This window comes from Mesoplodon densirostris, chromosome 11 (genome assembly GCF_025265405.1).
Source record: "Mesoplodon densirostris isolate mMesDen1 chromosome 11, mMesDen1 primary haplotype, whole genome shotgun sequence".
Classification (NCBI taxonomy): Eukaryota; Metazoa; Chordata; class Mammalia; order Artiodactyla; family Ziphiidae; genus Mesoplodon; species Mesoplodon densirostris.
Window position 1 is genome coordinate 43,774,327 of NC_082671.1, and position 72,089 is coordinate 43,846,415.

At 41.3% G+C, this 72,089-nt stretch overlaps 1 protein-coding gene and 1 long non-coding RNA gene across 10 annotated transcripts; one reads left to right on the forward strand and one right to left on the reverse strand.

Moving 5' to 3' along the window:
* Nucleotides 1-5,284: 5,284 nt before the first annotated feature.
* On the reverse strand, nt 5,285-29,633 carry ATP23 (ATP23 metallopeptidase and ATP synthase assembly factor homolog). Of its 9 annotated transcripts, XM_060113676.1 has the most exons (8): nt 29,598-29,617; nt 28,861-29,016; nt 26,028-26,157; nt 14,386-14,431; nt 13,599-13,680; nt 9,853-9,990; nt 8,043-8,126; nt 5,285-5,903 (listed from the first exon to the last, which is right to left on the reverse strand). In XM_060113676.1, the coding sequence occupies exons 3-8, from the start codon at nt 26,080-26,082 to the stop codon at nt 5,700-5,702; spliced, it is 609 nt and encodes a 202-aa protein (XP_059969659.1). In that variant the 5' UTR covers nt 26,083-26,157; nt 28,861-29,016; nt 29,598-29,617; the 3' UTR covers nt 5,285-5,699. The 9 variants fall into 9 exon arrangements, with proteins under 9 accessions (XP_059969659.1, XP_059969660.1, XP_059969661.1 ...); XM_060113677.1 differs by lacking the exon at nt 28,861-29,016 and having other exon boundaries at nt 29,598-29,632; XM_060113678.1 differs by lacking the exons at nt 26,028-26,157; nt 28,861-29,016 and having other exon boundaries at nt 29,598-29,633.
* Nucleotides 29,634-29,718: 85 nt separating this feature from the next.
* LOC132499398 (uncharacterized) lies at nt 29,719-38,362 on the forward strand. The gene is made up of 2 exons (XR_009533841.1): nt 29,719-29,981; nt 38,146-38,362. It is a non-coding gene; the product is annotated as an uncharacterized LOC132499398 (long non-coding RNA).
* The last annotated feature ends 33,727 nt before the right edge of the window (nt 38,363-72,089 follow it).

The window sequence follows — 72,089 nt, forward strand, 5'->3', positions numbered from 1 at the left end:
GTTCACGTTATTTCCTCATTTTTGTTTTTTTAATAGATGTAAATAGTCATCACTTTATTATGAATAACATCTTTCAGGATAACATGTTGAAAATATTTTATTTAAATGTTTTGAAGATTAAAAAATGCTGTTAAGTATATCAACATCAGGTTTTATGGTTTTGCAATTTTTATGCCACTTTAGGCATTCCCATTCTAAGATTATGTTAAAAATTCTCCCACGTTCTGGTATTTTTATGGCTTTCTTTTCTATTAACATCTTTGATATGTCTGGGACTTACTGTGGTATAAATGAGTGAGGCATTTAACTTAATTTTTTCCAGGTCTCCAGTTTTCTCCAAACCATTTACAGAATATTTCATTCTTTCCCACTGCTTACCTTTTTTATTTGACACTCAGGTCACACAACTTCTCCTCTCCCTGGGAATTGGGTACCAGTTTCCTTGGGAACCAGGTACTTTGTTCCACATTATCCCTTTCCACAACCCTTCTCTCACTGTCCCTGCCCCCTTCTAAGGCCTTCACACAAAGGGTCTCCTCTTGTCTGGAAGTCTCCTTCCCCACCCCCTTGACTTGCTAACTCCTTCTCATACTCAGATCTCAAGTTGTTTTTTGGTTTTTTTTTTTTTTTTGGCTGTGCTGGGTCTTCGTAGCTGCGCGGTCTTTCTCTAGCTGCGGCGAGCGGGGGCTACTCTTCGTTGCATTGCACGGTCTTCTCATTGCGGTGGCTTCTCTCGTTGCAGAGCATGTGCTCTCGGCATGCGGGCTTCAGTAGTTGTGGTACGCAGGCTCTAGAGCGCAGGCTCAACAGTCGTGGCGCATGGGCTTAGCTGCTCTGCAGCATGTGGGATCTTCCCAGACCAAGGTTTGGACCCATGTCCCCTGCATTGGCAGGCGGATTCTTAACCACTGTGCCACCAGGGAAGCCCCTCAGGTCTCGAGTTTAAGTATCACTTCTCTAGGTTGGGTACCAAATTTTATATCCCCAAACAACTCCACACTTCCTCTCTGGTGCAGCTGTTCCCCACATGACAAAGATCCAACCCATGTTGGACACTTCAGTATCCCTAGTGCCTACATCAGTATATAGTAGATAGTCAGAGCTTAATAAATATTTATTGAATTAATGCAATGTCTATTTTTTCCCTCTGATTGATTCTCCTCCTTATGCTGTGGTTCCATTAGTGAATGCTGAGTCCGGCCACTTGACGCTTACAAGGCTCCTCAGGACCTCCTACTAATAAGTGACCACTCTAGTGGCCAGCCTGGCCCCTCCAGACATGCTGGGCTTTGACCCAGCAGATCCAGATTTGAAAGGTACGTACATATAGCTTTGGCCTTTGCTGTGGGACTCTGGGACTTATTAATCTTCAGAAAAAGAAGCATTATGTTAGGAGAGTTTTCTTGACCTAGTTTTTTCCCCCTTATTTTACCACCTTGGATGTGAGGCGGTATGAACGCAGTTAGCACTCAGAGAAGCTGCCACTTGACACTTAGGATGTCACGTGATTAATTTTTCCCTTTTAACTTAGCCTTGGTACCTGTTGAAAAAATATTACCCTCATAAAATCCCAGATATTCTACTTGGTAATTTCTGTAGAACCAAATTCTGCTCTTGGGAACTCTAACACTTGCATTATATAAGCTAGAAGCAGAAATCAGCAGGGAAGAGAAAGAAGAAAATAATGTGAGAAAAAAATGCAGGTGATTAGCAGAATACTTAGCTCTTGCTTCTCAAATACTTTTAATTCAGAAAAAAAGTTTCAAAATTCAAGTGCAATATTATCAACATAAATTAACGTTTAATTAATTATGCACTCAGGGTACTGTTCTGAAGTGAGTTTAATTAACAAATAACTAGGTTTGGTAAAATCTTGCCTGGATCTCTATCCCCTTGAGAAGAGGAAGTTGAATAGTTGAAATAGCACGGTCTGATTGCTGCAGACTAAGATTATCCTGTTTCGTTCTTGTCTGCCTTCCTTCTCTTTCCCAAGGGCAGAAATGAACAAAACAATAATTTTCTAATTGTTTAGCACTCAGTTTTCTACCTAGCAAAGACAGTGTGGTTGTACCAGCTCTCATTTTTTAAAAAATTATAGCATTTGGAATTCAGTGTATATTCATCTTTGATTCATTTCCTCCCGTTTAAAAAAAAATATTGTGGAAAATTTCAAACATTTACAAAGTACACAGAACTGTATAATGAATATCCTTGTATCCATCAGTCAGTTTTGACGCTAATCAGCATTCTGCCATGTTGTTTAATCTATACCTCCACCCACTCTCCACAGGGTATTCAATTATTTTTTAAGATAAATTTTATGTATGTTGAGATGCCTAAATACTAACTGAACAACTGTGACAATGGATACATCTGTGTAACCCATATCACAATGAAGATATACAACACATCCATCAGCCCAGAAAGTTCCTTCTCTCTCAGTCAATTCTTTGTCCTCTCCCCCACCTCCAGGCAAGCACTGTGCTGATTTTTTTTTCAACAGATTAGTTTTGCCTGTTCTATAATTTCATGTACATGGAATCATTAGTATGTACTCTTTTGTATCTTATGCTTTTAATTAGCATAATATCTGAGCTTCATTTAGCTTACTGTGTATATCAGTAATTCATTCCTTTTTATTGCTGAGAAATGTTCCAGGGTTTAAATATATCACAATTTGTTTATTCATTCTCCTGTTGACAGACATTTGGTTGTTTCCAGGTTTTAGGTATTATAAGTTATGAACATAATTTATGATGTTCTGAACATTTTTGCACAAGTCTTTTTGTGTTTTTTTTCATTTCTCTTAAATAAAATACCTAGCTCGGAATAGCAGAGTCAAGGGATAGGTGTTTAACTTTATATGAAAACTGCCAAACCTTTTTTCAAAGTGATTGTATTATTTCACATTCCTACCAGCAATGTATGAGAGTTCTGTTTGCTTCATATCCTAACAAATATTGTCAGCAGTCTATTAATTTTTGCTTTCCTAGTGGGTCTGGAGTGGTTTCTCATTGCGATTTTAATTTTCCTTTTCTTTGATTAATATTAAACATTTTTCATGTGTTTATTGTAGCTTCCTTTGAAAAGTGTCAGTTAAGTGTTTTGCCTATTTTTTAATTGGGTTGTCTTTTTATTCTTGAGTTATAGAAAGTCTGTATTTTCACATAAGAGTTCTTTGTCAGATAAATGAATATTTTCTTCCAGTCCATGGTTTGCCTGTTCATTTTCATAATGTTTTTTTAATTTAATTTTTATTTTATATTATAGTTGATTTACAATGTTGTATTAGTTTCAGGTATACAGCAAAGTGATTCAGTTATAAATATACATTTATCCATTCTTTTTCAGATTCTTTTTCCATATAGGTTATTACAGAATACTGACTAGAGTTCCCTGTGCTGTACAGTATGTCCTTGTGGATTATCTATTTTATATATAGTAGTGTGTATATGTTAATCCCAAACTCCTAATTTATCCCTCCCCACCCCCAAATTTCCCCTTTGGTAACCATAAGTTTGTTTTCGAAGTCTGTAAGTCTGTTTCTGTTTTGTAAATAAGTTCATTTGTATCATTTGGTTAGATCCCACATATAAGTGATATCATATGATATTTGTCTTTCTCTGTCTTACTTCACTTAGTATGATAATCTCTAGGTCCATCCATGTTGCTGCAAATGGCAATATTTCATTCTTTTTTTATAGCTGAGTAATATTCCATTATATATATGTACCACATCTTCTTTATCCATTCCTCTGTTGATGGACATTTAGGTTGCTTCCATGTCTTGGCTACTGTGAACAGTGCTGCTATGAACATTGAGGTGCATGCTTCTTTTCAAATTATAGTTTTCCTTCACTCTTAATGTGGTATATTACACTGATCAATTTTCATATGCTGAACCATCCTTGCACCCCAGGAATAAATCCCACTTGGTCATGGTGTGTGGTCTTGTTAATATGCTGTTAAATCTGCTGTGTTTCTATACACTAACAATGAAACATCAGAAAGAGAAATTAGGAAAATAATCCCATTTACAACTGCATCAAAAGGAACTAAATACCTAGGAATATATCTGAAGAGGTAAAAGACTTGTACTTGGAAAACTACAAGACACTAATGAAAGAAACTGAAGACGACATGAACAGATGGAAAGATATACTATGCTCATCGATTAGAAGAATCAATATTGTTAAAATGACCATACTACCCAAAGCAATCTACAGATTCAATGCAATCCCTATCAAAATACCAATAGCATTTTTCACACAACCAGAACAGTAAATAATTCTAAAATTTGTATATAAACACAAAAAACGATAGCCAAAACAATCTTGAGAAAGAAGACCAGAGCTAGAGGTATCATGCTCCCTGATTTCAAACTATTCTACAGAGCGAAAGTAATCAGGGCTCCCCTGGTGGCACAGTGGTTAAGAAGCCGCCTGCCAATGCAGGGGACATGGGTTCGAGCCCTGGTCCAGGAAGATCCCACATGCCTCAGAGCAACTAAGCTCGTGCACCACAACTACTGAGCCTGCACTCTAGAGCCTGAGAGCCACAACTACTGAGGCCTGTGAGCCTAGAGCCCGTGCTCTGCAACAAGAGAAGCCACCGCAATGAGAAGCCCGCGCACCACAACAAAGAGTAGCCCCTGCTCACTGCAACTAAAGAAAGCCCCCACACAGCAATGAAGACCCAACGCAGCCAAAAATAATTAATTAATTTTTTTTTTTTTAGAAAAAGCTACAGTAATCAAAACAGTAATGGTACTGGCACAAAAATAGACACATAGATCAATGGAACAGAACAGAGAGCCCAGAAATGAACCCATACTTATATGGACAATTAATCTATGACAAAGGAAGCAAGAATATGCATTGAGGAAGACAGTCTCTGCAATAAATGGTGTTTGGAAAAACTGGACAGCTACATACAAAAAATCAAACTAGACTACTTTCTCAAACCATGCACAAAAAATAAATTCAAAATGAATTAAAGATTTAAAGGTAAGACCTGAAACCATAAAACTTCTAGAAGAAAACATAGGCAGTAAACTCTTTGACATCCGTCTTAGTAATTTTTGTTTGGATATGTTTTCTCAGGCAAGGGAAACAACAGCAAAAATAAACAAATGGGACTACATCAAACTAAAAAACTTTTGCACAGCAAAAGAAACCATCAACAAAATGAAAAGGCCACCTACCGGATGGGAGAAGATATTTGCAAACAATATCTGATAAGGGGTTACCACCCAAAATATACAAAGAACTCATACAACTCAACATCAAAATAAACAACCTGATTTTAAAATGGGCAGAGGATTTGAACAGACATTTTTCCAAAGAAGACATACACATCATAAAGGGCATACTTCACAGGTTTCACAATCAAGTTTTAAAATGTAATAAAAGCAAATCACAATCATAAAAAAAAACACAAGTAATAACAAGTACATTGTAGAAAATTTAAAAATGCAATTTATTTGCCTTATTTACCAAATGGTTAGCTACAAAGATACAATTTTTGCCTTGGAGTTTAAGGCAGTTTCATTTCTTACCACAGTTACTTTTTCTGATGCTAGAATCAGCATCTTCTGTGTCTTCTCTGTATTTAATTGATCATTTACGTTTTATGTTTGTCCACTTGGGAACCATACTTTGATGATCACTGAAGCTCTGCAATATAAAATGTCATCATCTTCATATATTTGAGTAGTACCGATCCCGGTTTTGAAAGTCTCTATGAGCATATCTTGCATAGGTCTTATTATGAGGGATCCTTCCAAAAGGTTCATGGTCATTGAAACAAGATTCAAAAACTTCATCAACAGCCTTCTGAGCTACTTCTTTGCTGATGTTCCTAACAGCCAGGATAGAACGAATGGCTCTGTCTCGCACACAAGTCTAAGGAGAAAAGTATGTGGCTTTAATTTTATTAATATATGAAAATTTTGTCATGAAATGGTAACATTTTATACAATGTGTAAACCACAGTCAAAATTAATTTCCTCTCATGTTATTTTATTAGTTTCTGTCAGTCCAAAGAAGAAAGATTAAATTATGGAACATGTTTAACCCAATCTAAAATTATTTAGGTATAAGTAAGATCTCCTTCCCCTCCTCCCTTCTTCTCATCTTTCCTAATGATGATAATTTCTAGGCAGTATCTGCTAAACAATAACTCCAGATTTGAAAAATCATAAAAAAGTCTCTAAGGTTCTGGTTGAGTTTTTTAATTTGAATAAATATGAAATATACTCCTGTGCCTCTCTCTCCCTTAGCTTTTCAGGTGACCAATGCTAGATAACTTTTCTTTCGAGAGGGGCATCTCCCCTGGAGGCAACAGGAAACCACACATACATACACACAAAATTTGAAGGCATCCTAATTTTTCAGGGGGAAAAGAAAAATCAAAAAACTTTTTTCTTGGGTACATACTGTACAAAAGCAGGGACTCTGTTCTCTAGGACTCTTCTCCCACTACCTCTACGTATTTTCCATCCTATTGCTAGTTCTATTCATTTTCTGCTGCTGCTACCCAAGTTAAAAAGAGGAGAGGGCTTCCCTGGTGGCGCAGTGGTTGCGAGTCTGCCTGCCGATGCAGGGGACGCGGGTTCGTGCCCCGGTCCGGGAGGATCCCATATGCCGCGGAGCGGCTGGGCCCGTGAGCCATGGCCGCTGAGCCTGCGCGTCCGGAGCCTGTGCTCCGCAACGGGAGAGGCCACAACAGTGAGAGGCCCGCGAACTGCAAAAAAAAAAAAAAAAAAAAAAGAGGAGAGATTTCTCTTTCAAAGACTCTGGACCCCAGATTACATGCCTTAACTGAATTAGCCTCTTCTCTCTGGGATGTTCTGATGTGCACCCTACTTCCACTGAGAGCCAGAACACACCGCCCATTCAAATGCTGCCTGAGCTGAATTCACCAGATGAGCAGGGATTGGAGGGCACAGAAGACATGCAGCACAAGTCGGTGGCGCATCACTAAGCGGACTTGGCACAGACTGAAAGCATAACAGCCCCATCAGAGGAGCCACCCTTCCCAGGCCCCAGGTTTGCCTTCTAACTAACTCCCATTCACTGAGTTCAAAATTTCTCTTCGTAGTTCTCTGTGACTTTCTACCTTCCACCCCAGAGTTGAGTTACTCTTTTCTCTGGAGAACCAAGGGCCTTCCTGCTGTTGTTCCAAGCCTGTCCTTTTTGCATCTGGTTAAAACTGCTATCCTGATGCCCATGTACCTGACAAATTGGCCCAGCAACCTCTTCCCATAGAAGAGCTCTGACCAGCCTTTCTCCTAAATGTGGACACAGAGCCCCTTGGTTGCTATGGGCAGAACTGCTCACATTCTTCACCAGTCCATCAGTTCTAAAATTCCTCTCCCCATGCCCATCTATCGTGGACCTAAAAAGCTTTCTAGTAGAGTAGAAACTAACACAACATTGTAAAACAACTATACTCCAATAAAAAAAAATAAAGTGTTTCTTGTAGACAACAACAACAAAAAAGCTTTCTAGCAGGATGATCTTGCCTATAGTTTTCATTTTGTTTTGTTTACAAAATCTCTCAGCTCAGCTCATCATAATCAAATCTGTGCTGATCCAAAGCTTTGCTGTCACATCATATAGCCTTTAAAGATGTGTTAATACACAATGCGCTGCAGTGCAGTCTCTGTGCTAACAGGTAGTACTTTTTTGTCTAGAGAATACTGCGATGGTTTCAAAACACAAGTCCAGTACTGTTAGGATAAAAGTAAGACAGGCTGTGATTTCACTTCCAGTCCTTATCTACCCTCATCCAAAAGTATCCCACGTGTGGGACTGTAGCGCTTTTCACTGTGAAAATCACTCACTTAGTCACATAGCTTGCCCATAATTATAAAATAGAACTGAATTCCATCTATTTGGCTTAAGTGATACACATTTTGTATTCTTTCATATAAGTAGCTCTTTCAAATTTCAAATACTAAATATACTTCTCATTTTTCTATTCATTATTTCCACTCATAGCACTCTTAACAGTAAATGATTTCATATGTTAGTTTTTACCTGATGGTGTTGTTTTAATCCAAAATGTAACCTGAATATTTCATTTAAAAGTGAGCAGTCTCCACTAAGGTTAGCAGCTCGAACCTATCACGAAGACAGAAGGCAAACAAAAAGAAAATAAGCACTTGTGCTCTATACCTTTATATCAACTGATTTTTTTAACTGTAAAAGAATATAAAATTGGTATATTTTTCTGAGAACAGAGTACCTGTGAGATTTTTTTTTTTTTACTCTATTGACTTAAGTAGTTCTTAAGAAAAAGAGCAGATATCCATGAGCTACACTAGGCAGTGCCAAATACACTGGGGGCAATCACCTATTCAAAGGGAATTTTCAAAACATTCCACCAGAGTCTTACAGACAGAACTAATTTCTTTTGGAACCAAAAGTCAAAGAGTTAGACCTCAAAGTTAAAGATTATGCTCTCTACAAAATACAAACACTTCTAGAAATTACCAAAAGGACTTCAAGAAAGCATTCTTCCAAAGATCTACAAACTGAGTTTCAATATGAGTTTAAAACTGAATACATCAGTACCTACGACACTTTAGGCACACGAACCTCCCAGCTCTCCTAGCCCAAATCACTGAAACTCTCTTGGACCTTCCCTTAAACCCGTGTAAGTTCATGCCCTTCCTCCAGGGTCTTGATTGGCCTATGAAAAATTAAGTGGTACAGAGAATCAAGAACATTCCAAACTGGTCATGCTATGAACATGACAGCCTGAAGTTAGTATGTATTTTCTAATTTTCTACATCTTTAAGGTAAAAAGCAGCTTTAATAGGTGAAAAAGTCATGGAACTACCCACATGGAGTCTACAGCCAACCTGGCCACGTTTTTGCTCATTCAATGCAATCAGAACGGCCCACTTCTTGTTACTTCTATAATAACATGGCTTCATTCCTCTGAGGAGCTCAAAGCACTTAACACACTTTAACTAGCTAACAGGCATTAATTCTCATAACACCCAAGTGAGAGAAATATTTAAAAGCTCAGATTTCAGTCTTCTTTCCAAATAATATGAGTTATAATCAGATGCAGTGAGGCTGCCTATTAATTTCAAGGGAAAGAGAAAATAATCTAAGTTATAAAGTATAAGCTTGAAATTTATATTAATTTTCTTTAGCTTCTCAGCACATTGCACTCTTCAATTAATGAAATGCAAGTATGAAATACAAATGTCTTTCTAGGAGCATATATATGTGTGTATTTCTGACAGCAATCCAAAATGCTTAATAATAAATATCTTTCTATGTTGTATTTTTGAAACGAACTGTTTTACTCTAGGGAAAGCTAGGAACTTTACCTATGGAAGGCAGCACAGCAAACCAGTCAAGAACCTTGGTTGTAACCCTGCCTCTGCCACTTGCTATGTAGAGTATCTGACCAACTGCCTCACTTTTCACAGAAATAAAACGGGGATAACAGTATCTACCTCAATGGGCTGTTGTGCATATTAAATAAGAGTCCACAAACAGCACAGGATTTGGCACACAGCCCCTCAGTAAATGTTAACTATAAATTTTTTGTATTATATAGTTTATTCCATAGGAAAAATAGCTTATTATTAAAAGTCATCACTATTATTAGGATTTAAGGGTAATATTTAAGACAATTCTAAAAAGATACTTAAAATGTCTACCTGCTGTATCTAAAAGAATTATATTCAATAGTTAAAAATGTAAACTGAAGACTAATGTGGAATTATGACAAGAAAAGGAACACGTTTAAATAAATCATACTTGAATAAAATGTTCAAACACACAACAGTGTCCTTGGGGAAGAAGTACCTTCTACAATAAAACTTACCTCAGAGCAGGCCAAGTGCCTGACGTTAGTGAACCAGTCGACATGAGCTCGACAATGATCGAATGCATGAATGAGCTCATGGGTGACCACTCTGTTCATATGGGCCTGATTACAGATATTATTCTGGCACAAAACAATCTAAGAAGCACCAAAATGAGGAAAGTTTGGTTATTTCTACGATCTACTCTCACTTCATAGATTCCATCTTCTCTCTCACCTGAGTGGGCTCAGCTGCTTGGAAAGCCTCACCCACTCTATCCACCCAACACCCACCCCTCCATCAAGGCTCAGTCTTCACCATACATGCTCCATGAAGCCTTCCCAATGGCTAACTTCTCCCTTCTCCTCTCTCTGGACTACACAGCACTTAGTTTAAGGACATTTATTCACACACCATCCTCACTGGGTTGACTGTACCAGCCATCTTAGACTCCACAGTCTTATATTAAGAGTGGACTCTGGAATGAAGCAGGGAGATTCAAATTCCAGCCCCACTCCTTACTAAGTCAGTGACCTTGGGCAAGTTTCTTAAGCTTTCTGTGCCTCAGTTTCCTCAACTATAAAAAAGGAGATGACTTAGAGTACCTACCTCTTAGAATTGTGAGAATTAAGTGAGAATATGTGTACAATATTTCTTATCAAGTTTCTCAATAAGCAATGAATCAATAATGAATGACCACACTGTCCCATTCTACTAGAATTGCCAGGAAAAGTCCTCAGAAAGAGCTTCAGAAAGAAGTGCAAAAAGCCAGCAGCACAGAGCAGGACCCTATAAGAATAATAAAGACGTGAGGGGTCCTAATAATAATAGTCCCCACTTACTGTGTACTTACTGTGTGCCAGACACTGGGACATGTCCCAGATATTTTATAAACATTCATTCAACATTCATTTATTCAACTAATATTTATCAAGACCTACTAGAGATTTATAATCTACTAATGGAGATAGAAATAATCAAATATTTACCAAAATGTTTAAACACATGCAGTGACAGCTGTCATGAAGAAAAACCCAGGTTGTCACGAGTACATACAATGAGAGGGCCTGACCTGGTCTGCAGGGTTGGGAAAGGCTTTTCTGCAGAAGGAATGTTTAAACTGGGATCTAATGGATGAACAGGAGTTAAATTCGAGGAGAGGGGAAGGGAGCGTTCCAGACAGAGAACAACATAGGCAAAGGGTAAGGGGAGGGTTGAAGAAAAAGAATGCTGGAGAAGCTGAAGGCAGGCCTGTAGTACGAAGCACAGAGTTGGAGGCGGCAGGCATGAGATAGGGCTGGTGAGGTCGGCAGGGGCCAAATCACTCTTTATCCTGACAACAGTGGGAAGTCACTGAAAGGGAGTAGTGAAATGGGGGGTGTTTTATTTTGTTTTTATCCTTCTGACCACAGTTGGAAAAATAAACAAAAGATGATCAAAACTGGATGCATAGAGACTAGTTGAAGGCGAATGAAGTATTCTAAGCAAGAGATAATAGTCCCAGAGCTAGGATGGTGGGAGCCTAAAAAGGTATTTAGGAGGTAGACTGGACAAAATTTGGTGTTGGATAGAATATGGGAAGGGAATCAGAGGTATCAAGGATGATCCCTAAATTTCTGGCATGGGTAACAGGACGGATGGTGGTACCGTTCCCCGAGATATGCAAAACTAAAAGACCAGGTTGGGTGGGGATGGAGGATGGTAAAAGTCAATTTGAATTTGGACATGTCAGGTCTGAGGTGCCTTTAGGACATCCAAGTGTAGGTGTTCAGTGAACATTTGGCTATATGGATGTGGAGTTCAAGAGAAAGCTCTGACCCAGCAAAGTAAATGAGATCCCCTTGGTAGAGTGCAGAGTAGAAAAGAAGGGGCTCTAACAACAAGGATTAGGGACTTCATTTAAGGGCTGGTAGAGGAAGCTAAGTCAGCAAAGGAGCAACCATAAGGGTGTTGCATACTGGAAACCATGGCAAGAAAGTGGCATTAGCTGTTAAAGTCAAGTGTGTGCATGTGATATGACCTCCACTCTAGCCAGATACCTTGGAATAACTCTTGCCCACGAGCACTGGGAGAGAAGGTGAAGAATATTCACAGCAGCATTGTTTATAATAATAATAAAGTTGAAAACAATCAATACTCGATAGGGTAAACTCTAGTACAGACATACAGTGGAATAATATACAACACAAACTAAATTAACCAGAGGTGCACACAACAACACAGAAGAATCTCACAATGTTGAACGAAAGAATTAAGTTACAAAGACTATATGATTTCATAAAATGACCAAGTATTACACAGGACCCCAAGTATAAAACTTAAAAGGAGGAAACTAAACACATTGTTGGACTGTACACAAAGATGGCAAAACCATTCAGACAAGCAGGGAATGGTTATCACAGAAGTCAGAATAAGGAAGGGAGGGGGTTGTGACCCAAGAGGGGCACACAGGCTTCTGAAGTCCTGGCAGTGTTTTATTTCTCAAATCTGGGTGGTAGTTACACAGATGTTCATTTTACTGTTATGACTGAAAGTGTACCTACAGGTATTTTACTCTTCTACATAAATGAGATACTTCACAACAAAAATTTTAATTAAAAAAAAAAAAGAGTGCCCAACTGTGTATAACACTGCTGAGAAATAAGATGAAGATTCAAAATGTGCACTCTATTTAACCCCCAAAGAGGATGAACTTACCAAGACCCATCTTGGGAGCTGTAGCTGTTGCGATTATCAATTTACAAATGAGGAAACTGAGAATAAAACGAACAACTTGCCCAAGCCCCACAGCTAATAAGCAGGGGAACTAGGATTTGAACTCAAAGTCTATGTGACTCCAAAACTCAGACATCTCACCCCTCTGCTATGTTGCTCTTTCCCATGATTACTGTGAAACAGCTATAAATAACTAAAATACATATAAAATTCCCTAGCAGGAAACAATTAAATGTACTTAAATGTGTCATATATTCATGATGGAAACAGTGACTTATAACACTTTTATCTACCCTCATATCACATGACATATCCATCTACCACCTCAAGACTGTCAAAACCCCCCATTGACTTAAAACTTATAACATTTATTGACTTAAGTGTTCTGCTTACTATGATTAGTTTACAAGAGAAATCTCATTTAATTCTCATAATGATTCTATAAGATAAATATAATCATTACCCATATTTTACAGTTGAGAAAACTCACTTTCTTCATCAAAAATTCTCGAAGATCTATCACTTCTCACCGGGTAAAGGTGAAACTCTATCTTGGCATTCAAAGCCTCCCACCATATAGCCTATCTTTCTTTCCAATCCTATTTCTCCTCATTCCCCATGCATTCCTGCCCTCCAGCTGAACTAGACAACATGCCATTCCCCAAATACACCTTGTGCTTTCTCAACACGTCACCTTTGCTCATGCTACCCCTGCTTTTGGCAACAGTCTTTGTCTTCTTTGCCCCTGAAGAGCCTTTACATCCTCTAGCTGAATCTGCTGGCATCTTTCAGTCAATCACATCACTGTCCCACTGTGGTAACCACACCCACCTCAAAGAGTTTAACCCGCCTCAAATTTTATCATTGTCTCTGTGTTCCTGTCTTGTCTCCCCTGTGAGATGTAAGGACCTTAAGAGTAAGGACCACAATTAACTCATTTTTTGAATTCTACACAAAGTCTACCAAATGGAATGCCCAGCACGTAGAAGGCAATCAACAAACATCAGGAGAGAGAACTGGAGGAAAGAAGACAACTTGGTAGACCGCCTACCTGAGACACTGAAGCATCAAAACCTCCACTGACATTTCCATTACAATCTTCACAAGAAAAGTGTCTTTCTTTGTTAACCGTGCTGGAAGGTAAGAATGGATTAAAAAGACAACGTCCAGAAGTAGTGTGCATGGGGCACAGGGGAAACAGCCCTGGGCCAGGAGACAGAGATGACACATCTCTCCATCACTACCACATAGGACACCTTGGGAAAGCAACTCAACACCATCAGGACTCAGTTCTCTCATCTGTAAAGAAGGAAACTGTCTCTGCAAAATCTATCCCAGTTCAAATTCTACGCTATGATTCCATAAAGAATTTGATCAGCTAATTAAGACCATGTTGGAAATATGCTGGAGTTTCTGCCCTTGGGCCAGAATGTTAAGAAGTGGACCTCAGAAATCACTTCTTCCGATCTCCTCAAAGTTAAACACCTGGAAGGCTTCTACATGCATAAAAAGCTGAGATTTCTTCTCCATTAAGGATAATGCTGAGACTGGCATAGTGGAAAAACCAGGTTTGGTGATTACTTACAAGTAAGGTTTTAAGTATCGTCTTTACTAAACACCTGAGGTGAATAGTAGAGCCAGAGATGTGGAGTTAGGGCTGAAGAGGTCCAGGGAGAACAAGGCCTGCCTGGAGAGAGTGCAGCCAACCACCACCACCTACCATATGGAAAGGGCTTTGTGGCCTGAAGTGAAATATCTGAAGTACTTCCAGTTTGGGTGGGGATTTTTTGTTTACAGCAGCCAGAATATAGAGCAGCACTTCAAAAAGATTCACTTACCAACCCGAATGCTTCATGGCATCAAGCAGCAGTTTAACATATGGATCTAGAAAGATATTGATTCAGTTACATATGGTAATTGGAAAAAAAGAGCACCAATTAAGTTATCCAAATAGCAGTATAAGATATTATCAAACAAAACCTCAGAAATCTTAGCAAAGTAATACTATCTTAAAAATGATAAAAAATGAATATGAAAAGATAAGCTTAAATTAACATAAAAGCAAGTCTTTAATGAAATGAAACACTGATAGAAATACCAAAATGGGTAGTACCAAACATCTTAGATAACATCAAATATGCTTTTCAGTTAAATGATCAAACACATTGTATTAAAATATATACCAAGGGGCTTCCCTGGTGGCGCAGTGGTTGAGAATCCATCTGCCAATGCAGGGGACACGGGTTCGAGCCCTGGTCCGGGAAGATCCCACATGATGCAGAGCAACTAAGCCTATGCGCCACAACTACTAAGCCTATGCTCTAGAGCCCGTGAGCCACAACTATTGAGCCGCATGCCACAACTACTGAAGCCCGCGTGCCTAGAGCCCGTACTCCGCGATGAGAAGTCACCACAATCAGAAGCCCATGTACCGCAATGAAGAGTAGCCCCTGCTTGCTGCAACTAGAGAAAGTCTGCATGCAGCAACGAAGACCAAACACAGCCAAAAATAAATAAATAAAATAAATAAATTTATTTTTTAAATAAATAAATAAAATAGATATATATATATACACACACACACACACACACACCAAAAGACTGAGAAAATTTGGGACCAATATCCATAGAAACAAATAGCAGCATAGTACCCACATTAGAGGAAGACAGTAGGTAGCCCCACTATTGTCTGTCCTGGTCTGTGAATAGTGTCCCATTCTGAGTACCATACTCTAAATAGGACCTGCCAACCGAAGCTGTTCCATAGGAGAAAGTGACTAGAACAGTTCAGGACTATTTTCCACAGGAAGCAAGAAAGGGATCTATAGATTTGGAAAAGAGAAAAAAGACTTAACTAGGGCCACAGTACCTTCAAGTATCTGAAGGGGTGCCATGTGGGAATAAATTCAGCCAACATTTCTTCAGAGGGCAGTACAAGGACCAAAGGGCAGAAGTTACACAGGGCACATTTCAACTCAGTATGAGAAAGTATTTTTCCAACAATTAAAGCTGTTGATACAAGAGCCCAATAGCCTCAAAGGGCCTCAAAGATAACCTGTTCCAGCAGAGATCTATAAACACTCTGGTCAGTTGATAACACAGAGGTTTCTGGTCAGTGATGGGGGTTGGAAAGGCCTAGATGACTCCTGAGGCCCCCCACTTCTAAGAATCTATGAGGGACTTCCCTGGTGGCACAGTGGTTGAGAATCCGCCTACCAATGCAGGGGACACAGGTTCAATCCCTGGTCTGGGAAGACACCACATGCCGCAGAGCAACTAAGCCCGTGTGCCACAACTACTGAGCTCTGTGCTGCAACTACTGAAGCCTGCATGCCTAGAGCCCATGCTCTGCAACAAGAGAAGCCACCACAACAAGCTCAAGCACTGCAACAAAGAGTAGCCCCTGCTCGCCACAACTAGAGAATGCCCGCACACAGCAACGAAGACCGAATGCAGCCAAAAATAAATAAAATTTAAAAAAACAACTTTATAAAAAAAGGTGGGGGGCGGCATCAAGACAGCATACTAGGAGGATGCAGAATGAGCGTCTCCTCACAACTAGGGCACCTACCAGGCACTGGTGGGGGACCACGGACACCTAAGGGGATGGGAGGAACCCCCAGCAACTGGGTAGGACATGGGGCAGTGGGGGAGCGAAGGGGGAGGAGAAGTGCAGGCCTGACGAGACTGGCGCCCCTGAGGGGCGGCTGGGGGAGGGCAAGGGATTCCCACGCCTGCAGGGGGCAATCGGGGAACCCCTGGGAGGGCAGAGTATCAAAAGGGAGAGTTGCCATGTTTCCCCTGCCCACTTGGGCCCCCAGGAACCTGCTGAAATCCTGATCCTGCCTGATCCTCTGCCCACCTAGGCCCCCTCCAGCCACACAGGTCCTGAGGGAGTGGGAGGGAGGGAAGGGGGAGCAAAAGTAAATGCCGGACCTCCGGGACCAGCACCCCAGAGGGGTGGCTGGGGGAAGGGAGGAGTTCCTACACCCAGCGGGACCCCCCACGGTTAGGTGTCCAGTGGCGATGGGGGAGACCCTGTGGGAGATGGTGAGGGAGGGGCACAAAGGAATGGGGCCAGTGCTTTCCCTGTCCACTTAGGCACCAGGAGGCCTGTTGGGCTCCTGGGCCTAATCCTCTGCCCTTGGAGCCTCCCTTGTGCCCCGCAGAGCCCAAGCCCCGCTCCTATACCCCCACCCAGGGCCCCACCTCTACACTCGGAGACACCCTCTGAGACCCCCTCCAATGCGCTGGACCTAAACCCCACCCACACACCCTCACTCAGCACCCTACCTCCAAACTCCGGAACTCCACACTCCAGAGGCCCTCCTTTTGACGTGCTGCCTCTCCTCTTCCGCAGGCAGGTCCTAAGCAGAGGACCCGCACCGTGCTCAAATGTCACCCCCAACCTGCCTAGGTCCTGCACCACCCTAAATCCCACCGCTGCCTGAGTTCCGCCCCTGTCTAAGTTCCACCCCTACAGCCAAGGCTTTTTTTTTTTTCTTTCTTTCCACTTTTACATTGCAGTTCTGTTTTACCTTGTTGATTCACTGTTGTTCATTCTTTGATATTTTTATTTTTCCTAATAAATCTTTTATTTTTCTAATTTTATTTTATTCTTTATACTTTGCTATTGTTCTCTCCTTTTGGCTTGTTCACCCCCTTTTTTTTTTTCTTTTTTCTGTTGTGGTTTTATTTTACCCTATTGCAGTTGTTTCAATTACAGTTTTATTTTTCCTAATATATTTTTTATCTTTCTAATTTTATTTTGTTTTTTATTCTTTGATATTGTACTGTTCCTTTTTTCTTTCTTCCTTCCTTTTTTTTTTTCTTTTTTTAACGCACCACAAAGCTTGCAGGATCTTGGATCCCAGGCCAGGGGTCGGGCCAAGCTCCTGTGGTGGGAGCACTGAGTCCAAACTGCTGGACAAACAGAGAACCTCAGACCCCAGGGAATATCAAACAGAGTGAGGCCTCCCAGTGGTCCTCATCTCAGCACCAAGACCCAGCTCTATCCGACTGCCTGCAAACTCCAGTGCTGGATGCCTCAGGCCAAACAACCAGTAAGACAAGAAGACAGCACCACCCATCAAAAAAAAAAAAAGAAATGACAAAAAAATGTTACAGAGGAAGGAGCAAGATAAAAACCTACAAGACCAAATAAAGGAAGATGAAATAGGCAACCTACCTGAAAAAGAATTCAGAGTAATGAGAGTAAAGATGGTCCAAAATCTCGGAAACAGAATGGAGAAAATACAAGAAACATTTAACAAGGATCTAGAAGAACTAAAGAGCAAACAAACAGTGATGAACAACACAATTACTGAAATTAAAAATACTCTAGAAGGAATCAATAACAGAATAACTGAGGCAGAAGAACGGATAAGTGAACTGTAAGATAAAATGGTGGAAATAACTGCCAGGGAGCAGAATAAAGAAAAAAGAATGAAAAGAATTGAGAACAGTCTCAGAGACCTCTGGGAAAACAACAACAAACACACCAACATTCGAATTATAGGGGTCCCAGAAGAAGAAGAGAACAAGAAAGGGTCTGAGAAAATATTTGAAGAGATTATAGTCGAAAACTTCCCTAACATGGGAAAGGAAATAGTCAATCAAGTCCAGGAAGTGCAGAGAGTCCCATATAGGATAAACCCAAAGAGAAACACACTGAGACACATATTAATCAAACTATCAAAAATTAAATACAAAGAAAAAAATATTAAAAGCAGCAAGGGAAAAGCAACAAATAACACACAAGGGAATCCACATAAGGTTAACAGCTGATTTTTTCAACAGAAACTCTGCAAGCCACAAGGGAGTGGCAGGACATATTTAAAGTGCTGAAAGGGAAGAACCTACAACCAAGATTACTCTACCCAACAAGCATCTCATTCAGATTCAATGGAGAAATTAAAACCTTTACAGATAAGCAAAAGTTAAGAGAATTCAGCACCACCAAACCAGCTACAAATGCTAAAGTAACTTCTCTAGGCAGGAAACACAAGAGAAGGAAAAGACCTACAAAAACAAACCCAAAACAATTAAGAAAATGTTAATAGGAACATACATATTGATAATTACATTAAATGTAAAAGGTTAAATGCCCCAACCAAAAGACACAGACTGGCTGAATGGATACAAAAAAAAGACCTGTACATATGCTGTCTACAAGAGACCCACTTCAGACCTAGGGACACATACAGACTGAAGGTGAGGGGATGGAAAAAGATATTCCATGCAAATGGAAATCAAAAGAAAGCTGGAGTAGCAATATTTATATGAGATAAAATAGACTTTAAAATAAAGACTATTACAAGAGACAAGGAAGGACACTACATAATGATCAAAGGGATCAATCCAAGAAAAAGATAAAAGAATTATAAATATATATGCACCCAACATAGGAGCACCTCAATACATAAGCCAACTGCTAAGAGCTATAAAAGAGGAAATCGACAGTAATACAATAATAGTGGGGGACTTTAACACCTCACTTACACCAATGGACAGATCATCCAAACAGAAAATTAATAAGGAAACACAAGCTATAAATGACACAATAGACCAGATAGATTTAATTGATATTTATAGGACATTCTATCCAAAAACAGCAGATTACACTTTCTTCTCAAGTGCACATGGAACATTCTCCAGGATAGATCATATCTTGGGTCACAAATCAAGACTTGGTAAATTTAAGAAAACTGAAATCATATCAAGCATCTTTTCCAGCCATGGTGCTATGAGATTAGAAATCAACAATTACAGGGAAAAGAACGTAAAAAACACAAACATGTGGAGGCTAGACACTATGTTACTAAATAACCAAGAGATCACTGAAGAAATCAAAGAGGAAATCAAAAAATACCTAGAGACAAATTACAACGAAAATGATCCAAAACCTATGGAATGCAGCAAAAGCAGTTCTAAGAGGGAAGTTTATAGCAATACAAACCTACCTCAAGAAACAAGAAAAATCTCAAATAAACAATCTAAACTTACACCTAAAGCAATTAGAGAAAGAAGAAGAAGAACAACAACAAAAACACCCGAAGTTAGCAGAAGGAAAGAAATCATAAAGATCAGATCAGAAATAAATGAAAAAGAGATGAAGGAAACAATGGCAAAGATCAATAAAACTAAAAGCTGGTTCTTTGAGAAGATAAACAAAATTGATAAACCATTAGCCAGACTCATCAAGAAAAAAAGGGAGAATACTCAAATCAACAGAATTAGAAATGAAAAAGGAGAAGTAATAACTGACACGGCAGAAATACAAAGGATCATGAGAGATTACTATAAGCAACTCTATGCCAATAAAATGGACAACCTGGAAGAAATGGACAAATTCTTAGAAGAGCACAATCTTCCGAGACTCAACCAGGAAGAAACAGAAAATACAAAAAGACCAATCCCAAGCACCGAAATTGAAACTGTGATTAAAAATCTTCCAACAAACAAAAGCCGAGGACCAGATGGCTTCACAGGAGAATTCTATCAAACATTTAGAGAAGAGCTAACACCTATCCTTCTCAAACTCTTCCAAAATATAGCAGAGGGAGGAACACTCCCAAACTCATTCTACAAGGCCACCACCACCCTGATAATAAAACCAGACAAAGATGTCACAAAAAAAGAAAACTACAGGCCAATATCTCTGAAGTACACAGATGCAAAACTCCTCAACAAAATACTAGCAAAGAGAATCCAACAGCACATTAAAAGGATCATACACCATGATCAAGTGGGGTTTATCCCAGGAATGCAAGGATTCTTCAATATATGCAAATCAATCAATGTGATACACCATACTAACAAACTGAAGGATAAAAACCATATGATCATCTCAATAGATGCAGAAAAAGCTTTTGACAAAATTCAACACCGATTTATGATAAAAACTCTCCAGAAAGTAGGCATAGAGGGAACCTATGTCAACATAATAAAGGCTATATGACAAACCCACAGCCAACATCGTTCTCAATGGTGAAAAACTGAAACCATTTCCTCTAAGATCAGGAACAAGACAAGGTTGCCCACTCTCACCACTATTATTCAACATAGTTTTAGAAGTTTTAGCCACAGCAGTCAGCGAAAAAAAAGAAATAAAACGAATCCAAATCAGAAAAGAAGTCATCTGTTTGCAGATGACATGATACTATACATAGAGAATCCTAAAGATGCTACCAGAAAACTACTAGACCTAATCAACGAATCTGGTAAAGTAACGGTACAAAATTAATGCACAGAAATCTCTTGCATTCCTATACACTAATGATGAGAAATCTAAATAAGAAATTAAGGAAACACTCCCATTTACCATTGCAACAAAAAGAATAAAATATTTAGGAATAAACCTACCTAAGGAGACAAAAGACCTGTATGCAGAAAAAGATAAGAAACTGATGAAAGAAATTAAAGATGATACAAACAGATGGAGAGATATACTATGTTCTTGGATTGGAAGAATCAACATTGTGAAAATGACTATACTACCCAAAGCAATCTACAGATTCAATGAAATCCCTATCAAACTACCAATGGCATTTTTCACAGAACTAGAACCAAAAAAATGCACAATTTGTATGGAAACACAAAAGTTCCCGAATAGCCAAAGCAATCTTGAGAAAGAAAAACAGCTGGAGGAATCAGGCTCCCTGACTTCAGACTATACTACAAAGCTACAGTAATCAAGACAGTATGGTACTGGCACAAAAACAGAAATATAGATCAATGGAACTGGATAGAAAGCTCAGAGATAAACCCACGCACATATGGTCACCTTATCTTTGATAAAGGAGGCAAGAATATACAATGGAGAAGACAGCCTCTTCAATAAGTGGTGCTGGGAAAACTAGACCGCTACACGTAAAAGAATGAAATTAGAACACTTCCTAGCACCATACACAAAAATAAACTCAAAATGGATTAAAGACCTAAATGTAAGGCCGGACACTATAAAACTCTTAGAGGAAAACATAGGCAGAACACTCCATGACATAAATCACATCAAGATCCTTTTTGACCCACCTCCTAGAGAAATGGAAATAAAAACAAAAATAAACAAATGGGACCTAATGAAACTTAAAAGCTTTTACACAGCAAAGGAAACCATAAACAAGACAAAAAGACAACCCTCAGAATGGGAGAAAATATTTGCAAACGAAGAAATGGACAAAGGATTAATCTCCAAAATACACAAGCAGCTCATGCAGCTCAATTATCAAAAAACAAACAACCCAATACATAAATGGGCAGAAGACCTAAATAGATACTTCTCCAAAGAAGATATACAGATTGCCAATAAACACATGAAAGGATGCTCAACATCACTAATCATTAGAGAAATGCAAATCAAAACTACAATGAGGTATCACCTTACACTGGTCAGAATGGCATCATCAAAAAAATCTACAAACAATAAATGGTGGAGAGGGTGTGGAGAAAAGGCAACCCTCTTGCACTGTTGGTGGGAATGTAAATTGATACAGCCACTATGGAGAACAGTACGGAGGTTCCTTAAAAAACTCAAAATAGAACTACCATATGACCCAGCAATCCCACTACTGGGCATATACCCTGAGAAAACCATAATTCAAAAAGAGTCATGTACCACAATGTTCACTGCAGCACTATTTACAATAGCCAGGACATGGAACTAACCTAAGTGTCCATCGACAGATGAATGGATAAAGAAGATGTGGCACATATATACAACGGAATATTACTCAGCCATAAAAAGAAATGAAACTGAGTTATTTGTAGTGAGCTGGGTGGACCTAGAGTCTGTCATACAGAGTGAAGTAAGTCAGAAGGAGAAAAACAAATACCGTATGCTAACACATATATATGGAATCTAAAAAAAAAAAAAAGTGGAACCTAGGAGCAGGACAGGAATAAAGACACAGATGTAGAGAATGGACTTGAGGACATGGGGAGGGGGAAGGGTAAGCTGGGATATAGTGAGAGAGTAGCATTGACATATATACGCTACCAAACGTAAAATAGATAGCTAGTGGGAAGCAGCTGCATAGCACAGGGAGATCAGCTCAGTGCTTTGAGACCACCTAGAGGGGTGGGATAAGGAGGGTGGAAGGGAGACACAAGATGGAGGGGATATGGGGATATACATATGCATATAGCTGATTCACTTTGTTATACAGCAGAAACTAACACAACATTGTAAAGCAATTAAAATCCAATAAAGATGTTTTTTTAAAAAGCAAGAAGAGAAAAATACAAATAAAAGTTGTTATTTATAAAAAAAAAAAAAAGAATCCATGAGCCTGCTAAAATTACAGCAAAGTATTATGAACCCAAGTGCCTCTAATATCAACTTTTCGTATAGATGTCCTGTCTGAGAGTATAAATGCACAGCAAATTACGTGACATAAGCAAAAAAAAAAAGAGAGGGAGAAAGAAATCAAGGTTTTTAAGTGCTGAAAGCAAAAACAGGTGAGTAAAAGTAGTGTAGGATGAGAAAGTTAGGTATAGGTTACTGCTTTACTAACCTGACCCCTCTTAAGAGTGTTAACAAGAAAACAATTATTATTAATAATAAGTATAATTTAGTGTATATCAGGTATCAGGCACCATACTAAGTGCATTATTATTCAAGCAACTAAGAGTTTTACAAAGTTGAAATGGATTCATAAGCCTACAGTCCTCTTTAAAAAAAAAAATTTCTGGGAGCACACTGGTTTGATACTTCAAAAAGGACCTGCAGTATTTAGAATGGATTTGCTTTGGAGAAAAAGTAAACAAAGGTCGCCCTTGAGGCCTGATTTCTCCCATCACACTCGCCCCAGGGATAGGATTTTAAAGCTTCAAGTTGATGCTTTAATACTACCAACAGGTTCTCCCAGCAGCCTTCCCCTTGGAAGGTTGAGGCGGGTTAATTCCTACTGGGTCGCAAAAGTTCAGCACCTCACCCTCCTCATATCCTACCTATATCAACTCTTCCTCCACCTTTTGGCTCTGCCACTGTAAGAACAGCTACCTTTTCTTTATTCAGCTCCTGATACGCTGGCACTTTACACTCATAAAATCTATTCCTCACAACAACCCTAAAAGGGGTATTTTTATCCCTCCCCCACTCCCTTTTTTTTTTCTCAGATAGAGAGGATCAGAGAGTTAAATCACTCTTCCATACGTAACAAGGGATCAAAATTTGAACCCATGTCTAATTCTGCAGCCTATGTTCTTTCCACTGCATTCCACTTTGAAACATCTTAAAGGCAGGGTCCCAACTCCTCTCTGTATTTGCCCAAACCAGAACCTAGGAGGCATTCAATACATATTTGCAAAGTAAATACAATGTCATCATTTTCTCTACTCCCCCTCCTCCTCCCTTGATTCCCTAGATGCAGGTAATCTCAAGGCTGGAAAATAATTGGGTGGTTGACTTTTGAACTGTGACTGGCCAGCTATGAAACAGTAACCTTACTTTGGAACAATAAGTTTAAGTCTTTGATTTTCTAAATGTATCTAAAGTAAACTTTAGATGGCAATGTAAAAAAGTTAAGAAATCTCTAGTGCAATGTCCCTGGGATTAGAGAAAAATTGGTCAGCAGATGGTGTCCTATTTAACCCACAACAGTGGTTCTTAACCTTTTTGGGATCGTGGGTCTCTCTGAGAATATCATGGAGCTATGAACTCTCTCCCCAGAAAAATGCACTTAGGGGCATACACATACGGTTTCGTAGTCCATGTCAGGAATTTCTACACTCTGAAGTCCACCCATGTATGCAGGTTAAGAACCCTTTCCACCAAAGGGTAGAACTGCAAAACTTGCTTTTAACAGGAGGGAAGAGGGCAGGGCACAACCCTTAAAGAATGACAGAGCTGTTGTGGACGCAACATAAACTGGTTAGAACCGATTAGGCCCAAGATGGCAGAAGATTCAACTTCCAGTAGATCTTAAGCCTCATTATACGCTCATTGTAATACATTAGTATATGCTACCTAACACACCCACGGGCACCATGACTGTTCCAAGGCTAACTATAAAAGGCCAAAAAGTGGGCAGTGGCCCAAATCCTGGAAATCCCCACCCCTTCTCCAAAATAGTTGGAATAATCCTCCCACTCATTAGCCTATGAAATTACCCAGCCCATAAAAACTAACCACCCATATTTCCTGGCCGCTCTCACCTTTTGAGACAGACTGCATTCTGTCTATGGAATGTGTATCTCCCAGGGCCTCTCCCCTTCCGAGATGGCCCACACTCTGTCTATGGAGTGTGTACCTCTCTCAATAAATCTACTTCTTACCTATCACTTTGCCTCTCGCCGAATTCCTTCTGCAGTGAGACATAAAGAACCTGAGCTTCATTAAGTCCTGAGACCAGGAGTGCAATTTCAATTAAAATACAGTGGGTTCGAGTCCCAGCCTGCGGGTTCAAGTCCCAAGCTGAGTTTTGGCGGGGTTCAAATCCCATCTGAGTTGTGCAGTTTCAGCAGGTATGCCTTAATTAACATGGCTCTTTAAAACTCTGCTTCACCTGGACTCTCAATTCCTCATATTACTGCATAATTTACCTAAAATATCAAAGGATCTGTCAGACCAGTGCGCGTGACGGAAAGGGCAAACTCCTCACCCAACTCCTCATTCATGCCGCAAGCAAAAGTAGTTGGAAGCAAAAGTAGCTGAAAGGGGCCTCAGCGCTTCCTCTGATGGAAACTGAGGCGCAGACCCCCACACCCGCCCTCACAAGAATCTGCCTTTAACTCTGCACTTGGTGCCCGAACCCCGCCCCAGACACACCTGGGCTGAACCCGGAGCCCCCTAGCGGAGCGGCACCAAGGCCCCTCCCTGCCCGCCGGCTCTCAGACACCCCCACTGCACCCTCCGCAGACGCCCAGCCCCCAGGCTCACGGCTCCTACTTGTCTCCAACGTCTGCAAGAGCATAAGCTGGCACTTCTGGTTGTTGGTGAAGAAGCTGGAGAGGAACCCTTGCTGTGGCTTCCCCTGAGCCGGCCGCTCCGGGAAGACCTGGCACCCGACGTGTTGCTGCTGCAGCTGCTCCCCCGCAGCGGGGCCCGGGCCCTGTTCATCCGGAGCTCCTGCCATGCCGCCCACGGACTTTGCCGCTGCTTCCTCCCGCCTCAGGCGGCCCGGGTGGAGACAGGGAAAGGCAACGTCCCTCCCGCCTACCCACAGCCCAGCCCTCCCTCCGCGGAGCCGACCTGGCGCCAGCCGGGCGACGGCCGCAGGGGTCCACAAGCCCGGAGACCGAAGGAGCGGAGCGCTGGGCCACAGGCGCCGGGAGGGAAGACGGTAACGGGGCGGGGTGACGGCTGCTAGGCGGGCAAGGGGCGGGACCAAGCGCCTGCTGGCTGAGCTGGGGTTGGCGAGTACCCTCGCAGGCTACAACCCGCCTGATGTGGGCTCGGCCTTCGCTGCTCAGCGTGCTTGTGCCGTCCCCATAAGCCTTGTTCCGCAGCCCTGCTTACTCGTGCACACTCCTTCCTTACCTCCTGACCAGTACTGGCCATTAAATACTCTTCTCCCTCTGAAGGTTTCTGCCATCTTCGCACTCCCTGCTTTGTCCACCAGCAGGCTAATTGCAGCCTCTGGTCCACCTCTCTCTTGACGCCCCAAGCACTGTTTTTCAGAAACGTTTGAAAGTTGCAATTATAATGACTGGTCGCGTCAAAACCCTCAAAATATAAGACCCAACTACTTTTTTTCTGCCTCTTCTAGGCCCACTCGCCCACCCCACTCTTTCGCCACCGCAAATAACTCTCTGATAATTGACGAAATAAAATTAAATTAATTTTTAATTTAAATAATTAATTAATTATTTAAATTAATTAATTTATTTAATTTATTATTAATTAATTATTAAATTAATTTTTAATTTAAATAATTTAATTAAAATTAAAATTTTATGGCAAGACAAGACAAATTTAAACAATTTTTCTCTGCCAGTTTGGGCCTCCTCCCTCCCCTTAGAGTGTATTGTGCATCTGCATTAACCAGACCTCCTTAGAAGATACTCCTTCTTAATCTTGTATAGGGTCAGGATGACCCACTACTCCATAACTCCTTGGGAGATAACCTTCCTTCTGTCAATAATTCATTTGACATATAACACTTTGTCTCAAAAACTTCTTTAACTGTGCTGTGACTTCTAGTGGGTGGAACAGTGCTCAGAGCTTTCTGAAAGACTGTCTCCCAGGTTATAATCCTCAGGTTCGCTCAAATAAAATTTTTCATTTCTTTCTTAGATCGACTATTGATTAATTTTTTCATCAACATAACAAAACACAACCTTTTTACTTATAACTCCAGGCCTTAACTCATATTTCCATCTTTAAGCCCCCATCCTCAGTCCTTATGATCCAGGTCCTGATCAAATCTACCTAATCCACAGGGCCTTCCCAGATACCTTAATCAAAATTAATCTCTCCTGATCTCCCAATGTACAAAGTACTTCATACCTATTATGGCTTCATCACTGCCTGACAGGTTTTAACTAATTTGTGTTTCTCTTTTCCCACTAAATTTACTCAGTTCAACTCACACATTTATTCAGTACCTGCTATGATGGGCCAGGCATGGCAGGAGAAACAGGATAATAAGAGAATTTCTAAGGTTGAGAGGAGCATATGATTTATGTAAGAAATGTATCTAATTCATAAAGGTTCAAGAGACATTGAGGATTATGAACAGTACCTTTGTGTCATAGGTGCTCAATAAATATCTAAATTGAGTGAGATGCCAGGATTACTCACTCATTTGAAATATAATATTATGAACACCTTCTATGTACATAGACTACTAAAGCTGTAACCAAAAAAAGCTACTTTTTATTGAGCTCACCTGCGATACATTATTTCTAATCCCTACCACAACCCTCAAAATAAATATTGTTATCATTATATTTTTCAGATAAAGAAAGTAGGCTCAGCAAAACTGAATAATACAGGACCACACAACTAGCTCTTAATCTAGTTAGGGGACTAAAATATACACATATGGAAAACTAGACCATTTCAAGTTAGTGTAATTAGTCTGGAATTCTCAGGGAAGGCTAGATAGAAAAGATGGGGCCTGAAATGGACCACAGACTGTAAACATTTGAAATACTATTCAGCTATATGAATAAACAAAAAAATGCAAATTAAAAGCTCTCATTTCCCCGCACCAAATTAGCAAACATTTTTTCAATGTTCATTGCTGAAGGCAACAGAGAGAAAACTAGAAAATTGTACACCAAGATATGATCAGTAGTTGTCTAGGTATCAGAATATTTTTATTATTTTTCCAAATTTTCCTAATGTTCTACAATAAGCATGTATTACCTTTATAATCAGAAAGGTATACTTTAAAAAAATTGAGTAGCCTTTGGATGGCATATGTGTTAACTTCATCCATTTATACTATAAAGACATAGGAGTGGAATGGGACAGCATTAGGGGAGAGAGAGGGAAGTGCAAATACAAATTACTAAGGTAAAAAGAGAAAAATAATCACCACAAAGAAATGAGAACATGGGCAAAGATTTAGCTATAAGGATTTTCATTTCTCCATTGCAGCACTAATTAAGAACAAAAAGGATAGAAACTGTTTTAACAAAAAGTGCAATGGAAAACACAACCATGTTGTTTTTTAAATGAAATATGTTCATAAAAGCTTTTTAGGTTACAAAATAGCATGTACAAGCTGGAAATTTATTATATGCACAGAGAGGGTCTGGAAGACTGCTGCAAAGTGTTTTTAGTGGTTGTTTCTGGGTGGATATGTAACCGAGCAGGACCCTATGGGGCCTTCCCAGGACGGAACCCCTCCCCATATCCTCGCTGTATCTCCTCCAAAATACCTAGATAATAGTATCTGATGAACACTTCCTGAGTTACAGATGCTAAAACCACCACCAAATGGAAGAAATTACTTGATGATCATGAGCCCCCAGACCCTATAGGCCCCTAAGGATGGATAATGTTAACCGCCCTATTATCTCAACATCAACCAGAGAATTGTGCAGGACTTGATCACATACTCTGCAACCAGTCTCCCTCACCTGGCATTTTTTTTTTTTTTTTTTTTTTGCGGTACGCGGACCTCTCACTGTTGTGGCCTCTCCTGTTGCAGAGCACAGTCTCCGGATGCGCAGGCTCAGCGGCCATGGCTCACGGGCCTAGCCGCTCCACGGCATGTGGGACCTTCCCGGACCGGGGCACAAACCCGTGTCCCCTGCATCGGCAGGCGGACTCTCAACTGCCACCAGGAAGCCCCCTCACCTGGCTTTTAAAAATGCTTTGCTGACGCTCAACCACTGCGCCACCAGGGTAGCCCCCTCACCTGGCTTTTAAAAATGCTTTGCTGAAGTGGTTGAGAGTCCGCCTGCTGATGAAGGGGACGCGGGTTCGTGCGCCGGTCCGGGAAGGTCCCACATGCAGCGGAGCGGCTAGGCCCGTAAGCTAGGGCCGCTGAGCCTGCGCATCCGGAGACTGTGCTCTGCAACGGGAGAGGCCACAGCAGTGAGAGGCCCGCGTACCGGAAAAAAAAAAAAAAAAAAAAAGCTTTGCTGAAACCCTTCCAGGAGTTCAGGGTATTTTGAGCAGGAGCTCTGTCCCTTCTCCTTGCGGGGTCCTGCAAGATACCTTTCTCTGCTCCAAACTCCCACGTTTTGGTTTGGGCTCACTGTGCATCAGGCAAACGAGCAACAGATGAAATTTGGGAGTTTTGTATTGTTTGCACCTGTGTGTGCTTGCCTTCATTCTCTAAAGAAAAAATAGTTGTTTTATAGTAAGTTGTTTGAAGCTGCTTAAATAAATCACAGCAACAAATGAAGTTGCATATAACTTTAAAGTGCTTTCTAGCTTTGTTTTTTCGCAACTAATAAATCCACTTCTCCAGGGCCGCCAAAACTTGGGGGGCATTATAGCCTTTCCTTAGTGATACAGTCATTTTGAATACAGGGAAAGAACAAAACAGTCTCCACCACTCTCCACGGGAACACGCCATACTCGGCCCAACGGGAACACGCCATACTCGGCCCAATCAGTAATCCCACACCGCTGGGAAACGCAACTCACCAACACACCTACTTCCAGCAGGAGTCAGCCCTCCGAACCCGGAAGTGAATTGGAGAAGGCACGCAGCATTCTGGGAAGATTTAAGGGAGCCGGGTTAGTGCGGCTGTCTGTTACCGGGGCAACCGGAGGCGCTTGGCGGTTATCCGTGGTTTGGCGCCGTTAGCTGGACAATCTGAGACGCTCAGAGGCCATGTGGGATGAGCGAAGAAGGAAGAAGGGCCCTTTCAGGAGACAGTTGTCCTGTCAGGTTATCTAGTCGCGCCCCAGGCGGGAGCGCCAGCTCTGGGAATCTGGGTCACGACCCCTTCTTTCAGCCTTTCGGCCAAATGAAGTAGCCCAGAGGCTCCTGTCATTTCTTTACTTTTCTGCCTCCTCTCAGAAAATGTAAGTTGAGAATTTCTAATTAACACTGTAATGTGTTCTAATATCAACGTAAATTCTTGTTTGAGGACATTTTATGGGGCCACAAATTGAGAACTTAAAATTCACACTCAAATTGTAGACCGCCCCTTGAGATATGGTAAGGGCATAAGGATTTTAGATGAAGAAAAATGTTACTTTCCCCAAAAGGAATTTTTGAATTCCGTTAGGGAAATAAACAATGTGAATATCTTTTTCCATGTAATGAACAGAAAATAGAGTGTGTGGGATTAATCACTTTTAACTGTGATCACAGTGTAATTCTGGCCACAAAGGGACGTTAATTACCACCCTCCTCCCTCTCCATGCTAAACTCCCCCATTTATGTTCTAGCTAACTTTTTTTTTTTTTTTTTTTTTTTCGGTATGCGGGCCTCTCACTGTTGTGGCCTTTCCCATTGCGGAGCACAGGCTCCGGACGCGCAGGCTCAGTGGCCATAGCTCATGGGCCCAGCTGCTTCGTGGCATGTGGGATCTTCCCGCACTGGGGCACGAACCCGTGTCCCCTGCATCGACAGGCGGACTCTCAACCGCTGCGCCACCAGGGAAGCCCCCAGCTAACTTTTAATTTCTGCAGAACTATGCTTTTTCAAGTCTTCTCCTTTTGCAAATGGTAAAAATGCTCTTCCTTGCCTTAATTTTCTTTGTTCAAATCCTCATTTAGGTATTATGTCCTTTACAGTCCTTCCCTGGGACTTTTGTCCACCTCCCATTCAAGATAGAATATGCTCTTCTTTATGAACTTTTGGATATTTATCATAGTAATTATGATTCATTTAGTGACATCTGTTCTTCCAACTTTGGAGACCTCCTTGTGAGCAGGGCATATTTTATATTTATCTCAATTGCATTGATGCTCGGCTCGTTTGGTTCTCAACAGATATTTGTTGGATAAATGTAAACTACCTTTGTTAACTAGTCTAAAGGAATGTGAACTAAAATGAAATAAACAAGGGTAACCACTGAAATAAATAAATAAATAAACTAATTAATTAATTAAATTGAGGACTTTTTGTTTTTGGCTGTGTGGGGTCTTAGTTGCAGCACATGGGATCTTCATTGCCCCATGCGGGATCTTTAGTTGTGGTATACGGGATCTAGTTCCCTGACCAGGGATCAAACCCGGCCCCCTGCATTGGGAGCGCAGTCTTAACTGCTGGACCACCAGGGAAGTCCTGAGGATACATACATATATATATATATATATATATATGTTTTTCTTTTTGGCTTTGTTGGGTCTTTGTTGCTGCACACAGGCTTTCTCTAGTTATGGCGAGTGGGGGCTACTCTTCATTGCGGTGTGCGGGCTTCTCATTGTGGTGGCTTCTCTTGTTGTGGAGCACGGGCTCTAGGCGTGTGGGCTTCAGTAGTTGTGGCTCACGGGCTCATTAGTTGTGGCTCATGGACTCTAGAGCACAGGCTCAGTAGCTGTGGCATACGAGCTTAGTTGCTCCGTGGCATGTGGGATCTTCCCGGACCAGGGCTCAAACCCGTGTCCCCTGCATTATCAGGCGGATTCTTAACCACTGTGCCACCAGGGAAGCCCCTGAGGATATTTTTTAAAAGAAGAAAATAAAACCAGTCATCCAGAAGTAACTTAAAATTTTCATGTATTACATATGAGTTATTTTCTCTGCATAAATATTTTTGCATAGTTGAGTATATTTGGGGAAAACCATTTTATGTCCTGCTTTTTCACATGTATATGATATAATTCTGTTACTAAAATCTTAGCAACAAAGACGGCATTGAAGACCTTAATGTAAACCGTCTGTAATGAGTTTAAGAAACTGGGATGTAGTGGATGCAGCATGTGAAGACAATTCTTTCAAGAAGTTTGGCTGTAAAGGAGAAGAGAAAGGTCAGTAGCCAGAGGAGAATGGCAAGTGAAAGAAAAATGTTAGCGTCTCTCTGTAAGGAGAACAGACTTAGTGGTGTTTGTTAGTATAAGAGAAAAAAACCTGGTAGTTAAAGATAATGCCAAGAAAGAGAATAACTGATTGAATGATTCCATAAAGAAAGAGGAGATGAGATCCATAGATCAGGTACATAAATTAGCTTAGATAGGAGGCAGAACTAGGAAAGAGGATGTCAAGGTAGGTATGGATGTTAGTAATTTTAAAACTATTGAAAATCGGCAAAAGAGTAACAAAAATATGTCAAAAGATATATATATAAATGGCCAATAAATAGGTATGTTCAGCCACATTAGCTAAAAATGTAAGTGGCATATTAAATGCCTATTAAATTGGCAAAGATTAAAAAGAAATTAGTATACGCATTGGGCAAGTGTTCAGTGAAACAAGCATTGCAGGTGGGGATAGAAATTGGTACATGTCCCCCTTCCCCAGGCATTTTAGAAATATGTATCAAAATCCTTAAAATTTATACTTTAACTAAGCAACTATACTTCCAGGATGTTCTCAAAAGGAAATAATCAAAACTGCATACATATGTTAAGCTGGGTGGAGTTCATTTCAGTTTGTCCACCAAAAAAGATAGGTTAAATATATTACACCCATACTTCTTAGACTTGGATAATGTGGTTGCAGATAAGAGAAGTTCAGTCATACTATTTTAAGTAAGAGCATCCACAGGTTATCTAGGAAGGGAATGTAGAGTTGCAGTCTGACTGACTACCCTGATACGCAGTAGTGGGATGCTTTGAACCATTTAAAATGATGCTGTAGGGCTTCCCTGGTGGCACAGTGGCTAAGAACCTGTCTGCCAATGCAGGGGACACGGGTTCGAGCCCTGGTCCAGGAAGATCCCACATGCCGTGGAGCAACTAAGCCCGTGCACCACAACTACTGAGCCTACGCTCTACAGCCTACGAGCCACAACTACTGAGCCCGTGTGCCACAACTACTGAAGCCCTCATGCCTAGAGCCCGTGATCTGCAACAAGAGAAGCCACCGCAATGAGAAGCCCACACACCGCAATGAAGAGCAGCCCCCACTCGCCACAACTAGAGAAAGCCCACACGCAGAAACAAAGACCCAACACAGCCCCCCAAAATTAATAAACAAAATTTTTTTAAAAGACAATATTTGGGGGCTTCCCTGGTGGCGCAGTGGTTGAGAGTCCGCCTGCCGATGCAGGGGTCATGGGTTCGTGCCCTGGTCCGGGAAGATCCCACATGCCGCAGAGCAGCTAGGCCCGTGAGCCATGGCCGCTGAGCCTGCACGTCCGGAGCCTGTGCTCCGCAACGGGAGAGGCCACAACAGTGAGAGGCCCGCGTACCGCAAAAAAAAAAAAAAAAAAAAAAAAAAGACAATATTTGAGGAAAAAAAGTGAGACAAGATTCCTACAGTACTTTCAACCAGTGGGATCATGGTCAACCCATTTGTAAAAGGAGGTGTTATTCCCCCTTAACAGATGAGGAAACTGAGGCTTACAGAAATTAATTGTCCTAGGTCACATGGCTGGTAAAGGACAGAGCCAGAATTTCAAACCAAGTCTGTCCCATGCAAACCACCTTCTTAACTACTGCACTTCAAGGAAGAGATAACATGCAAGTAGACTTTAAAGGATGGAAAAAGTTATATCAGGCAGAGATTGGGGAAGGATAATCTAGGTGGAAAAAAATAGTGCTAAACCGAATCAAAGAGACTGAAAAGAATAGGGTATGTTTTGGAACACACACACACACACCCAGGAATGTGAGATATATGCAGGTAAGCACTAAAGAATAAGGCTAGAATGACTGGGGATAGATTTTTAAGATTCATAACCTTCTAGAACCTCACAGGAAAGTGGCCTCACTTAGAGCATACCTGATAAAAGTCTCAGGCCTCAGGGCCTGATAAAGCAAGAGTTTAAAGCACAGACATCCTGAGCCTGAAAATTCTATGTGAGGGCCCTGGGTGGAGAATTTGAGGGACACTGGGTCCAAATTAGGGATTTACCCCACCAAAGTGCAGAAGGGGTCTAATGGCATATAATAGAACCCTGTTACACTGGGCTCTATACAGCTGTATAAAATTGTAAGTTCTTTGGATCTCAATTTCTCCATCTCTTACACGATAGAGAGAAGGAAGAAGAGACTATTACATAAGATGATCCTTAATATCTCTTCCTGTACTAACATTCTGTGACCTTATAGGCCAGAGATTGCAAACTCAAACGCCTAAATTAAGGATTAAGAATGTTTCATAAATGAGGAAATGGACTGGATATAAGAAAAATAAGAAGTGGTAGAGATTAGAGTGGTATTTCAGATGTCTCATCGAAAACTCCAGCCATTCTTGCATGAATGAGGACCCAGTGTTGCCAGATTTTCTTACTTTTCAAGAGAAATGAGAATATCATATTTTTAAGAATATTATGCAGACCAAACAAAACACCTCTGCTGGCTAGTTACTAATTTTCAATCTCTTGTAGATAACAAAGCCCTAAACAAGAATGATAAGTGTTGGGACTTCCCTGGTGGCACAGTGGTTAAGAATCCACCTGCCAATGCAGGGGACACGGGTTCAAGCCCTGGTCCGGGAAGATCCCACATGCCGCGGAGCAACTAAGCCTGCGTGCCACAACTACTGAGCCTGTGCTCTACAGCCCGTGTGCCACAACTACTGAAGCCCGCGTGCCTAGAGCCCATGCTCTACAACAAGAGAAGCCACCGCAATGAACAGCAACGAGGAGTAGCCCCTGCTCGCCACAACTAGAGAAAGCCCGCGCACAGCAACGAAGACCCAACACAGCCAAAAATAAATTAATTAATTTATTTATTTAAAAAAAAATACTCACAGGGGCATCCCTGGTGGCACAGTGGTTGAGAGTCCGCCTGCTGATGCAGGGGACGTGGGTTCGTGCCCTGGTCTGGGAAGATCCCACATGTTGCGGAGCAGCTGGGCCCATGAGCCATGGCCGCTGAGCCTGCGCGTCCAGAGCCTGTGCTCCGCAACAGGAGAGGCCACAACAGTGAGAGGCCCACGTACTGCAAAAAAAAAAAAAAAAAACTCACAAACACCTTCTGTCTCCAAACCTTCTCCTGATTTTAGTATTTATATTAATGTATACCACATCCTCCTCATTACCCAGGGGAAATGTTGGTATTCTCTTTGATTTCTTCCTTTTTCTTCATATTTAATTATTTTCTTTCAAACACTTATCATTCTTTTTTTTTAATATATTTATTTATTTTTGGCTGCGTTGGGTCTTCGTTGCTGCGCGCAGGCTTTCGCTAGTTGCTGCAAGCAGGGGCTGCTCTTTGTTATGGTGCACAGGCTTCTCATTGCAGTGGCTTCTCTTGTTGTGGAGCACAGGCCCTAGGCGCACAGGCTTCAGTAGTTGTGGCACACGGGCTCAGTAGTTGTTGCTCACAGGCTCTAGAGCGCAGGCTCAACAGTGGTAGCACACAGGCTTAGTTGCTCCGCGACGTGTGGGATCTTCCCGGACCAGGGCTCAAACCCGTGTCCCCTGCATTGGCAGACAGATTCTTAACCACTGTGCCACCAGGGAAGCCTATGTGAGTTTTTTAAACACTGGACAAACTTCTCAGTTATAGGTGTCCACAGCACATGAATCAAATTCAGCTTTTGAGTTTGAGAAATCTATGGGATTGTCAAGGAAAAGGTACAGGAAATATAGGACAGGAGTTTGGGGAGAGAAGATGAAAGAAGAATTACAGGTGTAAGATTCATTCTCTCAAAGTTTTATAAAATATATATCTCAATATGCATTTGTTATTTCATGAGATTAAAATCCTATGAGGGCAGGAACCACAATTTTTTTTTCACCACCTAGCACAGTGCATATATAGTAGGTGCTTAATGTATGTTGAATAAACAAATAAATAAATACAAGACACTGCGTCTCACACACAGTAAAAGAGATACAGGTTTGAATTCAAAGATGTTTTTTTTGTTTGTTTGTTTGTTTGTTTGTTTTTTGCGGTACGCGGGCCTCTCACTGTTGTGGCCTCTCCCATTGCGGAGCACAGGCTCCGGATGCGCAGGCCCAGCGGCCATGGCTCACGGGCCCAGCCGCTCCACGGCATGTGGGATCTTCCTGGACCAGGGCACGAACCCGTGTCCCCTGCATCGGCAGGCGGACTCTCAACCACTGTGCCACCAGGGAAGCCCTCAAAGATGTTTTTAAAGAAGCTTATAGGCCAGAAAGTAAGACAAGTCTTATACATAAGTAACTAATCCAAGTTTGAAAAATAGTGCCATTTTTTTTAAAAAAAGGGGTTTCCCTGGTGGCGCAGTGGTTAAGAATCCGCCTGCCAATGCAGGGGACACAGGTTTGAGCCCTGGTCTGGGAAGATCCCACATGCTGTGGAGCAACTAAGCCTGTGCACCACAGCTACTCAGCCTGCGCTCTAGAGCCCGCGAGCCACAACTACTTAAGCCTGTGTGCCACAACTACTGAAGCCCGCACGCCTAGAGCCCGTGCTCTGCAACAAGAGAAGCCACCTCAATGAGAAGCCCGCGCACCGCAACACAGAGTAGCCCCCACTCTCAGCAACTAGAGGAAATCCGCGTGCAGCAGCGAAGACCCTATGCAGCCAAAAAAATTAAATAAATGAATAAATAAATAAAATTTTTAAAGATTAAAAAAAAAAAAAGAAAAGAAAAGGTTGAGACTTCCCTGGCCTTCCAGTCGATAAGACTTCACCTTCCAATGCAGGGGGTGCGGGCTCCATCCCTGGTTGGGGAGCTAAGATCCCACCCACATGCCACAAGGCCAAAAAACCAAAACATAAAACAGAAGCAATGTTGTAACAAATTCAATAAAGACTTTAAAAATGGTCCACATCAAAAAAAAATCTTTAAAAAAATTAAATACATTTGAAAAAAAAAAGGCACCATGGGATTCAGAAAAGAAAATTTGTTGCAGAAGAAGAAGTTAAGATGGGCCTTGAGAATGGATAGTTAGGATTGGATCATGCAGATATTGGGAGGAACTGATCAGAAGCAGCTAAATAGAAAGGTGCCTGCCTTTCTTTAGAAAATGGGGAAGTGTTTGAGACTGCAAGTTAGTGAATAGAGAAACAGTTTGAAGCCAGAACCTAGAGATCATCCACATGTAAAGAAAGTAAGGAAGAAGAAAACAACCGATTAACCAGGGAAGAAGTCATCAGAAAGATAAGAGGAACATCAGAAGAATGAGTTTCATAGGAATTAAGAATTCATGTTTGAAGAAAGAAAGGTGGTCCAAATACTACAGAGACAGCAGGCCATCAGGGAGGAAGACCTAAAGCCACCTGATTTGGTGATTAAGGAAATCACTGATGACTGTCAACTAAACATTTTCTTTATAGTTGGCCAATGAATATAAGGAGAGGAGCTTAAAAGACCAGTAGAATTAAGAAGCTTTTGATTTGTTTAGGAGGTAGGGAATGGAGTTCCTTTGGAGCAGGGAAAAAACAAAAAAACTAGAAGAGAAGGAGAGGATTAAGTTGGAAAAAAGGATAAATGTATGAAGCAAAATGTTGGAGGATCTAAACAGTAATGAGATCAAGAAAGGAGAGTCATTTGTCAAAAATCAGCATTATAATTCTAACAAATATTATTCAACAACAAAGATAATTTTTTTTTTTTTTTTGCGGTACGCGGGCCTCTCACTGTTGTGGCCTCTCCCGTTGCGGAGCACAGGATCCGGACGCACAGGCTCAGCGGCCATGGCTCACGGGCCCAGCCGCTCCGCGGCACGTGGGATCTTCCCGGACCGGGGCACGAACCCGTGTCCCCTGCATCGGCAGGAGGACTCCCAACCACTGCGCCACCAGGGAAGCCCAACAAAGATAATTTTTTAATCCCTCAACATATCTTCCTACTCCGTTCCCTGGTTTCTTTTCACCTTTAAAGTCTCAAAGTAACGTTTCATATGCTGAAAAATAGTGTTAGAACTTCAACTTAGTAATATTTCTTCAAATCCTCTCTATATAAGTAAATACGTATTATAATACCAAAAACTCCTACATTTTTGATTACTCCACATCCCTTCTTTCAAGGAACCACCCCTCCCCAATGTGTAGCCTGTGTGATTTAAGTGAGGCTGATTACTAACTCCCCACCCTGCCCCAACTCCTACACTTAATCCAGTTCTGGCCAATAACAGCCATCAGCAGCACTTTCACCTACACAATAAGGAAAAAAGATTCTCTTCCTCTGCTGTTGCAGGTGCTGAAGACCATCTACGCATGGAGGAGACAAGCCACCTTTGCTACCACATGGAGGCTTGCCTAAAACTGAAACTAAAAAAGCCAACCAACCTGGGAGACAGAAAAGAAGTCCTGGTGACATTATTTGAGCCCAAGGATCCAGATATGCCTAAAGATTACCTTTATCACTGGACTTATTAGTTAAATGAGCCAATAAATTCTCTTTTATGCTTAAACTTGAGTTTTATCTGGATTTTTATCATTTACTACTCAAAACATCCTAACACAGTTATACATCATTAAATCAACATTATTTTTGTTTCTATGCCCTATGTTAAATGTGTTACTGTATAATGTACTCTATAAGATATTCTACAGTTTTTACTAAGTTAATCCACAAATTTAGTATAATCCCAATAGCAGTTTAAGAGGTTTTTTTTTCTGGTTTTAGAACTAAGCAAAATTACTTCAGAATTCACTCAGAGAAAAAAAAACATTAAACATACCAAGAAAATAGGGGGAGAATTCATAAAAGGAATTGTATAATCAGATATTAAAACATAAAGCAAGAATAATAAACATAGGATGGTAATGGAGTAGGAATAAAAAGTCATGGAACAGAATTCAAAGCCTGAGTAAATATAGGAGTATTTACCATACTTAATATATGGTAAATCAAGAAAATATTAGTTCAATAAAGTATTTAAGGACAATGAGTGAGAAAAATCCCTTATTCATCATCCCAGAATAAATTCCAAGTGGATTTATGACTTAAATATAAAAATTGAAGCCAGATTTTCAGTATATATTTGTTGGCAAATAATTGGAATAATCTTTAGCAGTATCTGCTAAATTTTTAAATGTTGATACCTTTTGACACAGCTTTTTAATTCTAGGAATTTATGCTATAGAAATAAAATATATGTATAAAGATAAATACGGATAATATAGCATTGGAATATCAAAAATTATATACACATGTGGACTAATAAATAAGGGATGGAATATCTATACCATGCATTCTCAAAGAGGTGATATCACAACCAAGGAAGTGAAAATTGGTTCTTGAGGAGACAAAATAAACCATTTTTAATGTATAAAGCATAAATATGCTTTATACAATAAAGGTACATAAGGTACATAAGCAGATACACACTATATATGCGGTATTGAAATTTCATGGCAGGGGGGTGGTGAATAAGGAAAAACTAATGTCTTAGGTGGATAATAATGGAAAAAAGACTGAGAAAAACTGATCTATACAATTTGTTACCATGCAACTGTTAAAAAGAATAAGGTAGATGTATGTATATTGACAAAAGAGGATGTCCAAGATGCATGAAGCTTTAAATATATATGTGTATAATATAATATACAAAGTATATTTCTATATACTTATATATTTATAATTTATATATACTTTATATGTTATATATAAAGTATTGATTGTGTTTATCTTTGGGGTAAAAATTACAAGAAATATTCAATTCTATGTTAAGTATTATAACGTTTACATTTTTACAACACTGTTTTAATAAAGAAAAGATAAGCTGTAAGAATAAATGAATATTAGAGTGAATAGTTTTATAGTCTTGTGGTGAGAAAGGACTTTATAAACATGACTCCAAAGCCCAAAACTATTAAAGCTTAGATTAAACTACATAAAATTAAAAATTACTACATGGGAAAACAACAACAACAAAAACAATGCTCACACACACACACATATACCATAATTGAAGTTGAAGCAACAACCCAAGAGAAAATGTTTGCAACATATATGACAAATGTGTATGTCATTAATACACAAAGAGCTCTTACATGTCAATAAAAAGGTTCAACACTCTAACAGGCAAACCTGGTAAAGAACATGAACAAGCAAATAACACACACACACTCTACAAATGGCTAATAAGCATAGGAGAATATGTTTATTCTTGCTAGTTATGAAATACAAAAAATCCCAACAATGAGATAACATGTTTTCATTGGATTAGCAAAGCTACAAAGGTTGGTGTTGGCAGAGAAGTGAAAGAGGGTCCTGTGGGAATATAAGTATGTTCAGCCTTTCTGAGTGCAATCTGGCAACATGTATCAAAATGTTAAATATGTATACTTTGAACCAGCAGTGATACTTCTAGGAATGAATTCAAAGGTGATAATCAGGCAAACCAGAAAATGATTTGTTATGATATTAGTTAAAAATTAGAAACAACTTAAAGTTATAAGTAAGAGACTAAATATACTTTTGAGTGAAAAGAGCTAGTTACAAAGCATCATGTTCATTGTGATCCTATTTATATAAATAGGTAAGTGCACATAGAAGTAATATTTAACAAAATGTTAGTAATGGAAATCTCTGGTGGAATTGCGAGTGACTTTCAAGGTTATGCAAAAGCGAGAAGAGCATGAACTCCTATGTATCTCCACTCAGCTTCAATTGACACCCTTGTTTATATTCCAACCCACTCCCTCTCCCACCCCTATTTTTGAAGTAAATCCAAAACATTTTATCTGTAAATATTTTAATACGGGGACTTCCCTGGTGGCCTAGCGGCTAGGATTCCAGGCTTTCACTGGTTGGGAACTGAGATCCTGCAAGCCGTGCGGCGTGGCCAAAAATAAATAAATAAATAAATACATATATACATATATATATATATATATATATATATATATTAATATGTACCTCTAAAAGACAAGGATGCTTTTAAAACATAATCTTTTCTTTTTTTTTTTTTTTTTTTTGGCCGCGCTGTGTATCTTGCAGGATCTCAGTTCCCTGACCAGGGATGGAACCCGGGCCCTTGACAGTGAAAGCACAGAGCCCTAACCCTAACCCTGACCCAGATCCCTAAATTCCCTGGACCTCCAGGGAATTCCTTAAAACATAATCTTGATACTATTATCATACTAAAAAGAAAAAATCCTAACAATTTCTTCATAAAATCAATTATATCCAATCAGTGTTCCAATTTTTTATTGTTTTATACATCATTTTACAGTTAGATTGAGATCCAGACATTCCAATCAGTTCACCTATTTCCTAATCTATAGATTCTCCCTCCCTCCTCTTTTTTTTTTTTTTTTTTCTTGAAATTTATTTGGGGAAGTAACTGGGCTGTTTGAGCTTAGGAGTTTTGAGAGTAGGCCTGACCCTCACATTTACAGACCTGGGACAGTAGTACAAATGGAGCCCGAAATACCATATATCTAAGGATTTCAATGCTATAACTCCAGCTAACAGTTAAATATGTTCTATGATCCTTCTCTGACAAATAAATCCTCTTAGACCTGGAAGGCCAAGTTAGAATTTTGGATTCTCAGATTCCTTAGAGTTCCTCACTGGATTGTGGCTGTACAGGAGAGCTGGTCCGTGGCCCACAGGCTGTCCCATTCTCTTCCCACCCCTGGCTCCATCTCCTTCTCAAGGACACCCTGCCCACCCCTCCAGCCCCCACCCCTCCTCCCACCCACATCTCTAAGCTCAATCTACATCTTCTGCAAACAGCTACCCCTGGCTGCACAGTCAAACCTTGGGAAGATGAACTAAAGGAGAGGCCCATGCAGGCCCTGAAAGCAGGCGTAGGTTGTATCAAGTGAGAAGTTCAGGTTCTAGGGAGCCAGAACATGGTCTGGAAGGGGCAGTGGCATATCCCCTTGGTCCCGTGGACTTCCTGCCCCATCTGAAAGGACGCAGCTAGAGGAGGGCGCAAGTAGGGCCCCTTGCGGGAGTCTAAAGACCATACTTCAATAAAGTTCCCCACAGTCTGAGTTTTGCTCTCACATCCCCAGAATGTTATTAAATAAGTTTCTTTGTTCCCTCTGTTTCCTATAAATTGATACTTAGATCTAGGAGCTTGATCAGATTTCAGATTCAATGTTTTTGTCAAGGATATTTTGTGAGTTTTGTGTACACCCATCAGGAGGCACAAAAAATCTGGTTGTCTTTTTAAATGGGTTAAAATAAAGTGCACAAATCTTAACTGTTCAGTTTGTTTTAGCAATTGTATACACCCATGTAGTTTACTCCCAAAACAAGATATAGAATATTTCCATCACCCCAGAAAGTTATCTCCTGAGTCTTTACAGTCAATTCCCCTCCACCCATAGAGCCAACCACTTTCTCGCTTCCATCCCCATAGACACTTTTGCCTGTTCTTGGACTTTATGCCAATGGAATTATACAGCATGTACTCTTTTGTGTCGTTTGTTAACATATTACCTTTTAACTTTATCCATGTTGTTGATATATCAGTTCACTAGTTCATCCTTTTTATTGCTGAGTAGTATTTCATTATATGAATGTACCATAATTTATCTATTCTCCTGTTTATAGATATTAGGGTTGTTTCCAGTTTGGGGCTATTATGAATAAGGCTGCTATGAACATTTTTATACATATTGTCTTATGGGCATTTCATTTTTTTCTGGCTAAATACTTAGGAGGAAAAATGAGTTTTTAACTTTAAAAAAGACTGCCAAACAGTTCTTAAAAGTGGCTGTACCATTTTACATTTCTGTCATCAATGTATGAGAGTTCCAGTTGCTTCACATCCTCTCCAACATTTGGTGTTGGCAATCTTTTTGGTTTATGGTTGTCTCTCTTTTTTTATATTGTTAGCAGCTATTGATAATCATTACCTTGACACATTAATGTATTCAGGTTTACAAAATGGTGTTATTCTATAATTCACTTATTTGTTGAAATGCTTCTATAAGGAGGAAATTTCAAAGGCATAGAAACTTCCCTTCAAATCTATTTGGTTCCCCTGAAATACAGTTCATGTAGGAAAGGCAGGATTAACACAATTCTTTCTATTTACCAATTTTCAAAATTATGAGCTGGTTCTCTCACATCTATCAAAGATTGACAGTGAGAGGTCTTTTTTTTTAAAGTATCATTTTAGTATCATATTTACTTATTTAAACTCATGTATTTAAATATTTGATGTGTAAAAAAGATAAGTAAAAAAGAATTAAATATTTGATGTGTTTAATCCTTCTTAATTATCATTCTTATTGTTGCTCAAATTGTCCTGTCTTTAGCCAGTGGGAATCTCTTCTGATTAGCTCCTGAGTTCTTTGACACAACTCTCTAAGTCTCTGATAGCTTCCTTGCCTTCTAAATGACAAGATGTTCCAGACTCATCTTTAGCATTTCCTGCCCCAAACATGGAACCAGCCATTTCTCCAAGGAACCCTGGTTCTTTTGAGTGGGAAATGGTTATTTTAGAGGCCACAATCTGCTAAAGATGTTTATTGCTACTGAGTGGTTCATTGTTTCTAGACCTTTCCAGTTAGTGGAGCTAGGAAATGTGTCCTTGTTGGTTAAAGATACAACACAACATGAGTTTATACTAATATGTCCAATTCAAAATCAGGACTACCCGCATCAATCTCAAATCTGTATCTGCTTTTACCCATGCCTAAACTACACCAGTTACTCATTTGCTTTATCCCACCATGTACAAACAACAGTCTCAGAGCAATAGTCTTGGCACTACCACCACAGTATGATTACTGAAAACTGTTATTTGTTGGGGGCAGGGGGGGTGCTTTTTGTAACTCCTTTTGTTATCAGGATATATTCTAATAGGGATGCGTAGTCAATTACAGTGTTTTAAAGTAACTTAGATTCCTCATGTGATTATGCCACCAACTCAATACATAGTTAGGTTAATTTGTTTATGCTTGATTTCAATTTTTAGGCATTATATTCTTTAATTTAACTTTGGTTTCTAACTATATAAAATATTTACATGGTTCTAAAGTCAAGTCTATAGGACAAAGACTATTAGAAAAAAATCTAGCTTTGGGCTTCCCTGGTGGCACAGTGGTTGAGAGTCCGCCTGATGATACAGGGGACACGGGTTCCTGCCCCGGTCCTGGAAGATCCCACGTGCCGCGGAGCGGCTGGGCCTGTGAGCCATGGCCGCTGAGCCTGCGCGTCTGGAGCCTGTGCTCCGCAATGGGAGAGGCCACAACAGTGAGAGGCCCGCGTACCACAAACAAACAAACAAACAAACAAAAATCTAGCTTCTACCCCGTCCTGTCTGTGCTTATCCCTCCCTTGCCATATAAACAACCATTCATTTTACTGTTTATCCTTCTATTTTTAGATATATAAGCAATTATATTCTTTCTTTTAAAATAAATGGTATGCTACTGTGCAGTCAATTCACTCATTTAAAATGTAAATGTCCATTGACAGATGAATGGATAAAAAAGAAGTGGTATAATTATACAATGGAATATTACTCAGCCATAAAAAAGAATGAAACAATGTCATCTGCCACATCATGGATGGACCTAGAGATTATCATACAAAGTGAAGTAAGCCTGTCAGAGAAAGACAATACCATATGACATCGCTTATATGTGGAATCTAAAAAAATGATACAAATGAACTTATATACAAAACAGAAATAGACCCACAGACATAGAAGACAAACTTATAGTTACCAAAGGAGAAGTGGGGAGGGATAAATTAGGAGTTTGTGATTAACATACACACACTACTATATATAAAGTAGATAACCAACAAGGACCTACTGTATAGTACAGGGAACTATACTCAATATTCTGTAATAACTTATAAGGGAAAAGAATCTGTGAAAAAATATATATATATATGTATAACTGAATCACTTTGCTGTACACCTGAAACTAACATAACATTGTAAATCAACTATACTTCAATAAAAAATAAAAATAACTGTACAATTTAATGGTTTTTAGTATATTCACAAAGTTATGCAACAATCACCACAATTTTAGAACAGTTTAATTATCCCCAAAAGACACCCTGCCTGCCTTGGTCATTCCCTCTCAATCCCCCCATCTTCCCTAGCCCTAAGTAACCACTCATCTATTGATACTTTCTGTCTCTATAGATTTGCTTATTCTGAATATTTCAGATAAATGGAATCATACAATATGCGTTCTTTTGTGTTTGGCTTTTTAAATTTACCATAATGTTTTCAAGGTTTATCCATATTGTATGTGTATCAGTACTTTGTTCCTTTTTTATTGCGGAATATGTTCCATCGTATGGATACACCACATGTTACTTATCTATTCATCAGTTGAGGGACATTTGGGTTGTTTCCACTTTTTGGCTATTGTGAATAATGCTGCTCTGAACATTTGTGTACAAGTTACTGTGTAGTGTAAGCTTATGTTTTCATTTCTCTTGAGTAGAATTGCTGGGTCATATGATAACCCCATGTTTAACATTTAGAGGAACTGCCAGACTGTTTTCCAAAGCAGCTGTACCATTTTACATTCCCACCAGCAATGTGAGTTCCTATTTCTCCACATTCCTGCCACATTTGTTCTTACCCATTGTTTTTATTATAGCCATCCTAGTGGGAGTGAGATGTTAACTCACTGTGGGGTTTTTTTGTTTGTTTGTTTTTGTTTATTTTTTGGCTGTGTTTGGTCTTCATTGCTGCGTGTGGGCTTTCTCTAGCTGCAGCCAGTGCGGGCTACTCTTCGTTGCAGCGCATGGGCTTCTCATTGTAGTGGCTTCTCTTGTTGTGGAGCACGGGCTCTAGGTACGCGGGCTTCAGTAGTTGTGGCACACGGGCTCAGTAGCTGTGGCGCACAGGCTTAGTTGCTCCACGGTATGTGGGATTTTCCCGGACCAGGGATCAAACCCCTGTCCCCTGCGTTGGCAGGTGGATTCTTAACCACTGCACCACCAGGGAAGTCCCACTCATTGTGGTTTTGATTTGCATATTCTAATACTAATGATGCAGAGCATCTTTTTATGTGCTTATTGGCCATTTGTATATCTTCTTTGGAGAAATGTCAGTTCAAATCCTTCACCCAATTATCAATTGGGTTATTTGTCTTTCTATTGCTGTTATAAGAGTTCTTTATATATTCTGGATACAAGTTCCTTATCAATGTGTGATCTACAAATATTCTCTCCCATTCTGTTGTCTTTCATTTTCTTGATGGTGTTCTTTGAAGCACAAAAGGGTTTTTTTATTTTTATTTTTTATTTATTTATTTTTTTTTTGCGGTATGCGGGCCTCTCACTGTTGTGGCCTCCCCCGTCGCGGAGCACAGGCTCTGGACGCGCAGGCTCCGGACGCGCAGGCTCAGCGGCCATGGCTCACGGGCCCAGCCGCTCCGCGGCATATGGGATCCTCCCAGACCGGGGCACGAACCCGTATCCCCTGCATCGGCAGGCGGACTCTCAACCACTTGCGCCACCAGGGAGGCCCAAGGGTTTTTTTTAATTGTTGCTATTTTGATGAAGTCTAATTTATCTACTTGTTCTTTTGTTGCTATACTTTGGGCATCATGTCTAAGAAGGCTTTGCATAACCCAAGGTCACAAAGATTTACTCTGGTGTTTTATTCTAAAAGTTTTATAGTTTTAGTTATTACATTTCAATCTCTGATTCATAGTTATGAATTAATTTTTGTGTATGGCATGAGGTAGGGGTCTAACTTCATTCCTTTGCATGTGAATATTCAATTGTCCTAGCACCACCTGTTGAAAAGACTTTTCTATTCTTTCCCTGATTTAATTGTGTTGGCACCATTGTTGAAAATCAGTTGACCATAAATGTAATGGTTTATCTCTGGACTCTCAATTTTATTCCATTGATCTATATATCTACCCTTATGCCAGTGCCACACTGTCTTGATTACTGTAACTTTGTAGTAAATTTGAACTCAGGAACTGAGTCCTCCAACCATGTTCTTCTTTTTTTTTTTTTTTTTTCTTTCTTTTTGCAGTATGCGGGCCTCTCACTGTTGTGGCCTCTCCCGTTGCGGAGCACAGGCTCCGGATGCGCAGGCCCAGCGGCCATGGCCCACGGGCCCAGCCGCTCCGCGGCATATGGGATCCTCCCAGACCGGGGCACGAACCCGTATCCCCTGCATCGGCAGGCGGACTCTCAACCACTGCGCCACCAGGGAGGCCCATGTTCTTCTTTTTGAAGATTGTTTAGTTATTCTTGATTCCTTGCATTTCCATATAAATTATAAATTTCTGGGGAAAAAAAAAGCCAACTGGGATTTTGATAGGGATTGTGTTGAATTTGTGGGTAAATTTGGAAAGTATTGCCATCCATCTTAGCATTATTAAGTCTTCCAATCCATGAATATTTGATGTCTTTCAATTTATTCATGTCTTCTTTAATTTCTTTTATATATTTTTGTAGTTTTTCAGAGTATAAGTTTTGCACTTTATGTTAAATTTATTCCTAAGTATTTTATTCTTTTTGATGCTATTGCAAAGGGAATTGTATTCTTTTTTTTTCAATTTGAGAAACTTGATCTATTTATTGTGGAATTTTGGATACATACTATCTCTTTTCAAGTCAATTCCAAAATTGAAATAAATAAAAACTATGATCCTATCCATAAAAATATTGAATCAGGGCTTCCCTGGTGGCGCAGTGGTTGGGAGTCCGCCTGCCGATGCAGGGGACACGGGTTCGTGCCCCGGTCCAGGAGGATCCCACATGCCGCGGAGTGGCTGGGCCCGTGAGCCATGGCCTCTGAGCCTGCGCGTCCGGAGCCTGTGCTCCGCAGCGGGAGTGGCCACAGCAGTGAGAGGCCCGTGTACCGCAAAAAAAAGAAAAAGAAAAAAAAATATTGAATCACTATGTTTACCACTGAAATTAATACAATGCTGTAAATCAACTATAGTTCAATTAAAAAGTCAAAAAGCAATTATGATCCTGAGAAGGGAAACAATATAGCATTAGTATGGCAGGAAAATAAATGTTAAGGAATATCTGCTGTACAAGATCAATTGAAGAGGTATTACAGGGCCTTCCCTGGTGGCACAGTGGTTAAGAATCCACCTGCCAATGCAGGGAACTCAGGTTCGAGCCCTGGTCTGGGAAGATCCCACATGCCACGGAGCAACCAAGCCCGTGTGCTACAACTACTGAGCCTGCGCTCTAGAGCCCGCGTGCCACAGCTACTGAGCCCGTGTGCCACAACTACTGAAGCCCACGTGCCTAGAGTCCGTGCTCCGCAACAAGAGAAGCCACGGCAATGAGAAGCCCGCGCACCGCAACAAAGAGTAGCCCCCGCTGGTCGCAACTAGAGAAAGCCCATGTGCAGCAACGAAGACCCAACACAGCCAAAAATAAATAAATAATAATTTTATTTTTTAAAAAAAGAGATATTACAGATGCACTTATAACTGTTTTCATACAATGTTGTAATTGTCTAATATCAGTGTTTCATCATTCCTTACTTAGGCCTCCAGCCTTCATTACTGTCCTTTACAAAGATTCATGTAATTTAACAGGAATTTTTTTTCTTAATTTCAAACCCCTCCTTGCTTTTTAACTTACCAGTAGACCTGAAGATCACTCCATTGTAGTAAATAAACATACTCCTCCTTCCTCTTTACAACTGCAATTATTTTCTTAGTTTATGGTTTAACTTTTTTACAAGGATTATATATTTATATAATTTAACAAAAAGTTATTTTGGAATAAATTTTAAAAATAATGTTCCCATCAGATAATCACATTCATCATTAGTTAACTGATGCAACAAATGTTAATATATGAGAAGGACTTCCCTGGTGGTCCAGCAGTTAAGACTCCGCACTTCCACTGCAGGGGGCGTGGGTTGGATCCCTGGTCGGGGAGCTAAGATCCCACATGCCGCGTGGTACGGCCAAAATAATAATAATAATAATAATAATAATGATAATAATAATATATGAGAGATGCTGATAATTGCCTGCCAGCTCACATCTTCTTCTAAGGGAACTTGCTTTGTGCCCAGATTTTTTTTCCCTAAAGGACCATTTACCACACCATACAGCTACCTACCATCACCATCACTCATTGGGCGAGGGGATGTGGCACTATATCCAATATCAGTCCCCCTTCTCCCTTCTTCCATTCTTGTGGAAAATTTTATTTGTTTTAGGTATTTGTTTTATTTGTTAGATATCAGTGTCCAAATGCATTACGACACTTCCTCCTCAGCCTAAGAGGATTAATCTTGATTATTCTAAGTCATTCATGATAACTGCCATTTCCCTTGCCAACTCTGCCAATGAGATGCCAAGGGGAAATCTGCTGGAGGCCTTCTAGGAAAGTTGCTCTTTAAAAGGAACACATGATAGGCACAGTTCATTTCCTGTTTCCTGGTGTTGTCAACCCCTGAAACTGTGGCAGACAACTTGGAATCATGAAAGAAGCCAACTTCAGAGGAAAAGGTAACATGCTGAGGATGACAAAAAAAAACCCAGAAAGATAGAAGGAACGTAGGTCCTTGATGAGGTCACTGAGGACATGCCCTTTCTCCAGATTGTTATATAAGATAGTAAATGTTTAAACAAATTTGAATTGGATTTTCTATTACTTTTGGCCAAGAGCATCACAACTGATAAAGCACATTTCTGACTCAAGAGTAGCCAATCCCTAGGCTGACAAGTTGGACACAGAAAAGTACAAGGTGTCACTCAATTACATTAATGTCAAGAATGGAGCTAAGGTCCACACATTTCTACTTAAATCTGGAAAAGTGAGTACCTTGGAAAATATCCCACTTCCTTAAAGAAAGATGTAGACCTTGACCTTTAGCCTAAACAGCATAATAGATACATTATACCACATTTTACCTGTCTGGCTACCCTTATAACAAACTAAAGGAGACCCAAAAAATCATGGTTCGAAAGTCAAAACTATACACAAATGCTTATCCAGAGAAGTGTCATTATCTCTTGTGTTCCTTCCACTCTGTTCCCACCCTCCCTCTATAGGTAAATTTCATTCGTTTCTGGTTTATTCTTTCAATATATCATTTTGTAAAAAATGAGCAGATACAGGTATATTATTTCCCCTTATTTCCTTCTTTTAAGTTTTTTTTTTTTTTTGGCTGCGTTGGGTCTTTGTTGCTGTGCACAGGCTTTCTCTAGTGGTGGGGAGCGGGGGCTTCTCTTGTTGCAGAGCAAGGGCTCTAGGTGCCTGGGCTTGAGGAGCTGTGGCACACAGGCTCAGTAGTTGTGGTGCACGGGCATAGCTGCTCCGCGGCATGTGGGATCTTCCCAGACCAGGGCTCGAACCCGTGTCCCCTGCACTGGCAGGGGGATTCTTAACCACTGCGCCACCAGGGAAGCCCTATTTCCCCTTATGTCTTACCCCAAATGTAGCATACTATTTATTCTTTTTTGTTCTTTTCTTTTTTCACTGAACAGTAAATCCTGAAAATCACTCCATAAAAGCTGCCTGGTAGTCTATTATGGGTATAGCACTCTAGTATGTATATTCAGTCTGTCTCCTATGTATACATACTGAGGTTAGCTCCAACATTTTGCAGTTACAAGTACACTGCGACATATAATCTTATGCACATGTAGTTTTGTATTGTTGGAGATGGTTCTTCAGGATAAATTCCTACAGAATTGGGTCAAAGGGTAAATTCATATGTAGTTTTCTTAGATATTGCCAAATTCCCTCTTCAAGACAAATACTGTATGAGTTCACTTATATGCGGAATCTAAAAAACAAAACAAATGAACACACATAACAACAGAAACAGAGTCATAGATGCAGAGAATGAACATGTGGTTACCAGAGGAGAAGGCGGTAGAGGGAAGAAAGAAATAGATGAGGGAGGTTAAGAGGTACAAATTTACAGTTGCAAAATAAATGAGTCATGAGTATGAAATGTACAGTGTGGGGAATATAGTCAATAACTAAGGATTATCTTTGTATGGTGACAAATCATAACTAGACTTATTGTGGTGATCATTTTGAAATGCAGAGAAAAAAATCACTATGTTGTGTAACAGGGAATAACATAGTGTTGTAGGTCAATTATACTGCAAAAGCAAATAAACATACAAACTTATAGAAAAAGAGATCAGATTTGTAGTTACCAGAGGTGGGTGAGAAGGGAGGGGGAACTGGATGAAAGCAGTCAAAAGGTACAAACTCCCAGTTATAAGATAAACAAGAACTAGGGATGTAATGTACACTATGATAAATACAATTAGCACTGCTCTATGTTATATATGAAAATTGTTAACAGAGTAAATCCTGAGTTATCCTAACAAAAAAATTTTTTTTTCTTTTTTCTATGTCTTTAATTTTGTACCTATATAAGATGATGGATGTTCACTAAGCATATTGTGATCATCAGTTCATGATATACGTAAGTCAAATCATTCTACCTTAAACATATACAATGCTGTATGTCAATAATATCTCAAAACTGGAAGAAAAATTAAAAATAAAAATAATTAGTGATGATTTTTAATTAATTAAAGAATTAAAAGTTTAAAAATACAACAACCATTACCATCATTCATGCCTATTTTTATATCCTAAAATTGATACTTTTCCCAAAAGAATTTTAGGTGGAAGTCCATAGAGCTATAAGCACCCCTCGCATTCATGGTTTTTCATTATGTGGATTTGGAACCAAGTGAATTTTCTATCGGATTTCCTTTTTTTTTTTTTTTGGCAGCTGTGCCTTGGAACAAATGTGGTTGAAAACCTGGAAAAAGGCATGGTGCATGTCCGAAACTTGTAATCAGTCTGGCTATCACCCTGCAGCAGGCTACAGCAGAAATGTAACCTGAGGACAACCACTCAAATTTACACCCACCCATCCCTGTCATTATCATTGTCTCAAAGACTAGGTGTTATTGTTTATCTTCCCTGCAACGTGTTTCTTAGTTTCATTTACATATTTTCATCCTGTAAGAAAATAATTTTCCACTTTTGGAAACTTTGGCACAAAGAAACAAGGAAATGCTAAACCTATGGGTGTGAAACTAAATGTCACCAAGAGATACATGCAAGGAGAAGACAGCATACCGCAGATGTTTCCTGGGTTTGACTAAAAGCACACTGCAAATCCCAAGAAGCTCAAGGATGCTGAGTGAGTAGAATGAATAGAAAGTACATGCCTTTAACCCTCATTGTGTTCTTACCATTCTATGGTACCGTTCATACCATAGAATCCCAGGCAGGAAAAAGCGTATCTGTCAATGGACAAAGATTTTGGAACCAGTCACAAGGCACAGCTCCTTTTTGAAGGAGTCAAGCAACTCATCAATGTCTTCCCCTTACACCTCCTCAAAGCCCACTTGCCTGGCCGGCTCTGAAGGAAGGGCCTCCAAGCCATCGACCACGGCTGGTGAAAGAAACCACTCTGCTAACTCCCACCCTTCATCCAGACACCTTCCTCTGCATATGCCACATCTCTTCTGTCTTTCCTTTGCTCTTTCTCTCTCATCCTTCACCCCTGCTTCCCTTGGCCGCTTCACCAATCATCCGCTGGTACTTCACCAAGCCCACTGTGGTCATCTCCTTCCCAGCCTGACAGAGGCTGCATGGCATATTGGAAACAGCACAGGCTCTGGACTAAAAAATGGTAGGTTTGACTCTTGGCTCTGCATTAGTGAGCTTTATGAACTTGGAAACATCATAATAGTCCCACCAGGTCTCACTTTTGTCATCTATACGTGGGGATAATAAGATCTACTTTGTAGAATTGTTGTAGGATTAAAAATGATGGTTTTGATATCTGACACATTAGTAGCTCAATAAATAATAACTGGTAGTGGTTGTGGTAATGGAAGGAGGAGAGAAGGAACTTCAGCTTCCTACATAAAAAGCCCACGGAAGGAAGGCCGGAAAGGTATCTTCATACTTTCTCTTCTTTCCACCTTCTATTCTGTGCTTCCTCACTTTAAAAAGGAATTATTTTAAAGGTCTGTCCCACTATTAAAATTCTAGTTTTAATGGCAAAAATTAAAATAAACAGATGTATACTAAAGGCCTATTATGTGCAAAGAAGGTCACATAAAATTTCTTTAGGTGAGCCAGATTAGATTAAAATCTGCTGAAAAAATAATCTTTAGATTTTCATTTTTTTCCTTCCTTCATACATTCTTGCCAGTGGTATCACTAGGTATATGATCCAAAGGAGCAGCAAGTGACAATCATTCTTCTACATATAAGTACTTTGGCTGTTGAGGCTCTTTTCATATATGTGTATATATGAGTTATTAAATAATGTTTATACCTCAAAAATTTGATTTCAATGCTTCTTTATTCTCTAAACCTTTGGATGATCCTCAAATCACTAGATATCAGTGGCTCTCTGATGAAGACTCACTGTCACACTCAACAGTGTGCCCTCATTCCAAGGAGCTCATCAGTAAAAGAGCAGGCTGAGATGGTGGCCTTTTAGCTTCAGTATCTATGAAATTCATTTCACTGAAACTGAATTAGTTCAATGCAGCCCAGCTAAGTGCTCTCCTGGGTACTGCGACAGCCTTCGGTGGGAGATGACAAGGCAGCCACTTGTACCCTGCTTGTCTCCACTAAACACTACCATCTGCAAACGTTTTTAACCTGATCCATGAGAGGTGCTTTGGTGGGTTCATGAACCTCTTGAAATTATATTCAGTTCTGTGTGTATATGAATTATTCCAGATAGAAGACCTGTAGCTTTCATCACATTCTCAAAGGTGTCTATGACTCTCAAAAAGTGAAGGACTACTGACATAAGAAATTAAGTAGTGGGATTTCCCTGGTGGTCCAGTAGTTAAGACTCCACACTTCCACTGCAGGGGGTGTGGGTTCAATCTCTGGTCAGGGAACTAAGATTCCGTGTGCCGCGTGGTGTGGCCCCCCCAAAAAAAACCATATATATATATATATATATATATATACACACATATATGAAAGAAACTAAGTGCCTGACCTGCTGTATTAGTTTTCTATTGCTTCAGTAACAAATCACCATAAATTTAGAAACTTAAAACTAATTTATTATCCTATAGTTCTGTAGATCAGAAGTCTGACATGGTCTCTCCAGGTTAAAATCAAGGTGTTGGCAGGGCTGCATTCTTTTCTGGAAGCTCTAGGAGAGAATCTGTTTGCTTGATCATTCAGGTTGTTGGCAGAATTCGGTTCCTTGTGGTTGTAGGACTGAGGTCCTCACTTCCTTGCTGGCTGTCACCTTGCTGCTCTAGAGGCTGCCCTCTTGGATGTGGCCCCCTTCCTCCATCTTCAAAGCCAGGGTTTGAGTTCTTTCCAAGCTTCAAGTCTCTCCTACCTCTTCTTCAGTCTCATACCTCTGCCTCATTTTCCTGCCTTTCTCTTCCCCTTCTAAAGGCTCGTGTGATTATGATGTGATTACATTAGGCCCATCTGGATAATCCAGGATAATCTTCCTATTTTAAGGTTCATAATCTGAATTCCCTCTGTAAAGTCTCTTTTACCATATCATTTAGCATATTCAAAGACACCAGGAATTAGGGGGCCATTATTCTATCTACCACACTTTTCCACCCACATTTGTGCTACTTGTTCCATTCTAATCACAGAGAAAGTGGGGTTGGTGACCAGTTCCTATGCAAGGTGTCCTCCAGCAGGAAGTTTATGAGGCAATGTTTGTCCTCAACAGCTTCCACAGTCTACTTTTAGTTACTAATTAGCGAAGTACCACCTAAGCCCCCCCCACAAAAGATTCAATGCACGTAGGCCCCAACAGCACCCCACTCCTCTTGCTCCTCAGACCAGGCTAGACCCCCAATTCTCCACGTTTTCTCCTCTTTAAAAAAAATAAAGTGCAACATTTACTGTCTGGAAAGGATCTAATAAAATAAGTCCCTCTAAATTGTTGAAGACTAATAAGCAGTAATTCTTTCCTAATAATATAGAGCAAAAAAACAGATTTGCAAAAATTTTTAAATCATGTAGACAATTTATTACTAAATGTCTGTGAATTTCAGTTAAGCTATGTCCAAGGCTTATTAAATACTTCTGCTCACCCACATCCTTTGTTTTCTTCTTATCATCAGCAATCAACCCCATTCACTTGGTTGTACCCTGGGGACTACCATTCATCCCTCTCCCTTCTAGGAGTCTCATCTTTTGGGCCAGACCTTCAGGCCCAGCTCAGCTCACAGGTCTCCAAGAGAACATCACAGGTCTGCCTATTGTTAAGCTTACAGACAACCAGGCAAGGAGTCTGCATTACAGAGGTAAACAGGTTTCTTGGCCTAGACCACCTTCAACTGTCTCCTTTATATCTGCCCTAGATATTTCCTCATAGCATCCTTGTTTTTTAGAAATAATCAACGTAAACAGGTATTGGAAATAATTTTCTTCACAGTATAGATGTGAAGATGTGTTTTATATTTAGTTTAAAACAAGATTTAGCAGCCAATCTAAAAAGTTATGAAGAAAAAAAATCAGAGATTGAAGTCTGGCTTGCTTAAAAACTCTCTCCTCTCCCTCTCTCACAAGTGTCTGCACTCACACACACACACACACACACACCCCTAAAATATTAAAAATGTTTTGTTGCTGATGGACGATTTCATTTTCAAAACTCAGTTTCCAGGTCCCTTTCACTAAACCATCTCCTTGACACAACAGACAAGATGGTGGCCTCTTGAGCACAACATCTGCTCATCTACGAGGGCTCACCAAGGTGGAAAGGGGGACTTCACATTTTAACATGGCTGTTCTGATGTGGAGGGTTTTTCTTTTTAAGTCTGAAAGACAAAACATCATTTCTCCTCGCACTCTCTCCCCAACCCCTTCACTTTGTAAAATCAGGTAACATGTAGTATACACATCCTTCTCTTGATACTTATAGCCCATCTCTGATCTCTCCCTCATCCCTCACTCCACACCCTAGTCACCTCCAAAGGTGATTCACAGTGAGGCTAAGGAAGCTTCAGCCTCAGGGCACTCACCTGTGAGGCCTCTGGGCATGTTGGAGTTGTCAAGGGTCTAGATGGGGAGGCCAAGCAATCAGAAGGTATTTCTATGTGAGCAATTCTACTGAATTTCCTAAAAAGAATCAGAAGAAAAGGACTTCTCTGGTGGTGTAGTGGTTAAGGATCCACCTGCCAATGCAGGGGACACGGGTTCAAGCCCTGGTCCAGGAAGATCCCGCATGCCTCGGAGCGACTGAGCTCATGTGCCACAACTACTGAGCCTGCGCTCTAGAGCCCGGGAGCCACAACTACTGAGCCCGCGTGCCACAACTACTGAAGCCCGTGCACCTAGAGCCCGTGCTCTGCAACAAGAGAAGCCACCACAATGAGAAGCCCGCGCACTACAACGAAGAGTAGCTCCCGCTCGCCGCAACTAGAGAAAGCCCGCGCGCAGCAACAAAGACCCAATGCAGCCAAAAATAAATAAATTAATTAATTTAAAAAAGAATCAGAAGAAAGTATGCTGAGTCTCCAAAGCATCAGTCATTCATTGTGATTTATTTTTTCATCCTAAATAAGTATCTAAATAGGCAATTTTGTACACACTTTTGCATGCTTTTTCTTAAGGGGCCCCCCAAATTGTAAAAACTTCAGCCCCACAAAACCTGGTTCTATTTCTGCTCACCTCATCACAGGCCCTCACTGCCTCCCCAGGCCTTCACCAGTCATACTTTATTCCTCACCCCCACCATGCCCTCCCTCTGCAAGGGTGAGAAAGTAATTTAAAGACTATTTCTAGCACTTATTAGCTATGTGGCCCTGAGTGAGATGTTTAAATTCATCGAGCTTCATATTCCTCGCCTGTAAAAGGTGGATAATAATAATACCTATTTTGAAGTGTTATTTTTGAGGATCAGAAATAATGGATGAAAAGTGCCTATTGTGGGCTACCCTGGTGAGGCAGTGGTTAAGAATCTTCCTGCCAATGCAGGGGACATGGGTTCGAGCCCTGGTCTGCGAAGACTCCACATGGCACAGAGCAATTAAGCCCATGCACCACAACTACTGAACCTGTGCTCTAAAGCCCATGAGCCACAACTACTGAGCCCGTGTGCCACAACTATTGAAGCCCACATGCCTAGAGCCTGTGCTCCACAACAAAAGAAGCCACCGCAATGAGAAGCCCGTGCACCGCAATGAAGAGTAGCCCTTACTCGTCGCACCTAGAGGAAGCCCGTGCGCAGCAACAAAGACCCAATGCAGCCAAAAATAAATAATTAAATAATTAAAAATTTTTTTAAAAGGCACTAATCCCATTCAAGAGGGCTCCATCCTCATGGCTTAAGCACCTCCCAAAGGCTCTACCTACTACAGTATACTAATACCATCACACCAGGCATTAGGATTTTGACATATAATTGGGGGGGTACATTCAGACCATAGCACACACCCCCTTAAGCTACTTCCTAAGGATTTCTGTATAATCAATTATTCCTCTAATATTCACTGAGAATACAGCATATAGGACATTTTGTTAGGCTCTTAAGAGAAAACAAGGGAAATAAGACAAGACCCTTCTACCTTAACAGGCTTAGAGGGAATAAAATGGATTCGAAATTACTACAGAAGAGGAGAGTATGTGTTAAGTGCTATAGAAGTTCAGAAAAGTAAAAAAAAAAAAAAAAAAGTTCAGGCTGGAAGAATCAGGGAATGTTGAATGAAGGACTGTTTAATCTTGACCTTAAAGGATGGAAAGAATTTTGGTGGCAATGCAGAGGAAGGGGAAATGTGTTCCAATGGGTGTAAGGGTCTGGCTTGGAGGAAGGGAGCAGAGGAGTCCTGAGAGATAAAGCTGAAAACTATAAGACATATAAGACTCAGAGGCATCACACTTCCTGATTTCAAACTACATTACAAAGCTATAGTAATTAGAACAGTATGGTAATGGCATAAAGACAGACACATAGATCAATGGAATAGAACAAAGAGCCCACAAATAACCCCATGCACATATATCAAATTAATTACAGCAAAGGAGCCAAGAATATACAATGGGATATGATAGTCTCTTCAATAAATGGTGTTGGGAAAACTGGACAGCCAACATAAAAGAATGAAACTGGACCCCAATCTTATACCATACACAAAAATCAATTCAAAATGGATTAAAGACTTGAACTTAAGACCTGAAACCATAAAACTCCTAGAAGAAAACATAGAGAGTAAGCTCATTGACATCAGCCTTGGCAATGATTTTTTTGGATTTGACACCAAAAGCAAAGACAACAAAAGCAAAAATAAACAAGTGGAACTACATCAAACTAAAGAGCTTCTTCAAAGGAAACCATCAGCAAAATCAAAAGGCCACTTATGGAATGGGAGAAACTACTTGTAAATCATAAATCTAATAAGGGATTAATATTCAAAATATATAAAGAACGTATACAATTCAATAGCAAACAAAACAAAAGCAAAACCAATTCAATTAAAAGGTGGGCAGGGACTTCCCTGGCGGTGCAGTGGTTAAGAATCTGCCTGTCTATGCAGGGGATACGGGTTCAATTCCTGGTCTGGGAAGATCCCACATGTTGCAGAGCAACTTAGCCCATGGGCCACAACTACTGAGCCCACATGCCACAGCTACTGAAGCCCGTGCACCTAGAGCCCATGCTCTGAAACAAGAGAAGCCACCGCAATGAGAAGCCTGCACACCGCAATGAAGAGCAGCCCCAGCTCGCCACAACTAGAGAAAGCCCACACACAGCAACAAAGACCCAACACAACCAAAAGTAAATAAATAAAATAAATTTATTTTTTTAAAAAAGACAAGAGATAACAAGTGTTGGTGAGGATGTGGAGAAAAGGGAACCCTTGTGCACTGTTGGTGGGAATGTAAAGTGGAGCCACTATGGAAAGCAATATGGAGGTTCCTTTAAAAATTTAGAAATAGAACTACCATGTGATTCAGTAATTCCACTTCTGGGTATACATACCGAAGGAAACAAAATCATCTCAAAGAGATATCTGCACTCCCATGTTCATTGCAGCATTATTCACAATAGCCAAGACATGGAAACAACCTATGTGTTGTTGAGTGGATAAAGAAAATATGGTATATATATATATATATATATATATATATATATATATATATATATATATACACACACACACACACACACACACAGTGGACTATTATGCAGCCATAACAAAGAAGGAAATCTATTTGTGACAATATGGATGGACTTGGAGGGCATTATGCTAAGTGAAATAAGCCAGACAGAGAAAGACAAATACAGTATTATCTCATTTGTGGAATCTAAAAAAACCAAACTCATAGAGACAGTGGGCAGATTGATAGTCAGCAGAGGTGGGGGTGGGTGGGAGGTGGGGGAATTAGGTGAAGGTGATCAAAAGGTACAAACTTCCAGCTATAAGATAAATCAGTTCTGGGGATGTAATGTACAGCATGGTGACTGCAGTAGTTAACAATATTATATATTTTAAAGTCGTTGAGAGAGAAAAAAGTTCTCATCACAAGGAAAAAAATTTGTAACTATGGGTGGTGGTGAATGTTAACTAAATGCACCATGGTAACCATTTTGAATATACATATATTATCGAATCATTATGTTGTATACTTTAAACTAACACACGGTTATATGTCAATTATATTCCAATAAAACTGGAAAAAATTTAAAATAAAAATAATAAATAGTACTTAAATCCATTCCTTCCTCAATGTTCCATTTCCACCTTCTCAGGCCCTTATCATTCACAGAATTATTAAAGTAGCCTGCTAATTAGTTCTCTGCTTCCTTCTCCCTGCTAACCAAATTATAATTTTTAAATATTTATTTATTTATTTGGCTGCACCAGGTCTTCGCTGCTGCGTGCAGGATCTTCATTGCAGCATGCAGGATCTTTAGTTGTGGCATGCAGGCTCTAGTTCCCTGACCAGGGATCAAACTGGTGGCCCCTGCAGGGGAAGCATGGAGCCCTAACCACTGGACCACCAGGGAATGCCCTAGCCAAATTATTTATTTATTTATGGCTGCGTTGGGTCGTCGTTGCTGCACTCGGGTTTCCTCTAGCTGCCACGAGCGGGGGCTACTCTTCCTTGAGGTGGCTTCTCTCTTGCGGAGCACGGGCTCTAGGTGTGCGGGCTTCAGTAGTTGTGGTGCACGGGCTAAGTTGCTCTGCGGCATGTGGGATCTTCCTGGACCAGGGCTTGAACCCGTGTCGCCTGCATTGGCAGGTAGATTCTTAACCACTGAGTCACCAGGGAAGTCCTTGCCAAATTACTTTTAAAACATCAATCTGATCCTGCAGCTGCGCTGCTTAAGCACTTCAATGGTCCCCTGCCCCACCCTCCCTCACCTCTTCCAGCATAATGTTCATATTCCTTATGAATTATGGAACATAATTATGGAACATATTCTATAATGTTCATATGATCTGTCCCCCACATAACCTCTTCACCCTCCTCTCTCACCACTCCCGTAATCATCATTCATTCTCTCATTCATTCATTCAGCAAGGATTTATGGAGCATCTACTATGTACTTCCCACCCCATGCTACAGCCGTATTTGCAGTGTACCTGGACACCCAACGCAACGTCCCGCCTCCCTGCGTGCGCTTTCCAACTGCCCAGGCCTCCCTCTTCTATCTCCATCCTCACCCAGCCCACCTGGAAAACTCCCTCTTCTGCAAGACACAAGTCCAGTGCTACCTCCTCTCTTTCAAGCCTTCCCTGACCTCCAGGTAGAAGTGGCCATTCCACATCTCTGTCCTACAGCAAGCATGGTCTCCCACTGTCACTGCATACTACGTGGCATTTACCTGTTCATTTATATGTCTTTACCTCTACATATTTAACTCCTTGAGAGGGTTTATACGTATCTAAGTCATCTTAGGTCTCTAACAGCACTTAGTACAGAGGCTAATAGTAAAAATTCAAAACAATTTTTTTTTTTTTTTTTGCGGTACGCAGGCCTCTCACTGTTGTGGCCACTCCCCTTACGGAGCACAGCCTCCGGACGCGCAGACTCAGCGGCCATGGCTCACAGGCCCAGCCGCTCCACGGCATGTGGGATCCTCCTGGACCGGGGCACGAACCCGTGTCCCCTGCATTGGCAGGCGGACTCTCAACCACTGCGCCACCAGGGAAGCCCTCAACACAATTTTGTTGACTAATTTCTAAGATCTTTTCCGGCTCTAAAATTCTGTGATTCAGACACAGGATAATGATCAAAAAATAATAATTGAGAATATGTCATATATTCATACTGCAGCCACACAAAATTGCAAATTTGGATTTTCATATTGGGGTTTTCTTAAATATCCTGCAGGGCACCAGGCAGCAATTGCAAATGCCATGCCAGTGTTGGCACTCACCTGGCTCATCTCTGAGTCCTATCTGCTTTATGGGTGTTAAGTTAAAAGTTAACTCTTAACTCCCTTCCTGATCTGTATCTTTATTTCTGTAATCCTACACAAGGCAGGGAAAGGTTCCTAGGGTGTCACGCTGCCTATTGCCACGAGAGGGCAAGTGGGAGTCCAGGTTTGTGTTAAAAACCTTCTGGCCACAAGATGGACCCCAAACACCAGTTTAACGGCGGCAAGGATTTGATTTCCATCACGTGCACGTCAGACTCGGGTTACTTTTATTCCCTCTCCCTGAAAAGTGAAATCTCTCCCACAGGTGACCAAATACCTGGAAATCGTCTAGAGCTATACGTTACTTTGCTTAGGAAGAGGGAATAGGAAGAAAGAGAAGCAACACTAAGAATTTTTTTTTAATTGGCTAGAAAGAGAGGCTTTCTTCCAGGACAAATAAAAGACCAGAAAATTGAATGTGGACTGAGGATTTAGGTGAATCCAAAGAATTATCGTTAATTTGTTTAGTTGTGTTAATTAATGGTGTTTTGCTTAAGAATGGTGGTTTGATTAATGGTGTTTTGCCCATGAGGGCAGGACCTGGATCTCTTCTGGTCACCACTCTCACAGCTCTTACCAAAATGGCACAAAGTGTGCGTTTAGTAAACAGTTGCTGAGTGAGTGAAGAGAAAGTTTAATGTCATCCAAATTCTACATACACATAACTAAAGGGAAAACACACCAACTAAAATTCTCTAAAAAAGTCCTGGGAGATGGGTGGTGAATCCTAATCACAATCATCAAATTATATTCTTGAGGGCTTCCCTGGTGGCGCAGTGGTTGAGAGTCCGCCTGCCGATGCAGGGGGCACAGGTTCGTGCCCCGGTCCGGGAGGATCCCACATGCCGCCGAGCGGCTGGGCCCGTGAGCCGTGGCCGCTGAGCCTGCGCGTCCGGAGCCTGTGCTCCGCAACGGGAGAGGCCACAGCAGTGAGAGGCCCGCGTACCGCAAAAAAAAAAAAAAAAAAAAAAAAAAAAAAATTATATTCTTGAAAACCTGGTGCTCTCATCATGGCTCAAACAACCAAAATAAAAGTGTTTATGAACTGAGGAAACTTCTGCTTGGCAGAGACTTCTTCTGGGCCAAGAAGACGGTTAGGCCGTGTGCTGCTACTTGGTCCTTGGTGGGCTGGCAGGTGGGAAGGGGAGCAGAAAGCAAACCCTCCAGATGCGCTTGCAGGAAGCGGTTTTATTGAAGAGCAGCACACTCAGGAGAGGAATTTTTCACGTTCTTTCTAGACAGCCTCTGGAATTTGTATTCTCCTTAGATGCTTTCAGGTCCTCCCATTAAAGATGGGTGGTAGTTACTTACCTCAAGGAAGAGATTTCCATTAAAAATCACGATTCACACCCAGATAGTAAGAAAAGACTGCGCTGGGGGGGGCGGTGCATGGTACTTCCCTTCAGAAGACCTAAGCACGAGAGGCTGTCCAGGGAGCCTCGTCATTGTCTTAGTTTTGTAACCCCCAGAAGAAATCATTCCATGTCCTGCTTTTCATCTTCATAGAGTGCTGTTGTTTCTCCTGTGTTAAAAGAAAACTGTTGAGAGGCAGGCTGATTACAGGAAGGATTTTTAACTAAAAATTAAATGTTAGTACCCAATCACCCACAAAATGTATGTGACATTCCCTGGCTCCCCACATCTGAAGGTGGTCCCCATATTATTCTCTGTCACAGCACCTGCAAACGTCCTTCACAGCACTGATGACAGCCGTTAAGTATTTCATTTGTTTGTTTACTTGTTTATTATCTTCCCCACTAGACTCTAGGCTCCCTGAGGGCAGGACCTGAGTCAGTTCTGTTCATCACTCTCTCAGCTCTCAGCAAAACGGCACAAAGTGAGCATTTAGTGAAGAGTTGTTGAGTGAAAAAATTAGTGAAGAGAAAGTCTAGTGTCATCCAATTCTACCAAATGCAAGAAGGGGAAAATAGATTCATGGCTGGTTTCCTGTGTTGAACATCCTTTCAGGAGTGAACAGGACTATTAAGATGACTGATCTTTTTCAATACAGTCCAATTATAATTACTGTTCATTTACCTGTGTTCTCCTGGAAACACTACTTAAGGCAATTACTAACATTAAAACATTGAAATGTGAAATTTCACTGTTGAGATGGTAATCTATTTAAAATATGTCCTAATTTTATGCTCTTGTTAGAAGGTTCTCCTGACAAATCTCTTTATAAAAGCTGAGTCCGGGCTTCCCTGGTGGCGCAGTGGTTGAGAGTCCGCCTGCCGATGCAGGGGACACGGGTTCGTACCCCGGTCCGGGAAGATCCCACATGCTGCGGAGCGGCTGGGCCCGTGAGCCATGGCCACTGAGCCTGCATGTCCGGAGCCTGTGCTCTGCAACGGGAGAGGCCGCAACAGTGAGAGGCCCGCGTACCGCAAAAAAAAAAAAAAAAAAAAAAAGCTGAGTCCTCCCCTAATTGAGCCTAATCATGGTAGAACAATTAGTATTACCGCACAGAACTGGCCTGGGGAGTGAGCTAGTCCCGAGCTGAGACCCAGCTTGGCTACTTACAGCCTAGTGACCTGGAGCAAATCAGCTTTCTCAAGCTTCCATTCCCCACCCAGTAACGCCTCCCCTCAGGCTATGTGCCTGGCACATCCGAACCCTCAGAACTATTCAATCCCCTACTCTCACTGCCAGCCAAGAGTAGCCAAGCTACTCAAGACACCTCAGACTTACTAATCCAGGCATCAGTAACATTCGACTTAAGAAATAAGAACGCAGGCCACATCACCGTTACCCCAACTCGAACTCTCTCCCCAGCCTCCATTTTTATAACCGCCTCAATATCAGATGGCCGTCCACAACGCACATGCACACATGCGCGCTGCCTACCTCAGCTGCACCCACTTACACAGAACAACACTCCTCCCTCTGCCCTCCCCACAGTCTCCGATTGCAACTTTTTACTTTATTGCTCAATGTGGCCAAATGTTCAAGAGCCAAAGAGGGTAAATGTGTTATAGAGGCTAAGGTTTCCCTAATCCAGTGGGCCGCAGTGAAGGGCTATGTGTACAACATATAGGCACACACATGGCAGAACAGGCAACTTTCTTTAACGTTCAGAAACCCTTACAAATCCATTAGGAAAGTCAATTAAGAAAAAGCAAACTACCCAATAGAAGAAATGAAGAATAAGAACAGAAAAAGAATCCTGTGAAGGGCCTCCCTGGTGGCGCAAGTGGTTGAGAGTCCGCCTGCCGATGCAGGGGATATGGGTTCGTGCCCCGGTCTGGGAGGATCCCATATGCCGCGGAGTGGCTGGGCCCGTGAGCCATGGCCGCTGAGCCTGCGCGTCCGGAGCCTGCGCGTCCGGAGCCTGTGCTCCGCAACGGGGGAGGCCACAACAGTGAGAGGCCCGCATACCGCAAAAAAAAAAAAAAAAAAAAAAAAGAATCCTGTGAAAATATGCTCAGGCTTACTCATAATTAAGACAAATCAAAACCATGAGGCACCATTTTTCAGGTATCAGATTATTAAAAATTAAAACCAATAATGCCCAGTGTTGGCAGCAGTGTGGAGAAACAGGCATTCTTATACACCTTTGACCGAAGTCTAAGCTGGGCAATTAACACTATCAAAAATTTAAATACAAAACCACATTAGTTCAGCTTTTGTTCATCCAATCACCCATTTAAAAAGCGAAAAGAAATAGACATTTCTCCAAAGAAGACATACAGATGGCCAAGAGGCACATGAAAAGATGCTCAACATCACTAATTATCAGAGAAATGCAAATGAGGTATCACCTTCCACTGGTCAGAATGGCCATCATCAAAAACTCTACAAACAATATGGTACTTCCCTGGTGGTCCAGTGGTTAAGATTCCAGGCTCCCAATGCAGGGGTCCCGGGTTTGATCCCTGGTCAAGGAACTAGATCCCGCATGCCACAACTAAGACACGGCGCAGCTAAATAAATAAACAATTTTTTAAAAATCTACAAGCAGTAAATGCTGGAGGGGGTGTGGAAAAAAAGGAACCCTCCTACACTGTTGGTGGGAATGTAAATTGGTACAGCCACTGTGGAGAACAGTATGGAGGTTCCTTTAAAAACTAAAAATAGAGCTACCATATGACCCAGCAATCCCACTCCTGGGCATACCTCTGGAGAGAACCATAATTTGAAAAGATACATGTACCCCAATGTTCACTGCAGCACTATTTACAATAGCCAGGACGTGGAAGCAACCTAAATGTCCATCGACAGAGGAATGGATAAAGAAGATGTGGTATACATATAAATTGGAATATTATTCAGCCACAAAAAGAATGAAATAATGCCATTTGCAGCAACATGGTTGGACCTAGAGATTGTCATACTGAGTGAAGTAAGTCAGACAAAGACAAATATTATATGAAATTGCTTATATGTGAAATCTAAAAAAATGGTACATATGAACCTATTTACAATACAGAAATAGAGTCACAGATGTAGAAAATAAACTTATGGTTACCAAGAGGGAAGTGGGAGGCAGGAGGGATAAATTGGGTAGATTGGGATTGACATATACACAGTACTATATATAAAACAGATGACTAATAAGAGCCTATTGTATAGCACAGGGAACTCTACTTAATGCTAAGTAATGACCGATATGGGAACAGAATCTAAAAAAGTGGATATATGTATATGTATAACCGACTCACTTTGCTGTACAGCAGAAACTAACACAACATTGTAAATCAACTATATTCCAATAAAAATTAATTATAAAAAATAAAATTTTAAAAATAAAATTTAGGGCTTCCCGGGCTACCCTGGTGGTGCAGTTGTTGAGAGTCCGCCTGCCGATGCAGGGGACACGGGTTCGTGCCCCAGTCCGGGAAAATCCCACATGCCGCGGAGCGGCTGGGCCCGTGAGCCATGGCCGCTGAGCCTGCGCGTTCGGAGCCAGTGCTCCGCAACGGGAGCGGCCACAACAGTGAGAGGCCCGCGTACCGCAAAATAAATAAATAAATAAATAATAAAATAAAATTTTAAAAAAGTGAAAAGAGAATCAACAGATTGGGAGAAGATATTATTTAACCCATAACAGACCAGTAAGCACAAAATATAATGAAATTCTATAAATTAATAAGGAAAGTGAGGCAGGAGATAGATGGGCTCCAGGTTAGACATTTACAGCCAGCCTCCTGTTTACACTTCCTGATAAAAATGACAACAGGAATAGGGTAAATAGCTGGACTTTGCCTCCGGTGGACACTTTAAGATAACAGTAATGGCAGGGGCAAAGAGGAGCTGAGTTCTGCCCGGATAAAAGATAAAGAGACCACATATTTCTCATTCTTGAAGTCAAGGAGACCTTCCCGACTACACATGCGCAGAAAGGCTCCTCAGAGGTCAAAAAGGGAGGGGGTACCACCCCATAGTAGGCAATGTCAACCTACCCATAGGCCTCCTCGCTAGAATCCATCTTGGCTAAGAGATGCCCACGCGCGCATAGGGGAGGACCCTAAGATAAACCAAATACGGACTCAAAGCCAGGCAAAGCAAGATGATTGGCCAGAGGAAACCCGGAAGAAATGCCCTATACAAGTGATTCAAACTACCACGAGGGCGTGACTCTCTCTCTGAGCCCACCCCTGTGTATCCACACGTACCCTTTTTCCTCCTAATAAACACTTTACTTGTTTCACTACTTTCCGTCTCTTTGAGGAAATCCATCTCTACAAAACCGATGGGACAGGGCCTTGTCACTGGCCACTGATCTACTTACTAGGATTCAGCGCTCTCACTGCCTCGGCCTGACTTCAGTCTCTGGCTGGGTAACCGAAATCCTGCTTCAAGCCGCTGCAGGCCGAGGCCACCAGAGATCACAAAGGACAAACACTCCAACAAGAAAAAAATGGGCAAAGGCAATTCACACGAGAGGGAACATGCATGGCCACAAAATACATGAAAAGACACCCAACATCATGAGTAATCCAAGAAATGTGAACGAAAACCACAAGAAGCATTTCACATCAATCTAACTGGCAAAATTAAATGATCGGACAATACCAAGTGTATTGGTGAGGATGTCCAGTAACTGACTGCAGTGAGAGTGTAAAACCACTTTGGAGAACAATGTCTAATATCATTGAAGGTTCTCATATTCTGTGAACCAGCCGTTCCCTCATAGGCAAATACCCTAGAGAAATCCCCACACGTATACAATCAAGAGAGATACACAAGAATGTTCACTGCTGCACTGTTTGTAACAGAAAAAAAAACTGGTACACCTTTAATGTCCATTAACCAGGAAATGGATATATAATTTGTGGCGTACTCATATAATTTGAAGTTATTCAGTACTGAAAAGAATAACTTGGTATTCTTTTCAGTACTGAATAACTTCAGTACTGAAATGGTATCAGCATGGAAGAATCCCAGAAATATAATACTAAGGAAAAGATGCAAGTATCAGAAGAATATATACAGCAAAGTACTACTTATGTAAAAGTAAAAACGTTCAGGGATGTCCCTGGTGGTCCAGTGGTTAAGAATCCACCTTCTAGTGCAGGGGATGTGGGTTTGATCCCTGGTCGGGGAACTAAGATCCCACATGACGTGGGGCAACTAAGCTGCACGCCACAACTACTGAGCCCGCGCGCTCTAGAGCCCACACACCGCAACTACTGAACCTGCGTGATGTGAGGCCTGCACACGGCAACCAAGAGCCCATGTGCCTCAACTAAGACCGTTGCAGCTGAATAAGTTAATTAATTAAAAAATAAATAAATAGGGCTTCCCTGGTGGCGCAGTGGTTGAGAGTCCGCCTGCCGATAGAGGGGACACGGGTTCGTGTCCCTGTCCGGGAGGATCCCGCATACTGCGGAGCGGCTAGGCCTGTGAGCCATGGCCGCTGAGCCTGCGCATCCGGAGCCTGTGCTCTGCAACGGGAGAGGCCACAACAGTGAGAGGCCTGCATACCACAAAAAATAATAATAATCATAAATAAATAAAAACTGATCAAAGCATTGCATGGGAACAATAAATACCAAATTTAGGATCCCGGCATCCTCGGGGTAGAACAAGAGGGATGGCAATCAGGCTTGTACAAAGGAGAATTTATGTGTGTTAACAATGTTTTGAAGCTGTTTTTTTTTTTTTTTTTTTTTTTTTGCTGTACGCGGGCCTCTCACTGCTGTGGCCTCTCCCGTTGCGGAGCACAGGCTCCGGACACACAGGCTCCGCGGCCATGGCTCGCGGGCCCAGCCGCTCCGCGGCATGTGGGATCTTCCGGGATCGGGGCACGAACCCGTGTCCCCTGCATCGGCAGGCGGACTCTCAACCACTGCGCCACCAGGGAAGCCCTTGAAGCTGTTTTTATTCTTTATGTCTTTTCATACGTCTTAAGGAGTGCAGAACAAAAAAATTTTTTAAGTTATGTACACGTACTTTCACCTAATTCCACTGCTAGGAATTTATCTTACATACACACTAGCATATATACAAGTATGCAACAATATATACAAAGATGCTTATTATAGCAGTTTATAAGGGGGAAAAACTGGAAACAACCTAAATATGGGAATATTATATAAAATATTCAATGAAATGCCAGAGCTAGACAATCATTTAAAAGACTGAGATAGACCTGTATGCCAAGATATATATTTAAGTGGGAAAAATAATCACAGAAATAGACCATTTGTGTTAAAATATTAGATGTATATACACACACACAACATAAAAACTTTCTGGGTCATAAGAAACCATTAACTTTGATCATCTCAGGGGAGTAAGATTGGGTAATGAGAGGGGACTTCTACTTTTCATTTTAGACCCTTCAGAAAGATTTGCATTTCTGTTTTTACCATTAGTGTGTATTACCTTTCTAATGCAAATAAATAAATAAATCAGTGGAAAAAATAAATAGCAGCTATAAGATTAGGATGCTAACTTACCAAGATTTTATTTTAGAAGCAAAAATCACATGTAATTCTTCTAATCGTTTTTTATGCTTATTTCTTTGGGGAAATGATAGCACTCAAAGAAATGAATCCTACAGGTGGCTGCTTTGAACAGGATGATAAACAGTACAGCAGTGAGAGTACATTATTTGTGGCTCTTTCACAGCTTTCTATAACTATCTGCAGAACATGTTACACTATTTGTTTTACTTCCAATCACCGTTCTGAAAACCATAAACTGTTTTCTGACCTCAAAGGGTTTGTTTTTCAAGAAACACATTCAAAAAGGAAATAAGGACTCAAAGCACATGAGCAGAGCAGCCGGCATACCAGCTGGGGTGGTTCCTGGGACCAGGGACACCAGGAGTGGCTGTTGATCGTGTCTGACCAGAGACAGCGCCCCGGGCCTTCCGTGTCCGAGCGCCTGCTGGTCCTGCTCAGCTGGTTCATGCTCCAGGCAGCATCATCACCAGAGATAACACTTAACCTGCACGATGGGCATACCCAGGGGTCTGTGAAGCCTTCTTGGGCTCCAGCCAGGCCTTCAAAGTCAGGAAGTTTGTGGCTGAAAAGGAGGGGAAAGAAGCTGAGTGTAGAGACAGAGGCTCTGGGTGTGGGGCCATCCCAGAAGCACAGCCCCATTTCCCAGCCTGGCCCGGGGACCCGCAGTAGGAGCAGAGCCCAGCGATCGAGAATCAGAGCCTCCTGATTCCACGGAAACCAGAACTCGGTTGCCTGTATCTGATTTGACTCCTGGTAAAATTTATGTCCAAAAATAAAGGGCAGAAAAGATTTCCAAAGTTTGGAAATCTTTGAACTAGAGGGTACTGCTAGACATATGGTTGGTTCTCAAATATAATAATCAAACTTTTTACAAGCTTTCTTCCATTTTTCAGGGGGACAAAAAGGTCTGACAGGGCTTCCCTGGTGGCGCAGTGGTTGGGAGTCCACCTGCCGATGCAGGGGACACGGGTTCGCGCCCCGGTCCGGGAAGATCCCACATGCCGCAGAGCGGCTGGGCCCGTGAGTCATGGCCGCTGAGCCTGCGCGTCCGGAGCCTGTGCTCCGCAACGGGAGAGGCCGCGGCAGTGAGAGGCCCGCGTACCGCAAATAAATAAATAAATAAATAATACTTAAAAATTTAAAAAGGCTTGACAATAACTGCCCTCCCGAACCTTGCAGGGCAGCTTGGAAGGATCAAATGAGGTAATAGCCATCTTCAGCTAAGAGAGCCTTAGGAAGCAAATTTATTATTTCCTTCCTTTATAACGGAGGGTATCTCCGGTTCAAATAATTAGTCACGCAAAGACTGTGTTTCTTCTAGAAGGAGAAGAAGATGAAGGCGGCTTGCGTAAGAAGAAGAAAAACAACAGCAACAAGAGTTCAGTTACAATTTAAGAAGGGAGAGGCTCTGTTCGAGTGCCTGTCACTTAAATGAAATGGGGGTGGGGGGAGTGAGGTGGGAAGGGCGGTGCAGAGAGGGAGGACACTGGGATTAAGCGCGTGCTACGTGCCAAACACCGTGCAGTGTGCAACAGGCTTCATGTGTTTCCCGTAATCTGCCCAGAATATGATGACAGGTGTGCTTATCCCATTTTACAGATCAGAGAGAATCAACAATGTGGCCAAGGTCAGGCAGAGACACTACTCACTGAGGCTGCATGTTCCTCCGCAGCCTCCCCACTGGCTCCTCCCCCTAAACGTGGGTGTTCCCAGGCCCTGGGTCTCCTTCTCCCTTTCCATTATCTCCCTTTAAAATCTTGGGTCAGGGCTTCCCTGGTGGCACAGTGGTTGAGAATCTGCCTGCTAATGCAGGGGACACGGGTTCGAGCCCTGGTCTGGGAGGATCCCACATGCCGCGGAGCAACTGGGCCCACGAGCCACAACTACTGAGCCTGCGCGTCCGGAGCCTGTGCTCCGCAACAAGAGAGGCCGCGATAGTGAGAGGCCCGCGCACCGCGATGAGCACCGCGATGAAGAGTGGCCCCCGCTTGCCACAACTAGAGAAAGCCCTCGTACAGAAACGAAGATCCAACACAGCAAAAAAAAAAAAAGAAAACTCTTGGGTCATTTCACCCCTCGGGTCATCTCCTCCGTGCAGATCCTCTGTTCTGATTTCCAGCCTTTTGGACAGTTCCCAGTTCAGATCCACTGCCCTTACAAACCCAACATTTCTAAAAGGAGCTCTTCACCTCACCACTCACATACCCCCTCCTCCCAGCCTCCCAAGCTCAAAATCACCAGCACTTTTGGTCATTTCTCCTTCATATACACAATCACTCAATGATCTCAATTCTTTCTTCAAAATCTCTCTTACCCTTCACTTTTCGTTTCTACTTTTTCTCTTCACAGCCTAGCACTGTGAACCTTCTGTCTGCCTGGTCCCTGCAGAAGCCTCCAGCTGGTTCCCTTGGGGTTTTCAGTTCACCTGTACACCACCGCCAGAAACATCACACCTCGTACCTGCCCTTCGCCTTCACTGGATGGCAGGCTGCCTTCATCAAATCGAGTCCGCGCTCAGCCCTGCTCCCTAGGCTGCCTGCAACTGGCCCCATGTCTTTCCAGCCTCCAGCCCCATCCTCCACTCCTCTGTTCCACAGTTTAGCAAAGGATTGCTTGCTGCACACACCCCTCCAACACCAAGCTCCTTTCCTCCCCTCTCCTCCCCACTTGTGGCCCCAGTGCCCCCAGGAGGCTGTCCCCTCCTCCCTCCTGCCACCTCTCAGTTCAGGCCTGCCAGCCCTCCCCTTAAAGCCTGCAAGAGTCATTATCTGTACTGTTCATCAGGCAGTAATTATGTACGCCTTGTAACTCTTCTATTTAGCCTGGAACAGGCTTTGAAACATGCTAGTGCTATGTAATCTCTCACAAGTCTGTATCTCATCACCCCAAACAGTATAAACCACTTGAAGAAGACTGTCTAA

Bases quoted from the DNA above. Each gene is read 5' to 3' on its own strand.
- ATP23 (XM_060113682.1), bottom strand. From the start codon at position 25,623: ATGGCAGGAGCTCCGGATGAACAGGGCCCGGGCCCCGCTGCGGGGGAG. The intron at 14,432-25,427 runs GTGAGCCTGGGG...ATATCTTTCTAG, and splicing joins GTTGGAGACAAGTAGGAGCC to ATCCATATGTTAAACTGCTG. The intron at 13,681-14,385 runs GTAAGTGAATCT...CTTACCTTCCAG, and splicing joins GCCATGAAGCATTCGGGTTG to CACGGTTAACAAAGAAAGAC.